This window comes from Protomyctophum parallelum, assembly GCF_964188405.1.
Source record: "Protomyctophum parallelum genome assembly, chromosome: 14".
Lineage (NCBI taxonomy): Eukaryota > Metazoa > Chordata > Actinopteri > Myctophiformes > Myctophidae > Protomyctophum > Protomyctophum parallelum.
In genome coordinates, this window is record NC_139709.1 from 42983788 (window position 1) to 43040355 (window position 56568).

Here is a 56568-nt window from a genome sequence, read left to right on the forward strand (position 1 = left end):
CTCCGTCTTCAGCGTATAGTGATTAGTGACGCTCAAAGACAGTTATTGAAGGGATGTTCAGATGTAAGTTCTATGCAGTCGCCTATGCGTACCGGTTTGTTGGTTTATTGATTTTTTTGATGAATTGAACAATGTGGACCCTGTTGTAAACAAGTGTAATGCTTAATTGGGTCGTCCACTCACAGTTAACAGTCTTTGTATTGAGTTTGTGCTTGAAATGTACTGTAATTCTACAAACTTAATAAATATTTCAATCAATCAATCAAAGATTGCGAGGCGTTGTCGTGAGCTTGAACGTCATGTTTCAGGGCTATATAGATCGGCTATTATCACAATTTCTGACTTCTGATTACTCTTGCAAATCATGTATGGACCCCCTCCCCTGACCCACATGTTGAGAACCACCGATCTAGAACACAGAAAAAATAAAAACGTTGCAACACTTTTTACCTATGCCTTTATTCTTTAAATGAGTGTACCGGAAGTTCGTCTGACTTGACGCAGGAAACTGAAATGATGGAGCTCTAGCGTCACCTCTACGCCAGGACAGTGAGCAGAGGCAGTGGACAAGCACGGAAAATGTAATGACTTTGCCCTTTTAATGTGTGTACATAATATAATTTAGAAAGCGCTAGGCAGCTGGTGATTTCTATCATTCTATGTATGTAATGTATGTATGCATCATGCTAATGTTTTGGAATGGATGGTCTTCTTCGCTAACAAGCAAACCCAGAGCTAGTTAATAGCATCAGCCAAGCCTCCAAGCTGTCAGTTATCCAGGTGGTGTTAATGCTAATCTGTTCAACCTAGCTGTCTGGTTAGGGTCTGGAATGCTGCATGTAATGACAAATCCAAATCCACCACCTATTTAGACCTTTACTTGGAATATTTGATGCATAAGATGATATTTTCCATGATACATGTTTATAAGCATAGTATTACAAAAACGAGCATCTTTGTTGCAGAATAACATTCAGTAACATGCTGGGTGATTGAATGTTATTGCATTTGTGCAACAACATAAAACACTGCACAGTGTGTGATACTAGTTGCCTATACCCAACAGAATGTATATTATATATTAATTGCCCATTCCCAGTTGCTAACTAACTTGCTGATTGTTGCAGCCACATTATCTCAAGGTTGTTTTGTATTTTTAGATTATGTATCAAGCACTTTTTAATTTTAATTTCATTTCTATAGAGTTTGTTCAGTAACAGGGGTCTCAACCCTCCAGCTCTTTAGTAGCTAAACAGAAAATACATTTTCAGGTGGGATGGCCGAGAGGGTATCCATTCATCAGCTTCAAATTTATAATGTTTCAGTTATGTCTATTCTTTGTGTCATCACTTCCAATTTCACTCGTTTATCCTGTATCCTGCTATCCTGACCTGAAAATGCATTTTCTCTTAAATAATAATAATACACTTTATTTTAAAGTGAAAACAGTGTTTACAAAAACATCTGACTATAGGGATAATTAACTACATTTACTAAAGAGCTGGGAAGACAGGGAGACCCCTGAATCGATATTTCCAGGCTGTCATCCATTATTCCATCCAGATTGATGCCTCAGTAGAATATATATCAGTAAGTTAGCTAGTCAGATGGCGAGGCAACTTCAAATAGGATAATGACCTGACCTGCTACAACAAGCACTCTGTCATGTAATCTTAACTTGTGTTACTTGGGTTATGTCTTATGTGACATGCATGGCCCTAGGCTATATGACTTAGAACAGGCTCCCAAGGTTAAGCCCTCACATGTCATCGTTGCCATCCTGTATAGCTCGGAGCTCCAGATCAGGATGGTGACGAGGACAGGCGAGTAGCTGGCTGCCAAGTCATGGACATGCTGCCACAATGACACATGAGACACTTGCTAGTTCCCAGTTATCCATCAAGGTGGCTGCCCTGCGAGCGCTGGACCTACCACTGTCTGTCTACAACTCCCTCACACAGGTAAAGGCCTCGACAGAGTCAGTTTTAACTTGCGTTCCGTTGCGTTGCAGGAGGAGGTATAGCTTGGTTGGATTGTGTGAGAATCCAATTGAATTCTTTCAAGTGAGACGGCAGAATCTTTCCCGGCTTTTGTATTTTAGTCTAGACTAGAGAGTAAATTGAATGGGACAGAACGTTTTATAAGTGCAAGATTCTCAGTTGTAAACAAAACACCAGTGCCAGTCTCAGTCTACAAGTTCGTCACGCAGATGAGATGTTGTCTACATGGTTGTAAATCCATCTAAAGACAACACCAAAATAATTGTGTAATTATCTCGCAGATAACCTATTTTAAAGGCTTCAATCTTACAAAAGGTGAGCTTGATTTTATGCGTGCGTGCGTGCAGTGCAGTGTAGGCAGTGTGCTGTCTCTTGTGCAAGTAAGAACTTGGACGCAGATAACAATTACTATTCAATGTGTGTGAATGAATAGAGTATATTCACTCATACAACATACACAATTTGACTGGCAGTGAAGTAGCAAAGAATACTTTCACAAACATACATAAAGTGACAGTGCCAATGTGATAGCCTGTGTTGTGTCACCGACATGTCGACAGGGTTCAGCACCGGTTCAGTGCTTTTTTTGTTTATGTAATATTCTGCCTAATGTAGTATGCACTCAGTCAATATTATTGTTGTTGTCATAGCTCTGCACCCCTACATAATTCATCAGTTGGTGGAAATGTGTGGCAGCATAGTCGTATGTAATGCCCATCATCATTGAATGAAGCTATCTATAGCTGTAGAACTTGGCTTAGTGAGCTGTGTGAAAATGATACTTTGAATTCTAGACAGTACACTGTCTCGCGGTAGGTGTCTACCTAGTCATAGGAAGATTTACTCCACATTTCGCACAGTTCACGCTGGACGTTTTGGCTTTTGAATGGCCTCTGCAGGTAGACAAATATCGTTGTGGGGTCTTATACTGCATATGTACTGTATATACACTAAGACAGCATACTGTGTGTGTGTTTGTGTGTGTGCGTGCGTGTGTGTGTGTGTGTGTGTGTGTGTGTGTGTGTGTGTGTGTGTGTGTGTGTGTGTGTGTGTGTGTGTGTGTGTGTGTGTGTGTGTGTGTGTGTGTGTGTGTGTGTGTGCGCGCATGCGCGCACACGTAATAACATGCTATACATATGTTGCATAATTTTAACTCTGTCTTTTTTACGTGTCTCCTTCTAGGTGAGCCTTAGCACAGATGCCAAGAAGTTAGTGGCTGCCACCGCTCTCGGTGGCATTTCACTTCTCTTCCTCGCCCGCCACTTCCAGAGGCGAAAGGGAAAGAAGAAGTGCCAGTCACCCGAGTGGGAACAGGCCAGCTTTGAATTCCCTCCCATACCGAGGAACGGTAAGGGACTTGGGTCTGGGCAGTGTTACATTGCTGCAATTTGCAAATGGAAGATACTTTTAATCATGTAAAGCTGTTTATGCATCACATTTTGTAGTGCAATTGCAATATTCAGCAAAACAAAAAAAGTCAGTAAGTCACTGTACAAGTTAATCCTCTACCAATAAATGGCAATAACAAGCTGACCTGTTATCTTGATTTTACATCGTAGACTAGTGGTTAGTATATAATATAATCAAAATGACTGGTAGTCAGCCTAGTCCTCTACTAAGCTACCATGTTTAATACAGATCAGGGTATAGATAAACACTATAACTTAGAATTTAGTCATAAGAGTCATATAGAATAGATAAAGGGCATTACATTAAATGGCCTAAAACTATAGATGATGAACTAGCTTTTATGGTTATTAGCATTTGTTCAAACCTGCATTTGTCACATAGAGTATATATCTGATATTATCAAACAATGTAGAAGTAACCTAATGCAGAGCCGTGGTAGTTATAGCAGTAGCAGTAGCATTCAAACAGAAGCAGCAAGAGAATTACTTACACAGCCTTGCTATTGGGCCGATCAGGGCTGCTCATCTGTTGTGTAATCCTGACCCATGCTTGTGTAGTGTGACAGTAAACATATCTCCTGTATGCTATTGCTAGTGTGTTCATCTCTCTCTCTAAGGCACCAACAACAACCGACACAGCTTCACTCTCTCCCTCAACTCCAAGAATGGTGATTCCTGTGATCAGCTCCCCAACAGAGGACCCTACAGCAAACTGTCTGGTTCCTTACAGAGCCTGACCTCGGTAAGTACACATGGTTGGTGGCTGGGGGGGGACAAAAATGTAGTACATATATACCGGTAGTTGCACTTGTGTAAATGGGCTCTGTATTAGAGGTGAGCTAAATGCCTTATTGTAAGCTAGATGTGATTCATCATTGGTACTATAGCGTACGTTTTAAACAGACTCAATATTCTAGTAATGGGTCAAGATGGGATCACACTCACTGTATGTAAAAATAGCTTCAACCAATACTTTTCATGGTTCGTTTTAAGCCCCATTGCCCCGGCTGTCCACCTCTGAACAGCGCTCAGCAAATTGGTCTCCGGTTCCAACTCCAATGTTGCGGATTTACCCCCTTTACCCCCAATGTGTCCAATGTGTGAGGTTGCATCATAGGGCACAAAGATGATAAGGGCCTGATAGTTTGGCTTTGGAAATGGTGTTTGAAATACCTTTTAGCGATGCTACACTAAACACTGCACACTGCTGCATTTTTCAGATTCTTTGCTGCGTTTTCCTCCGTCCAGTCTGCAAGGTCCTTTACCTGAGCTTTCCTGACACAGTAAACCACACCAATGTGGTACACTGCAAAAGATAAATATCACTTTACTCGAGTTTAACTGGATAATGTACACTAATAATAATTAATAATACAGGTAAAAGCAGTGTGAATAACATTCAACTACATTCAAAACTGAGACATGCTTTTTGCCTGTTGCTGCTGTTCTGTGAAGTCTGTCCCAATTATTACATCATCTTTTGATCCCAACTGCATAATCGTTTCCTTGTTGAGAATGTCTTTACATTTAAAAAAGATAGTGGAAATCGACAAGCTTTGTGAGCAATTATTAAATGTCAGTCAATTCTTAATTTGTATATTAAAATTATCTTTCCTATCTGCCCTATGCAATTTGTATTTACGAAGCCTAAATTAAATTGTATTTATATATTCCGATGTTCAATGCCAAAATCACAACTAAATAATCGCTCATTTGTTGTATGACAATGAATTGCCTTAGCGTGTACCTCTATCTTCCATCCTCCCTCATCTCCTCCCAGGTGAAGAGCATTCACTCAGCCAGTAGCTGCACGTGCGCTAATGAATCCAGTTGTTGGGACCGATCACTGGACGATGACATCTGCAGCGTGGTCAGCATACCTGTGACCACGCCAGAAAACCTGTACCTTATGGGTGAGGAAAGAAAACATACCATCAGTGAACACATGCATATGAATGGAAGACATTGTGGGATCACTGGGGATGAAAGCCTTTTCAGCACAGGACTCATAGAAAGGTGTGTGCGTGTGCGTGCAGGTATGGAGCTGTTTGAGGAGGCTCTGAGGCGATGGGAGCAGGCTTTGACGTTCAGGAGCAAACAGACTGATGATGAGGCCATCCCACCCTCACCGTGTGCTTCAGTCAAAATGGCAGCTGGAGACGCCATTGCCGAGCAGAGCATGGAGGTTGGCACATGCACATCAGGTGTATGTAAATGAAAAGATCTTAAAGTCATACTATGTAACCTTTTCAATTTAACTAAAGTTAGTTTTGGTACTGGTGTATTTTGTCACACGAACCATTCCATATGAATGTGCTCTAGACAGCTTCTCTAAACAGTAACACAAACGGTAACACTAGTGAATTATTGTAATTACAGTTCTGACAGACAACAGATCTACAGATGTGTTGGATATTACACAGTGTGACTTAACAAATTAAATTCATTGTATATATTGAGTGCTTAACAATTTACATCACAGCTTGAGTATCAGTGGAAATTTGTGCAGAATTTGTGCAGAATTTTATATAGTCACTGGCTGTATATTATTGCCACACTGTCAAAGCAAGCACAATTATGGTAGGATATATAAGATGGGTCAGACTTTTAGAAGCATTTAGATGCACTTTAATAACATATGAAACGCAGATATATGTGCTTGGGAACAGTCTAAATTTGAGACCCCTATGAATACCATCCATAACTATTACTAGCCTGTCTCTGTGAACTCAATATCAGTGGTTCTCAACTTGGGGTCCAAAGTGTACAAAAGGAACCAAATGGACATGGGTGCATTTGGTTCCATTCCATACACACTTATTAAAGTAAGACTGAAGAATTTACTATAGATGCTTGGGGGTCCCACAGATAAATGGGTGCCTATGGCCTGCCCTAGTGCATATCAAACTGGGGGTGAAATGATATAGTTTGAGAATCACTTACATAATGGTGGAACATGGCTGTCCTTTTTTCTAGGACATGGTCAGTCCCGAGTTCATCCACAAGCTGGAGTCTCTACTGGAGAAGGCCTACCGTCTCCAGGAGGACTTTGAAGAAGCACTGGACACCTCAGAGTCGTCCTCATCACACAGCAACCGACAGGGTCAGTCAGACTCACTATATATTATCTTTACTGTCGGGCAGAAACCTTGTGACTCCATATTTCATCTTTTTGTTTTTAATAAAAGGGACCTTTTCTTTGTTTTTCAAAGATACCCTTTGTTTGAAAAACAAAGAAAAGGATCCGCACACTGTCGGAAACTTGCAACTTGCTCTTTATTAATTCGATGCTTCGGTCGTTAGACCTTCATCAGGACAGACAATCAACAATTTTCTTTGTTTTTCAAAGATACCCTTTTATTATATGCACCTTTGTCCTACGCACCTGTCACCAGCCTTTTTCTATAATACCTTTACTCTATTTTATACTTCCTCGCATGACAGTGTCATCCAAAAGTAACGAAAATAGCTCTACAAGCTCACAAGTTGCAATACGTAAGCTTGTAGATCTGTTTTTTAATTTTTGGCATAAATGTTTGTGCAGTTGCATAGATTTTATCTGAGAGCTTTTTTCTGTAACAACTTGCGTTGAAAGTTAACAGGCCATAGTAGGAGTCTGGTTTCTTTTTTTTTTTTTTTTTATGTTCTGTTTATTCATTTTTTTTTTTTACAAAATAGAAGTAAATTCAGAAATAAAAACAGAGTGACAAATACAAAAATAAACTAAAACACACAATAACAAAACACAAACTCCAAATCAAGACAACAAAAGAACATTCAAAGCACAACATAACAATAAAAACAATATATAAAAAATGAAATAAAAACTCCAATATAGTCAATATTCATAGGTCATGGTCACAAACATCATCCAGACAAGACAGGTTGGGCTGTCAGGCGACAGTTATACAGGTTCAAACGGGGGCACAAGTGTAAGGCAGTCAACATGATAGAAAAGGCACTCCAATTTAGTCAATATACAAAGCAGATCTCGTTCACAAACATCATCCAGGCAAGACAGGTTGGCAAGTCAGGCGACAGTTAATCAGGTTCAATCAGGTTCAATCGGGGGCACAAGTGTAAGGCGGTCAACATGAGACAGAAAAGGCTGCCATGTTTTACTGAATTTGGAGATTGAGCCACGCAATGTATATTAAATTTTTTCCAATTTTAAAAAGGAGTCTGGTTTCTAATACAATTCCACAGTTTGTCCTGCTGTTCCACCATCTGTTGTCCTTTTGACCTGAAGGAGAACGAGAGTATAAAAACGAGTGGTACGTCCTGTATGTACCTACGATTCTATTTATAATTCCTCAATGCCAGGGGCAGTGCTTAACGCTGGATGTTATCTTTCTTGTACACACAAGACAGATAACAACAGGTTTTAAGCACCACCTCTGGCAGTCAGGAAGAATGCAATACAACTACGGTTTCTTCAATTTCACTCCTGTTTGCATCCCACACATCTGCTGGCTATTGAATAGACAAGCCCGGGAGACTTTTATCAAAGTGTTTCAAAGGTCCACAACATTGAAGAATACATACATTACAATAAGCAGAAGGTTGTAACCATAGGTCAACAGCATAATATGAAACAAAACGCAAGGTGTTAAATGGCCCTAACAAGGCATGTATCTATTCAAATAATATTCCAACTTCAGCAGATGTTACCAGATAAGATAGACATGTCAACCAGAGAGGACCTAGAGGACACCTACCTGAGAGACGGCTTCTGTAAGGATGTTATTTGTTGTTCCCTCTACCAGATAATATGACAGATATGTCAGCCAGAGAGGACGCCTGTATGAGAGACAGCATGAGCATCGCCTCCACTGACTCCTTTGTGACTGCTGCTGAGGTAAGACAATCATCTGTCACACATTATTATTATTATTTTAAGAACTGGGGATGAATTAATAAAAGATTGTTTGTCTTTTTAATTTGACCACTAATATACTTAAATGGAAATGTTTCTTTTCTTTATAAAAAACAAATGAAAATTATGATACTGCCTACGTAATCTCAGCTGTAGGAACTGAAGCTTGGTAACAGCAGGGGGCTTGATACAGGCCTAGTTCTACCCGTGCATAAACAGCTCTGCTCTAATTTACTCACAACGTCCCTATTCCGTCTTGTGATCTTGTATCGGCTATGTTTGTCAACTGGAGGTCCGTCTGTGTAACTAGTGCTATGGTGTTAAATGAAGGATTCATGGGTTTTACTTTTGATACATATTTATTTAAGAATCACTGATCTTCAATGATTTATTGAGAATGAAGGAAGGTTGGATCAAATGAACCCCAACTGTGTGTTCTCTGTATGTTGTAGCACTGATTACGCAGGGTAAGTTCTTGCCAGTAGAACTGGGTCAGTTATCTATAATTAGACCGTTTAACATTCCTCCATCATTGTACTGTATATAGCCTGGTTTAACCACCCCCTCTCCTTAAAGGACAACTTTAGCTTTTTTCAACCAAGGTTCATGTTTTAGGTTGTTATTAGAGAAAGTAAAAGATGGACGTAAATTTTGTTTCATTTGCTGCTTTCTTTCATTTTAGCGATTTTAGCTACTTAACTGACAGGAGGGTGGGGGCATTCGAACATGGGGCTAAATATGTATTTTTTTACAAAATGTTATAGCGATTTATTTTTTATTATTTACTATAGTCCATCTAGACCCTATAAAATTACATCTGGCCATGAAAGATCACGGGATCTATTGATTGTCATGGAGGAGGTGACAAACTGACATATTGAGCCTACAACTGCTCACGGTTGGAAAAGCCTGGGGAAGCGAGGTTAGCTCAAGGCGACTAAGGGTTTAGTAGAGCCAGAGCTCTGTGGAACAGGACGTTTCAGGTTTAGACACGAGGACTTGTGACCTGCTTAATATGCTTAACCATGATTACGACTTACTTTATTAACTTCACACGGGGGATTAACAGAAAACATTTACCTACCTAACTACTGATGTAATCCATCAAGTGAAAGCACAAACAAAACATGAGTTTAACCACTTATTTCATACTTTGGCTATTCACAAATAGTAGATCTACAAGCTCACACAATGTGATGCGACGCATTGTGAGCTTATAGATCTAATATTGTAGAAAAGTTCTGTACACAAATCTTCTCTTATGGGGTTCTTTGGCACCTCATCTTTTCACATGGGGATCCATGACCGTGACATGGAAATCCTTGAGAACCACTGGTCTAGTCTCTATGAGGGTCCTCAATCCTCACTGCATGGCACCCAGTTTCCTATACCTACAGCATGCTGTCCCTTTGTGTCACAGCTATCAGAGCACAGAGAGCTAAGGAGTTCCAGTGCTGTGGCCATTTACCCCTTCTACGAAGAGGCACTGCAGATGGCAGAGGACGGTAACATCTCCTGTAGGGTGATACGGTAGGATTACCTGCTTCATCCGATTGTGTGTGGCAGTATGTTCCCTTACATTTATTCAGATTTCATCACGTTTGTGCTTCTAATTCTTATGTCGATGAATATCTTCTCCAAATCCTAGGTGGAATGGGTGTTGTTATGCAGAGAACCTACATCATGTCAATTATTTATTATAATTGTTATATACCTTTTCAATGACAGAACAGAGACGCTTGAATGTGTTGGGGACATGGACTTCTTGGCTAAGTTGCATTGTGTACGGCAGGCGTGTCAGGTATGGCTCATGCCTTAGCATGTGGAGTAAAGATAAACATGAACTCACTATTACTCTAAGCCTAATATATGCTTCGGTATAAAGTGTCAAGAGACACTTTTTCATGAAGCATAAATAAGACTTGAGGCTATAAAATATGTCTTGTTTTTCCTACAGCTCATTTTGTACGAGACGACGACCAGGACGTTTCTGGCTGAAACAGGAAAGAAAATCTTGTCTTCTATAATTGTTAAAGCAAGAAAGGCAAGACTGAACCTGCAAAAGTTCTACATCCATTTCACACACATCAAATTTAACTGATCAAACAAAAGACTCTTTTTCTTTTTTGTCTGCCAGAACCCGATAAGATTTGAGGAAGTGTTTGAAGAGATGATTTCCTTCCTGGAACAAACAGAACACTGGGAAAACACTGAAGTAGAACTCGCCACACATGGGGTGAGATTCCATTTATTATAGATATGGTACACACAATAGTAAACACTAAGGCCCTCATTTATCAACGCGGTGTACACCCACATTTGGGTGTACACCTTGTGTACACCTGGTGTACACCTTGTGTACACCAGGTGTACACCCATAACCCCGTTGATAAATGAGGGCCTAACACTGACAGTGTGCACACAAACACTGTTCATAGGAACTCCATAGCCAACTGGCTTGGCTAAGGAGTTCCTATGAACTTTCTTCATAAGAACCTGTTTCTTACAAACGTTTCCTCAAGTGTGTCAGAATATGTTGTTCATAATTCAGAGAGCTCAGTAGAGTTGCAAAGATACAACTGTTTGTATCTTTCCTCATAAACATACCACAGAAAACACTACACAAGAGAAACATTGTCAACAAGTCATGTAATCTTCACAATTTCAAGCTGGAAGGAATATGTAGCAAGGATGTTTGACTAATTAATTCCCCTCACATAGTGTACATACACACTTTACTGTTTCAACCATTGGGCATGCAAAGAGCAAAGTGAACGAAAACAAGTATCATAGACGTGGCCTTGACAATTCGATAATTATTTAACATCTGGGGCACAACTATTGAAAAGTGGGACATGAGAATATCAGTCATAGCTTTGAGTAGCCTACAGTAGTGCTGTACTAAGCAGATGTGTGCATTACTCACCCTAGGGCGTTCTCAGTCAACATGTCATGTTAAAGGGCCACTTCACCCCTTTTGCAACCAGATCTTATTTTAATGATGTTTGGGAGACAAGAAACACTTGTCTCCCAAGTGTCCACTGGGCTCACTTAAAAAAAAATTGTGCATTTATATAGGGCCTTTATCCAAGGCGCTTTACAGAGATTGTGCATTACATTCACCCATTCACACACACATTCATACACCGATGGCAGCGGAAACCATGCAAGGCACCAACTAGCACATCGGGAGCAATTAGGGGTTCAGTGTCTTGCTCAAGGACACTTCGACAGTAACTCTGGGGGAGCCCGGGTTCGAACTGGCAACCTTACGGTTACCATCCAGGCACTCTACCCCTGAGCCACCGCCGCCCTGGACTACAATTCCCATAATGCTTTGGTCCACTGCTCCTCCTTGTGGATAGGGGGAGGGCTGTCTTACTGAGACAACATGTAGTCCAGGAAATAAGTGACCCCAGTGTCCATGACATCATGGACACTTTGAAATACTGAAATATCTAAAAACACATATTACCCACATAAAAACCCCAGGAAAGTGTTTGTCTCCTAAACTACAAACAAAATAGGATCTGGTTGCAAAAGGGGTGAAGTGGCCCTTCAGGGTTCATTCCAACTCAACCTGGCTATTCCTCCTGGCTAGGTCAAACACCTCAACTTCTACGACATTGTGCTGGACTTCATCCTGATGGACTCATTTGATGACCTGGAGAACCCTCCTGTCTCCATCCAGAATGTTCTCAACAACCGCTGGCTCAACAGCTCCTTCAAGGAGACGGTGAGTAGACAACGAGAAACATACAGTAGTTTAATGCAGTGCTTCTCAAACAAGAGTACCAAAGTCCCCATAAGAGAATATTTGAGCTGTTATATACCGTATTCAAATATTTATATTTATAATTTTAGATATAATAAAATAGGGGGTTAGATAATAAAATAGTGTTTAAAGACATTTAATCTGACTCAAATATTTCACAGGCAGTGGCATCTAGTTGCTGGTCAGTCCTGAAGCAGAAGAGACAACACATGAAGGTATTGTACAAGACGGAAAGATATTCATGTATCCCGTAATTCCAAATTCTGCATCCTACATTTACACTGGCAACTTAGATCAACTTTGTGTATCCGGTTAAAATATAATCATACAATCCTAATGTGACAGCTTGCTAACTCCCTGCATGCCACTTTCGGTTTCGCCCCAGGTGTCTGATGGTTTCACAGCCCATTTCTATGCAGTGTGTGAACATATCAGCCCAGTCCTGGCCTGGGGCTTCCTCGGACCCAAGAGCTCCTTGCATGACTTCTGCTGTTTCTTCAAGGTCAGTTAACCGTTGATAATAATGGCATGGGCCCAGGCCGTAGCGTAACGGTCTGGGCACCGGACTGGTGATCCAGTCGCGGTGTGCCGCGGGTTCGACTCCCGAACCCGACACAGCCTTTACCGCATGTCATCCCCCCATCTCTCTCCCGTTTCCTGTCAGCCTACTATCTGTCCCTTAAAAAATCAATAAAAGGCGTAAGCCGCAAAAAAATATCTTAAAAAAAAAAAAGATAATAATGGCATGAAATGGATTCAGCCTGTTAGTTCCTTTTTGTGTATAATAGTTTCTCCACCAAAACAATGAGAAATGAAATGTCATTGCATCGCCTCTGTTTGGCCAACATTTTGATGGAGTCACCCGTCATTAATAGGGAGTGTGGCCATAATGTGTATTGCAGTTGATGACAAAACAATACACCTACAATTACACATTAGTGGGTGTATTGTATGTCCAGTTCCGGACATTCAAGTAGACAGTGTTGAAGTGTCTCCAATTAAACTATTGCGATATGACACACCAACAGTAATTGCTTTGCTTCATCATGGTGCATGTATGACTTGCCTGCAGGATCAGGTGTTGTCCTTCCTGAAGGACATCTTTGACATGGAAAAAGTTCGATATTCCACAGTGGAGAGCTTGGCAGAGGACATGCTCCATCTACTGCACCGGCACTCTGAGCTGCTGCTGGCCTACCTGGGGACTGACTCCCTGCCACACCTCAACGGATGTGCCTCTCCACAGGTACAGCTGGTGCCCAACACCCTCCTGGAGGCCACCACGCAGTGAGACTGAGAGATGCAACAGATCTCGGGACGAATTAGTTTGCAAATGACTGGCGCTTTTTGTAAACACCAAATGGATGGGGCTCGACCCGTTACATTTCTGTGAATGTCAAGATAATCACTGACTTCGAATTTAACTTATCCATGTTTCATTTTTTTTCTCATAAATTACTACCCTACTTCATCATACAACAGTGGCAGTGTCACACAAAAGCATCATTTGTGTCACAGGGGAAAAAAGCTAAAACGCCAATCTAATATGCATTTTTAACTAGAATTCTGAAAGTGAAGTGGTTGAGGTTTTTTTTTAACCAATGAAAAATATGAACACAAGGTTTTCGCCCAATAGCAACGATGCTTTTGAGACTGACAATTTATGTAACACCTTCGGAATAATACTTAATCTGCGAACCCTGGTGCTACAGGCATTTTAGAACAGTTGCTTGCAACTACTATTTAACTCTGGTGTGCTTCCACAGGAGCTAATTGGGGGGGGGGGGGAGAAAGCCCATCATAACTCATCTTATTGTTCCCATGTTGGACCAATTAAATAATCTGTCTCTCATCTGCCTTTCGCTACATAACATGATCCTCTAAGGTGTGACCTCCTCCGCAGTACATGTCTTCTCATGGTGCCATGGCAACTCCTTAATGTTAAGTACCACTTTATAATGGTCTCATTGTAGTGTATGAAGTAAAGGGTCTGCATTTATACAGCGCCTTTATCTAAAGCGCTTTCATGTGTCACATTTACTGTACACACCGGGGGATAGAACCGGAAACCTTCCAGTTCCCAAATGAATACACATTTTTGGTTAACTTTTTCTTATCATACAAATATCTTTTCTTATACTTTCTTTTCATCATGGCACAATTTTATAATTTCTCTTTGATGTGAGCTTCTGTACTTTTTTTTTTGCTATGTGTATTGTAAATAGTCAGATAAAGTGCTGTTTAGGTGTGTGTGGTTGGAGGGGAATCTATTTATTTTAGATAGCAATATATGTATATATAGATTTCTAGACAGTCGAAATTGTCCCTTTGTAATTGCAATAGAAGTTTAGCTTTGTGGTCTGTACTGTGGAGGATCTTGCTTGGACCTCAGGGTTAAAACGTAATGCCAATTAAAGGCAAACCTCCCACAATTTAACCTTTGTGGTCCAAACCCATCTTGAAACAAAGGGAGAATGCGACACGGTCATTCTAGAAATGAACAGTGACCATGGCAAAAAAGAAAGTTTCAAATGGAAGGTTTAATAAGGTTAACCACCATATAACACCAGAGGTTGGACATAAATGCCTTCATATTGGCCTTACGGTCATCCAGCCCACCCACATTCAGAGCTGCTAATTATGCCTTGTATTGAAGTTTTTGGGAAATCCTAAATCAATGTGGTCAACTATGCTTGTATAAGATGGTTCATCTGTATTCTTGATGACGATAGCCAAACACATGAGCAATAAATGGTATCTAAACTCACTTGTTTTCCCAAATTAATTTGTGACTTCCAACAAACTTGCCAGCAGGCACATTAAAGCACCAAAACACTGGTTTATTTTAAAATTTGAAACACATTTGGAATAATTATTAAACTTAAATCTCTTAAGGGGTTTCCCAGCACATTTTTTCAGAAGGGGGCGAAATACTAGGCCATTCTGCCAAACTTGGATGGAGCAAGTGTCAGGTAGTTAGTGGGTGTAATGTATATTAGTGAAATAAAGAGTTGACAATGACAAGTATAAGTTATGTTACAATTTTATTATGGACATGGCAACAATGGGAAAACGGTCAAAACAAATAATAAAACTAATACATTCTTTATTATACACAGCACATGAAACCTTCGTTTACCTCTAAGGCATGCTCCTTATTTTTCTCACTTCTGTTTTGTCTTCTACACCCCTCAATGCGGTCTTTGTCGAAACACTTAGTTCAGAGGGAAAGAACATCTCACACGCAGAGATAATCGACAGCTTCAAACAGTATGTGACCTTTTTAACAAAGTAAAATCTGGATTCAAATAAAACAGTTCCCATTTACTGACAACAGAACTAAGAGTTCTCACATTTAAACCCACAAAGCCCAACAGTACCTGGTCCTCATCCAACTCTCTAAAGCATTGGTTCTATGCAAAAGTCCTAATGACAGTGAGTGGTGAAGGCATTCAAGAGATTCATGAAAAATGAAGACAGTCCATCAGACAACTAACACTATGGCATGGTTAAGAAACAGTCAATCCAAGCTGAAAAACACCCATCTGACCAACACTTTGCGATCATCACAAAATTTGTCATTTGATTGCATTGCTTGGTTTTACCTTAATCACTGGAGCGCTCGAATGGTCTACGTTCACAGCGGAGGGACAGACTCAAAGGATTCCTCCTTTTGGGGACAAACTACCACAGGGCCTGATTTCTATGACCTAAGCTTGCAGCATCCTCCAACACTGTGTGAGAAGTGAAGGCAGCAGTGTTTGAGTAGTAGATTTGCACTGCACTTAAGGGTATATTCACAGGTCTTCACACCATCACAGAAAAGAGCATGTATTTCAATGCTGGACTTGAATAATTGAGCACATTGCTAACCTATGGCAAAAAAAGGCTTGCATTGCATGCATTTGTTTTACCAAAGTCAAAACAGGAGATCGGTAGAGTACTAAAGCATCATTGATATAAACCGACTTTAAAACTTACCATATAAAATATGACTTATATTGAACACTAAGCACATGGGACTAAAAAGAGCTTAACTAACCAAGGCAACAAACAGGTTAACTTATGCAGGTGACGTTCTGAAAACATTGCAATACCTAGTCGAGCTTGGTGTAAAGACAAGTCATAACTCATGTCATACCATGCAATAAATTCATGATCAGAGCACAGATCAGAGCACATTGTCAGGGGTTCAGTTTAAATCCTGCACATCACCGGGCGACAACTAAGCACAGATGCAGCATGGAACTTAAGAAAGAAATACTAAGCATCTTTTGTGTGTATGATATTTGTCATGTCACAGGTCAAACACTTTTGTTTCCTTAGGTTTTGCTTACCTGTGTTACTGCAGCAGAACCTAAGGTGCAAGATCTGGGATGACACTGCAAAGATCAGATATTTCACTGTTTGCCATGAGTTAACAATGCAGCCAGATAATTGACTTCAACTTTGAACAGTGCTCATTCAAATGGCATGTCAGGTGACAGTTAGTTCTCCCATCACTGAGCTAAATCAGAATCACGTCCAACTAACATTCCACATGCTCATAAAGACATCTGAGAACAGGAGAAATCTATACATGCTAGAATGGTGTTTGAGTCAGAAATAATGCAGTACGTCTTTTTCTCTGAGCAACTCCGTTAATTCTGGGGATTAAACAACATTCTGAAAACACATGGTCATCACATCTTAACTGAATGGCACATGGCAAGTCATATGTTCAAACGCGGGGGGAAACATACAGAAACCTTAGATGGGGTCTACCAAGTGTTAGAGTATTCTTACACATCAGGGGCCCTTCGTTCAAAGTTCACAGAAGAACAATCAAACTGGCACTCAATTCCTACCTACAACAAGCTACAATTGAAAACTCAAATAATTCTATACCAGTCAAGAGTACTGCGCCAGAATGCACAATAATGCAGTCAAATGAAGGGGGTGATTGCAACAATCTCAAAAACACATCAAAGCACTTTGCCTCTCCTTTCAAAATGTTATACTTACCCAAATCATAAGGGGGGAAATTGCAATACCATTTTGGCAAGAAAATTCTACATTTTGTATATGCAAGTTCTCAAACATGGAAGAAAATTATTCTTTCTTCAGTGTCACAGTATTGTACTTACAGGATAGGAGGGCTCAACTGGATGGAAGGACTTGCTTTAGCCACCTCCGAACCCTACAAACTTTAACTTCTTATGTTGCATAAACACTAACAGAATGGGCAAGAGCAAAAAAATGTTTGTAATTGTGTTTTATAGTATCAAAAATGTTTTTAAAAAAGCCATCAAATTTATACAACTGGGTTCACTTTCAGACACTTGGGACATGGGGGGGAAGAGAACAGTACTTTTCAATGCAAATGTATATTTCTGTACAGTGGTGTCTTTACATTACTGTCCTGAAAAAGAACAGCACAAAAAAAACTAGAAGTATGCATTGATTTCTTGCAGCCAGGAGGAAGTAGTGAAAACAATATATATACTTTGCTTACCGCTTTTCTAAACTTTCCTGTGAAGGAGGAAGTATCTATCAAAGCAAATACACAGTGCATACTACCCCAAAGACAGCAAACCAGGCGAGATTAAAAGAGTACGCCACATCTCCGCAGTTAACGCACGCGCATAGAACAACCTCTAAGCTTTCTTACAACACATCTGCCTGTTGCTACAGTCAAAGAGCAATGATCAATAAACAGCACATTGAGAAATGGGTATCAAGGAAATCCATTGGTCTGAACCACTCAGAATCATTGCACGCATATAACGCATGTATCTAACATAACCAGGAGCTGTATAGACAGTTGGAGAGAGAGACAGGACAGAGCAACTTTGAGTCAGTAAATTTTCACATAACTAAAAACAATGAGGGCCTGCACTTGAAAATGTTCTTCAAAACATCCCATGGTAAAAAAGAAATAAACGAGAAAAAAACAACATGTCATTTCAACCCCTTCTCTACTGCCCCAACTTACCAACACAGAGGTTTCATTTTGTTTTATTGCAAAAACACAACAGGCAATATTCATTTTAAAAACTGAGATGATTTACATATAATGACTACAGTTAATAAACATGAGTACTAACCACAGTGTATGTAGATAACAGGGCTGGAATGACCATATGTATAATTACCTCACTAAAAACAAAGCATTTGTACAAGGAAAAAAGAAAAAAAGGAGGACGTGTTCGCTGGGTAATTCGCCATCTATGTGAAACACTTTCAAACCAAGGAAATTAAGATCTTCATCAAGGCGTCTGCATCCATACATTAAACAAAGGATTTTGTTTCGACAATGTAGCATTTACTTTATGTCCACTTCACATTACTGGCCCTGTGCAGAAGAAATACATAGAAGATACATGGCATGTTAACAGCAGAAACAGTGGACTCAGCTTCCCAAAAATTTAAATAAACGCCTGCGTGAAAAGGGGGAGGAAACAATGTTATTAAATTTGCTTTGCTGCCATTGCTTTGCCTCTGCTGCCCTGCAAAACCTGAGGATAGAAGGGTTAAGGCAATGTCAAGACGAAAAGAAAAATAAAAAAGCACTGGGAGTTTGAAGCAGGGTTGGGTGGGGTGGGGGTAGGAGAACATAAAAAAAAAAAAAAAAAACATACAGAAGAGGAGGCAGAAAGACGGATGCAGGGAGGACAGGTTCTTAGCAGGGGTGTACCTGGGGTGCTTGTGGTTGGCCGCCCATGGCTTGAGGGCTGCCTGTGCCGTAGTAAGCGGCCTGCTGGCGGTAGTACTCTGCCCAGGCAGCGCTGTAGTCTTGCTGGGCTCCGGGCTGGGCGGCAGTCGCTGCTGCTGCTGCTGCAGTGGCCTGAGGGGCAGCTTGTCCTGGAAACACCAAATACAATCTTCTCAGTATTGTCTCCTAGGCATGTGTCTCACTTGATGCTGGCTAGTGGATTAATACATTTCATACTTTCATTACTAGCCATTTACTTAACAATGCTAAAAAAATTGTCTTTAATTTTGCATTATTGCAGTAGAGTTATTAAGTTGATGTTAACAACACTATGTACATTTGAGCAGCCTCATTACATTTTAAGACGGTTGGAAGAGACTACCAAACCAAAACTTTGTGGAACATGAATTTAAAATGAACTTCTGTAATATGAGAGGGTGAACGAACCAGCCACTAATGCTTTAGGTGGCAGGACAGAATCCTTCTGCTTTGCTTTGGGGCAGCTGTGTGCAGACAACTCTACTGTAAAAAGAGCTGCAAGGGGAACACAGCTGCCCATATAACAGCATTAACCTTGGTTGATGGCCATTAACACCATTAACCTCAGTTGCTGCCAATAACGGTTGTTCTCAAGTAGTTTTGCATTGGAGCCCTAAATTGCATCGATTGCTTAGCTGGGACTCATTCTGTTAAACATTAGTCGCCAAGTAAAAATGATGTCCGATGGCACTCAATTTAAAGACACTGGGAAAACGCAAGAAACAGCGGTAGTTAGTGGTTGTAAACAGAACTGCATCTTGTTTTCCCACATCACTACAACTGACAGTCGTTTTAATTTGGGTACATTACCGACAAAACTGAAGAGCGTTTACATTCTGCTACAATAGGTAGAAGTTAATGTTATTGTATGAATTATCCTTTCAGACTATTGGATAAGAAAATCCAATTGATACCTGGTGTTTGACCAACACCAACTGCATTATATATATAACTACAGGAAAGAAATCATGTGTAACTAAAGAATGTCCCTAAAGAACTGTCTACAAGGCAAGTCACTACATTTTATAGACCCTACCTTGTTTCTTATAATACTCTTCCCAGGCTTTAGTGTAGTCCTGGGGCTGCTGGCTCTGTTGACCTAGAAAGATATGGTATTTGTTTAACCAACAGACCACCGACACCCATCACCCCCCTACTCTAATTTTGCATACAAAACAAAATCCCAACAATTACAATACAATTGACCTTTGCATTTCATATTACTACACCCTTCCTTTTAACAAATGTAATTCAATTCTAATCATGTAATAACAGCAGTTAACCCGTGTCCACCTGGAAGGTCTTTTAGCTAGCCGTGCTAAAAACATCCATGAGAGAAAAATGTTGGTTAGGGTTCTTATTGGTAAATTGTTTCTTAAAATAGTTACATTTAATGATCAACCTTATTAGACACTCAACAGCATGTCAGACATTTAGAGCAAAATTCATTACTAGGCAACCAAGAGAAGTTCCTGTTGGACATGCAATCTAACACAAATATCACATGATCAAGTGGTGGCCATAAGTGAGGACAGAGCCCTACGGTAGTCCATTCGATAAACTACTCTTTGACTGAAGGAAAAGGTCTTGTTTCTTTACATCTGTGTGTATGGAGTTGAACAGAATAAACAGCATGGGCTGGAATGCCGAACAACAGGGGATCCAGCCAACGACACCTCCAATTTTCTCCCAGGAATAAGTTATGTGGCCCATAGCTGTTTAAACTGCCTTAAGTTTTGGTAATAAGTATAGTACGCTTAAGCTACATAGATATACCCGTTTTCTTGTAATATTCCTCCCAAGCCTTGGTGTAATCTGCCCCTCCACTCTGGCCTGGAGCCTGCGGGTCACCTGTTAAAGATGGTACAATATGATTGGTAACCATTCTCCTTTTCTTTTTTTAAAGAAAAAAAACCTAAGACCACCTGCCAGGATTAGCTAAAGGGGAAAACTGACCACCAAATAGAAAGAGGGGTGTTTTTATATTTTTATTTCCTCTAAGGAGATGCATACTAAATGCATACTACGCTGCTCTATGCTCACTGAAGAGACTTTGTTTCCTCAAGGAAAAATGTAGCCCGTTGTGTAAAGCGGAGCGTTACCTTGGCCGTTAGTCTGCGCTGTGCCAGGCGCTCCGCCGGTGGGCGTCATGGGAGCCTGAGGCTGCCCACCGTACTGAGAATAGTAGGCAGCCCAAGCTGCTGCGTTAGCGTCAGCTGCCGCCTTATCTGTAGACAAAAGAAAGCTTTATACATAAGGGGGGAAATAGACAAGTCATATAGCTCTGCCCTGAGGAATATTGACCAAATGGTCAATTTGACATTTCCAATTGGAGTTGTGGTTACCGCCAGCTTTATTATAGATTCCAGGCTTGAGGCACGTTGGTAGAGTCCCTTTGTTCTATATTTTATGTCTATATGTATATATTTGCCATTTGTACTAATGTTTAAAACTATAGCAGTCTGTGAAGTGGTAACTCACTGGGATCTGGTTGGCCTTGCAGTGTATGAAGTGGTAACTCACTGGGATCTGGTTGGCCTTGCTGCTGCCAGTGTCCTGGGAAGCCATTGCCCCATCCCTGAGGTTGATAGGGTGCAGGTCCCGGACCACTGGAGGAGGAAAAGACAGTCAGTAGGGTTTGTGATTTTAACAACGATTTGATTTTTTTAACCCATTTAGACCTCCTAAAACCTAACTTAAAGTTTTCTGAAAACCTTCAAATTCGTACTAAATAATGTTGCTATACGAGACACATGTGTATGTGACACAGCCGGCATTAAAGGAAAAACAACATATAGGTAGCACCAGGTCTAAATGGGTTTAAAGCTCAAGGCTTAAGATGACAAGACAACCTCATAGTTTCAATTCCCCCTGATGGCCAGTTGTACTTACTGTGGTCCAGGAGGTCCCTGGTTGTATGGACCAGGGTTGTATGGGCCCATGGGGGCTCCAGGTGGGCCAGGTGGTCCTGGTCCAGGCCCATGGGGTCCTGGACCGCCATGGGGTCCTCCGGGTGGGCCGTGGGGGCCTCCCATTGGAGAGACGGGACCCTAAGAGGAAGAAGAACATACAAAACATGAAGATCAAAGAATACATACGTAATATTTTCTGCAACGCATGACTGCTGCAACATTTTCTTAAACATAAACCACTAGACGATCCATTTGTTTAAACATCTCTCACCCCAATTTTCTCCTCCACCAGTTGCCTGGCATAGTCGATCTGTTGTGGGGAGCCACGCACAGTGAACATCTTGATGTTGGGGTCCGCATTGGGGGGTGGGTTTCTCTGCAATTCAATCCTGGCCCCAGACTGCTGGCTGATTCCTTTGATTGTCTCACCACCTGGATGGAATTAAAAACAGACTATTAGGAAACGCACACAACCTAATTAGATGGATTATTAACAGTCAATGACAAACAAGTAGACAGCTCTGTGGCCTTGGAATTATGACTACTAGTTTCGTATTTTTGGTGGTGAAATAGCAGCCACGTGCCTTTTCCAATGATGAGACCGGTTTTCATGGTTGGGACGGTGAAGGTGAACTCTTGCAGACCACCAGGAGGACCCATGTTCCAGTTGCCCTGTCCGCGACCCCTGCCTCTGCCGCCCCCATGGCCACCCGGAGGTCCGCCTTGTTGGACACTCCTCAACAGGTCAGTGATGATCTCTGCTGCGTGCTGGGCCTGCTCTGGAGGACCCATGATCTGGGCTATCCTCTCTGGTGTGCTGCCGTCGTCTGCGTTAAGGGAATAGGAGGATTAATCGTCAACCCTCACGCCTGAAAGCATTAGAAAAATCACACCTTTGTGAAGTGAGGGGCACTCTTATCGTGACGTAAAATAGACACTATGACTCCAAATTCTCCATTCATTGTCATTTGTCAATAGGAATTTTATGTTTGTTTAAGACTAGTAACAGAAAGCTGGATGTAGGAGGGGCTCAAAATTATCAGGGAAAGTATTTGTTCCAATTATACAGATTCAGGAAGGCACTTGCAACAGTCAGCATTCACTCACCCTGCTTGAACTGGATCCTAACACCCGTATCACTTTGAATTTTCTTGATCATCTCTCCGTTCCTGCCAATTACAATTCCCACGGCAAACCTAGGGACGGGAACCTGGATGGGGGCGGCGTACAATCAGTCTCTCGCTGGAAATAAATATATCTGCTGATGGAAATGTATTAAGATGAGATAAACCTTTAAATTCAGGCGTCCCTCAGAATAAAAGATTGTACTTACTTCCACTCTACTTACATCTAAGCTATCCCCTCCTCCTCCTCCTCCATTTCCACCTCCTCCTCCTCCTCCTCCCCCTCCTCCTCCACCACCTCCGCCTCCGCCTCCTCCCATCCTGGAGCCGTACTCTCCCCTCTGCTCCCTGAAGCCCTGGTCTCTGATCAACTCCATCACCATCTCTTTGGCTTGCTGGATGGACAAGGGCCAAAATTGATTAATGACACTAGGGATAATTATAGTGTGGTATGTTAATCACAGAAGTTTCAGGTTTAGTCCAGGGGTGGAAAAATCAGAGGACAACAGCCTACAGAAATGTATAATCCGGGCCCAGGCCGTAGCGTAACGGTCTGGGCACCGGACTGGTAATCCAGTCGCGGTGTGCCACGGGTTCGACTCCCGGACCCGACACGGCCTTTACCGCATGTCATCCCCCCATCTCTCTCCCGTTTCCTGTCAGCCTACTTTCTATCCCTTAAAAAATCAATAAAGGCGTAAGCCGCAAAAAAATCTTAAAAAAAAAAAAAAAAAAAAAAAAGAAATGTATAATCCGGGTGAAGATGCCCACCTGAACTTTAAAGGGTTCGCCTGAAATCCGGAGAGGTTTGTCTGCGCCTGTGTTCTGAGGCCCTTCTTGGATCATGACCATCTTCACTCCAGCTCGTTCCTGGTGGTTCAAGTTAGTGAAAAATCATCAATACAATGTCTACTGACATGTGAACCAGAGAGACTGCATGCAAGTGAAAAACAGAATTAACATTTTCAAGACCACTCTGTACCCCTCAAACACAACAAGATAAGATTAGTGTGCTATGGTGAAACACTGGAACACGAGTGTAAAGGTCCTTGTCGACTGGACGTGTGACGAGAGAACAGCCAAAAAAATGTAGCTAAAAATCAGAAAAACGCAGCAGGGTCCTTAATTGTGAATTCATAATTAAGTTCGCAATGGGCAGACGGTGTGCTCACCTGAAGGCTTTTAATGGTCTCCCCTCCCTTCCCAATGACCAGACCAGCTTTGGAAGCAGGGACCATGACCTCCTGGACAGACATGCCTGGGCCATCATTGTGGTGGAACGCTGGTGACGGTCGTCCCTTCTCAACAATCTCTGAAAGCAGCCTCTTTGCGGCCCTATTTAAGATTTAAAGAAAAAAGGGTCAGCAAACCTCGTCAATCTGTGACTTGTCTTGTAACTTGTTGCAGGGCTTGTTTATAGGGGAAAGGAACACATGGAAGTGGCTGATAACTTACATGATGGCGTCTTGATTTCCTGTTAATGTAACAGACCGGTCTGGCATTCCTCCGCTATCTAAAAAGCAAAAACAGAAGAGTTGATGCACATGTCTTGTTGTATAGGTTTTACATTAAGTTATAATAATGTCCAACAGTTAAAACATCAACACTTACCTGGGGCAATCTGTATTTTGCATCCAGACTCCTGCTGCATGCGGGAAATTTGCTCGCCCCCTCTTCCAATAACTGAAGCAAAAACAAAAACACAGTTACATTGTATACACAATAAAATAAGCACTTTGTCTACGCGTGTTTAACCCATTGATGCCTGAGGCCGAATCTGGGAACGCCTTCTAGGGCCTGACCTAAGGTTTCTGAAAACCTTCAAATTCTGATGATTTTTTTAAAAATAGTTATGTTGCTACATGTATAGCAATAGCTGATGAGACACAGAGAGCGCGCCGGCATCAAGGGTAGAACAACGTATACGTTGCACCAGGCGTCAATGGGTTAAAGAACAGGAGAGTCAACTCACTAAATCCAACCATTCCATCAGGGACCTTGAACTCCTCTGATATTGACCTAAAAAAAACAAGAAAGTAATGATATATTAATGATTTGGCATTGTATTTTTTTAGCCATATGTTGACTCACAACAACGAATCTAATCATGATATAGGAATTAGAATACATACCGTGGCGCACCACCCATTCCCCCCATGGCAGCTGAAAAAGCTGTAAACAAAGGAAACCACATGAATAAAGCAATAGTCCTGGGAATACAAAAAAATGGTTTACTACTACACTACAAATTGGACTATTTGTTTCATAAAAGGATGGATATGTCGCACTCAAGTCTCCAGTAATACTACGGGGAAAATTGCCATAGTTTCCTGACAAAACACTATTTCTTCTCTATATTATGCTGCCGTTTGCCATTTCTCATGCATTATTTTACTTGCACCAAGAAGGTTAATTAAGGCGGGTTGTGGTTATGCAAATGTCAGGGACATCAACATGCAAGGCAACTTGGCCTCCATTTAAAAAATACCAATTAATAACTAATTTTTAATACTCACGGTCACTAGGAGCTACTTTCTTAGTCTCTGGTTGGTCTGAAAAGATGAGAAAGAGACTTCATAAACACCAGTTCTAAGTACCCATTACTCTACTAACGTGCCAGTCCCATTCTAAAACATGCTATTTTCGTGGACTACAATGCTTAGTGCAAAGCAACATGGTTGTTTGCAACGTGATTGCAGCACAGAATTACATATTTATTTTAAACACACTTCAATCCATTCAGACACAGCAGCACACAAAGTACATAACACAAGCACAAGTTGTGTGCAAAAACCAACCATCAACATTCATATACAGTAAGCTCATCAGTGGTTTTATTATCCGTTTGCAAACCTGAGACTGTACTAGAGCCAGGTGGGCCCATATGGATCCATTTGGTTCCTAGTTAAGTGAACATTAAGGACTTTACTGTATGAAGTACACACACAGCAAATTAATAATGCATTATGTATTTAAAAATTATACTACCTCGGATGTTTACATATACAGTTAAGTAATGGATGGGGCTTTGCAATGAATGCATTTTGGGCCACTGACCTATATTGTGGTTAGGCATGGGAAAATACCCACCAGCATCTTCTAAAGGCCTCTTCTGGCCTCCGAAGCCAAAATCATTCTGGTTCGGTGCTGCCACGCCATCGCCTCCTATCTTGGCTGCGATCTAGAAAAAACAAAAACACCCGACGACACTTTAAAACAAAACCTGGCTAGATGTTTTAATGTATATTGTAAAATAGTCACATCATCGTCAACACTATACGCATAGTTGTGGCCTAACGCCTAGGCCCGGAAGTGTGACTATGAGCCAACAAAGGAACCTCAAGATTAGCCACCAAGCTAGCTCACATACATTCGTGGATATGCGTTTAACTTACACAAATGCCCAATTACGACTCATACCTTTATTCCAACCGTTCATTAATAACCGCACTGTCTTTTCAAATACAAACGCCAAGAATAAATGTGCGCTTTCCGCATAAAATCGTGCGAAGCCACTATTATAGCATTGTCACTGTGGCGTAGCCGTGGTTAAGATGGAGACAGGTTCCCGCTGGCTCGGTTATTTAAGGACATTAACAAAATCACAAAAAACGTCAACAAAACCAATCTATCTCGATCCCATTCCATTCCCAGTGCGATACCGCCAGCGAAAGCGAGCGATCAAAGCCATTATTACCTGTCGTGCCCGTTGCAATGCGTCTTTAAAAGCGTCGTTCATTCCTCCGGCTGAATTCGACGGGGGAGCCACGTTCGAGTAGTCAGCCATATCTCTGCTCTAGCCTCTGTGCCTTGAGCTCGTGTCCGGGAGAACAAGATGGCTGTTTTCATTCATGTGGGAATCTCGCGCACAACACACAGCACGAGCACGCCTCGCGATATCTCACACAATACACAACGTCCGGTGTGCGAGTGCTGGTTGGCGGGAGACTGATGACGTCAGAATGTAGGCTGGCGTGCGTGGTTTCATGTCACGATGACAATGTATGTGTATGCAAATGCAAAGAAACTAAAGACCGACCCCCATCTGAAAATGTTTTATATTTGTTGTTAAAATATTCCACATTCTTTATATTTTGTCAAGATTTATTTTAAAATAGCAGACAAGCTCACAAGCTTGCAGATCTGCAAATCTTCAAACAGCTGATGTTAAAGTGGTTACCATATACTGCTTTTGATGGTAACTCACAGACAGACAGACATAACAGACCTTTAGGTATACTGATCCCAAATATAATTAATTGGTAATCTATCTGCATATATAGGCTAGCCTACTGTCTCATGCACACGTAAAATGAAGATAATACAATCATTAGTTCAAAACAGACTTTAATGATGAACGGGGAGGGGGAAGCAGACTGGCATTTTTCAACTTAACAATGATGTTTTACAGTGGTTTTCAACAATAAATGGGCGAGTGGTATTCTTTTCAACCAGTGGTCCTTGAGGAGGTTCCAGGCGGTCCCCAGCTAAATGATTGAGGACCAGCTAAATGATTGAGAGTTGGTCAGCAAACCCTTCATTAGATCTTTAACTCTAGGTCCATTTGGACACACAGTATGTAGAATAATTATCTCTCCTAATGGTACCAACATCAATACAGCATGACAAGAAAACATTCTTTAGTTTTGTGTCTGAGAGGCTAATAAGCAAAGCAAAGCAAAGTTACTATATTTACCCAGGGTAACTGGACTAAGCTCAAGAACTTGTTTACAGCCAGGCCCTGCTCATAGAACATTTCATGGTAGGGGTTCAATGCCTTGCTCAAGGGCACTTCAACGGTGGTAATTTTAACGTGCCGGTCCGGGGATACGAACTATAGCGACCTTCCGATATCAAGACCGCTCCGCAAACCGTTCGTCCACCGCTGCCCCACATTTTTATATGTATTTTTTGCAGTTGATTTCACCCAGGGCATTGTCCTGCATCTACTAAACCCATTCAAATTGTTGCTGTGTGTATGTGTACTGGTTTCAACAGAGGAATTAAAATGTGAGGCAAGCAGGCCCACACTTGACTATTTTCCCTTGACTATTTTCCCTATATAAAAACAACTCTGTATTTCATTTCAATGTGTTAGACATTACATTTTAACATCTGGCTATCTTATTTTATTTAAGTGTCATTTCTAGTTTTCTGGACAAAGTGAGGTTCACTAGGGCACATGGAAGCGCCCTCACAAAGCTTGTTCCCATTCCGTTATAATATCCTCGAATTCCATGCCTTTCATAGATTCCAATAAGTCCTTGAAGTAAACTTGTGGGAGGTGAAACTGAGCAGAAAGCTGAAAAACAAGAAGAAAAAACAAGATTGTAGCATTGTTCATACCCTACCCCCTTAGATAGCATTTCTGTAGACTTAGATAGCATCTGATACAGACTTATAGCATGTTATGTAGACAGCACTATAATTGCATTGTATAGTCATAGCACGCCATAGTACATATGTATAGCATAGTAGTATATATATAGTTTATATGTATAGTCTCATAATATAGATATTCCACTGTTACTTTCTTAGCTTACGCATGTTTTATGATAAATGCTTTTTTGTGATGTATTCCCATGCTTTTTGTTCTTGCTTAATGTAAGTCGCTCTGGATTAAGAGCGTCTGCTAAATGCCTAAATTGTAAATTGTAAATTGTACAGAATGCAGCTCAAAGTGTTTTATGAATGCTATATAGCAAATACAAATGGAAATTATTGTCTTGATTTTTTTTATATACAAATACCATCCTTGTACCATCAAGAAAGCTCCAGGATTTGGTATACCCACTTAAAAATGTACAAGGAATCTTAAGGATACATAACAATATAGTTTTGTGGCAGTGATTTTGTTTTGCAAATACCGGGAAGAGTATAATTGCAATAACATACTGTAACTATGTCTTGCAGGGCAAGGCATCTCCTCTCCTCCATCCATTCACACTTAACTCATAAATGTCACCCTGTGCGCTCTGTCTGTGTTTTGGGAGTGTAGAATTTGGGGAATGGGTTTGAGTTTGGCCATGTCCTGATCAAAACAAATCTTGTAAAACTTTGTCTGGTCGCCGCCCTGAATCAGTTTCGTTGCCGCCTTGCATGCTAACATTAACATAAGAAGCAACGTGTTGAGGTGGTGGCCAGACTGGGGGGTCTATTGTTTGTTATACCCAACAAGCCAGGGAGCAAGGGAGAGATTCATAGCTGTAAAGAATGGCCCGAGAGTGGCTGTCCTAGTGATACATAATAAAGGGGATAATTTCACACCCCTGCAGTAGCCTATATACACTACAATAAACTAGACTACACCACACCACTGCTTTAACTTGAATCAGACTTGAACTCACGTAGTTGTCCCTATACAGTTATAACAGATATAACCCTATACAGGCAGATATAACCAAATAATAGTTGATGTTACCCTGGGATTGTTGCTGAGTCCGAATCACTGCTAGTGGATAGCTGGTCATCTGGCCACAGGCAAAGGCCACAAAACTGAAGAAAAAGAGTTTGGAGTCACTGCTGTAGGCGGGATCGCTCTTGGCCCAGTTCATGATAGACTGCAGACAAATGTGATCGGTTTAATCAGTGTAATCAGTATCTTTGTTGATTTCATCAAGTGAATGTGATGTTTTGAATGCTGATTTCTTCCTTACGTGATGAACGGCACACTCCACGCCTGCATAGGGGATCATACAGAGAATGCTAGGTTTGAACCCCCGGTAAAAGGAGGCTAAAGACTCATGTCTGTAAATTGATCGAGCAAACCCAACGACACCCATATAGATGCCAGCTGGCTGCAGGTTAAGCCTCACCTTCAACACCTGTGAAAAAAGGTGAGAAAAAAATCACATGTACTGTAGTCCGATATTTTAAAGGTTATTTACCGGATAACAAAATAAATGATTCTAGAATGATACATGTTTCCCCTATATGCATTCAGAAGTGGTGGCCACCTGATGAAATACAAACGTATGACCGCTGCTGCTATGTTTTAGAATTGCGTTGGTTGGGATACTAATACCATCTGCCTGGGGCAATGGGCAATATGCATATTGCAAAGGCAGATGAAGGCTGGCTGCGCCAGGCTAGCTATGTTTATGTAAAATATTATGATATATGTTTAATGCTGGAAGACATCTTATATCTTTACATACTAACGTTTTATTCTTTTACACTATCAGTACAAACGCCCCCCAATTTAAAATAATGTGGAATTCCCTGACATAATCCATTAAACAATGTAAATTACTGGCTTCTTTCAAAACTGTCTGGAAAAAGCAAATGACTGCAAAGTGGTTGGTTAGTCAGTCGGGGACCAATCAGAAGGTTGACAATGGAGTGGAAGTCCCCAGGATGTTTGTGATATGCTTTTAGCCCAAGTGTTTTACTGTACTGCCGTGCTGTGTACATTTTTGACTACTAAAGTATTCAAAGACATGTGAAACCTGCTGCAAATGGTTCATGCCAATCATCAAATTACAACTGACGATAGAGTTTCATCTAGGTAACATTTCACCTGGTACAATCGGTTCTATAACTTCTATTCCTGAAACATGAAACAATGTGCACCATGTCACCCCGAAGATGGATGTAAACATTTTAAAACAAAAGACTTCAAATGTGTTTAATTGTTTGTTAGCCCGTGGACAAATTATGTGGGACAAATGAAGTCAGACCTGCTAATGTGCTCTGATACCTCTAAAGGGTAGAAGACAGCATGGGCCACTGCACCAGACACACAGCCCAGGCCAAAACGCTGTGGCACGGACAAGCTCTCCTGGGTGCTCTTCTGCGTGTATACCTTCATCTGGAGGCAGTGATAATAACAACAATAATAGTTAATACATGTGTGCTATGTATTCAGCCCTTTACAACACCGTTACAAAATGCTTTTAAGCCATGATGAAATCTGTTTTCTTATGATGAATAGTGGAAATAGCCAGCACTGTGAGCTTGTAGATCGATATTTCCATTTTTTTTACACACAGAATTACCGTCAGGTCTCACCTGGGCATATATAAGACACTGTAGTGTTGACTGAGGAGTCCCCTTTAATACATTGACAGCATTCCCATGCCACATAGCTCGCACGCCACCCGCCTTCAGTTCATGAAACCCCTGGAGGAAGGCCTTAGATCCATGAACCTACAGAAAATACAAAAAAAAGTGTGTTCCTCTGAGGGGATATCTCCACAAGGCTGGTATCTGAGAGTTAAAATCCCTTTGAGATTTTACTGTGTACCATTCCAGAGCCCTAAGTCAGGGCCCTAAGCCCTAAGTCAGTCAGCATTACATTACATTACATTATCTGACATTGATGAAAGGGCATCTGATTATGGATCTGACCTGTAGCTGGATTTTAAGGCGGTCGATAGGAGCTGTGATAGTTCGGGACACGGCATCTGACAATCCTGCAGCCAAGACAAACCTCCTCCACATCCCTGAGCCCTCCTCAGGAAACTCTGTGGGCATGGAGCGGCTATCGCCAACATCAAAAACCTGCAACCAGAAGAGTATTCTTTAAATATAAATGACTAGTAAATGATGGGTCTATGATCTGTTTGTTGGTCAATATCATGTTTCAATTGTAATTGGTTTAGTTACAAAGCACCATAAATGGAGCGTGTCTTGAGTGTACAGGGTTTGTACACTCACAGTCAGATCAACATATGGAATGTCAGAACCGGTCAGCTCCATATATAGAGATCTAAGGGTGGTAGCGGGGGCAGTGGCTTGAGTGTACTGGGTTTGATGAGGTCAGATCAACATATGGAATGTCAGAACAGGTCAGCTCCATATAGAAATCTAAGGGTGGCAGCGGGGGCAGTGGCTTGAGTGTACAGGGTTTGATGAGTGCCCAGGTAGGGCCGGGCCGCTCGGCGGCTAAGAACCTCTGCTGAGGCGTGGCAAGAGGTGGCTGGCGTGTGAGACTCTGGCCGTGGCGCAGCTGCTGCTCTCTGCTCGGGCGGCGCCGGCTTGCGCCGGCGTCCTCCGTGAAACTCTGTCCAGGGAACGCCAGCAGCGCCACCGCTCATCGGCAGTCTCCTCCTTGAGTGTGTATAGGTCACGCTGCTGGGGCAGATCGGTGCGTGCACGCTTCTGCCTGGGTGACGGCAGACTGCTGGGCGAATGCTGTCGCTTTAGCATGGGATCAACTTTGACCAAAAAATTAATGAAAAACAGGTATGGTCAAGGTTCATGACCATATAGTCGTGTCTCCATATATGGAGCGTGATCACGAGGCGTGACTCACGACATTCCCATATATGGGATGACATTAGGGATCTCCATATATGGGCATAACAAGGTTTGGAGGCGTGACGTCACAAGGTGTGAAGAGGCGTGACATCACGAGGCGTAATGGACTGGCAACCATATATGGAGGTGTGACCGAACGACTGACGGGAAGTTTGCAAGTTTTCATAATATATATGGTCCCAACAATTAACTGTTACACCACCAGCCATAGCTACCAGATTGTGTTTCCACGAGGACACCAGCTCTCCAATGTTCTCTGCAGGGTTGAGGATGACATGATGCAAGAACTCTCCCCAGTCTACTGTCATGGAACTGTCCTGATCCATCCTAACAGTAAGAAACAACAAACACTTCCTTGTGTTCTGTGTTGTATTGAAAATAGTAACATATAAAAACAGGAACATTCAAATTGCAGACCCGTATCTTAGTCTGTGATATTTAGTCATGGTGACGGAATGTGATGAGTATATTTTATACAAAATGAAACATTTATTGTAGAAAGCACACACGTGTGATTAATATGCATTGCAATGTCAGGGTCAAATAAGCAGCTACACTAACTTATTACTACTTGCATGTGATAATTTTGTATATAGCAAATATTTTATGAAGGAAGGGAGGTGGCGGGCAAGAAATTCTTACATTTGTATTATTCTTTTTGCATTGGGCCTGGATAAGACAACTCCTAACTCCTTAAACAAACACATGATCTCCTCCAGATCAATCGACCCTGATCAGAGAAGAGATGCATAGATATTATTACATAGATATTATTTGTGATAGTTGTCTAGATAATTACTTGAATGCATAATATGCATTGAGTATGAATGCTGCATACAGTATAAATTATTGGAGTATATTCTCTGTTCCCATGAAGAAGTGAGAGGAAGTGAAGTGAAGGTTGAAGGTTATGATTATGAACAACCTTCTGGATTATAGGATTAACTTCAAATGTGTCTGGCAGCTGGCTCCTCTTTTTTCTATAGGCCACAAACCTTGAGACATCATCTACGATTATAAGTATATATTTGGACGTTTTTATAGCAATTTTCTCAGTGTAGTCTAGTATAATTGCCTCAAATGCGTGTTTGAAGAACACCACCAAAGTCAGAGGAGCAGACTAGGACTGATAGCCATATAGGCCCTGCACACTAGTGTTCGCCATGCTTCTGGAATGTGAGTCTGACCAGAGTCCTGTCCGACATTAGAATACAAATGACCCCTTACCGCAATTGTCCCTGTCGATTTCATCAAAGTGGATTTTCCATTTCTTCTCCTTGTCCATCATGTAATTGAGGAACTCGTTATAATCCAGTCGTCCATCGTTGTTCAGGTCATAGCTATTAACAATATTCTGCAACAGGGGGAAAAGTGTGTGTAACATAATTAGCTTACCTTGGCTTCACAGTTTGTCCATGCATTATATTTGAGTCTGTTTAGAGACGTCAACCACCCATACGAAATAATTAGGCAATTAACATAATTAGTCATACTTGAACCTTCTCATCAATCACGAGGATACCCGTTTTTTTCATCTCACTGTGAAGTTCTGCGACTGATATGTAGCCATCCTCGTCTTTGTCTAGTTTGACAAATAAACCACGAAACTGATCCATAATTAATTTAAACCAGGGTACACTGGTGCATTTATATTTGCGTCAAAAAGTAAACGGTTAACAAATGATTGACGATATATCCCTATGCTGCACGATGGAGCTGAGTCACACGCATAGCTGTGTGCATGTGCTCACTGCTCACTGCAGTCATAGCAGGTGCGGTAACTTCCACTGCACAACTGCAGATGGCGCTGTGGCCTCTTCCATTAGACGTGTGTAATATTATGGTATCAGTTACATTTGAACCCAAAGTGCAGATAAATTAAACAAAACATCCTAGTGTAAAATATCGTTTACAAACGCATAACATTACGGCTATATGCATAGGCCTATACCTGCCTACTTCAGTAGACCTATACCAAAGTCATGTCAATTCATCTGTATTTTACTGTCTTTTGGAGACTGAATTCCCAATAAAGGTCTTAGCTTTAATATAATAGCTCATGGCCCATCCTTGACAGATGGATTTAATCATCTCATCAATATCTAAACAATATGGAACAGTCATGGCTGAGTTGAGGGATATCTCTCTCACGCACGCACACGCACGCACGCACGCACACACACACGCACACACACACACACACACACCCACACACACACACACACACACACACACACACACACACACACACTTTCCTTACTCTCTCTCTCTCTCTCTCTCACGCGCATGACAGTATCACGCGCCCGTACTACTCGATCGTCTGTTTGGTATAGGCTACTGATGATCTCTCATGTCAGATTGAACTTGAAGCGATTAATTGTTTCGCGGACTACACTACAGCCACAATAAGCAGAGTAGCCTAGGCTATAGCAGACAGTATAGCCTGCATGTTTGCACCTCTGGCTCTGTGGGTTGTGAAGAAGAGAGTCCAGACCAGTATGGTATATGACGTGTCTCACTCTCAGCATTGGCTTTCTAGAAAGAGCGTCTGAATACCAGTGTGGGTCCGGACGCAGGGGAGGAGGAGGGCGCAATGGCTATTTAAAGAGGGTCCTAGTCACGGATATAACACGGCGCGTTGAGTAACGGTCTCGAAACGGTCATCATCTGCTAGCTGTTGTTGTTACTAGACATTGTTGTGTTTTATAAGTGAACTGACAGCGCCCATATAGGACCGACTGCAGAAGCCGCTCTTCAACGCGGGGCCGCTTTTGGGGGAAAATGGGGAAAGATTACTATAAAATATTGGGTATTTCTAAAGGTGCCGCGGAAGAGGACATTAAAAAAGCGTACAAAAAGCAAGCGTTGAAATGGCATCCAGATAAAAACAAGGCGGCTAATGCCGAGGAGAAATTTAAAGAAATCGCCGAAGCATATGACGTCCTCAGCGATCAGAAGAAACGGGACATTTATGATCAGTACGGAGAGGAAGGTAAGCGAATCATGCGAATGTGTTTTCAAAGTAAAGTCCTGAAATTGTTACTATATGTGTAATAATAACTTTGGATATACGAGTCATCTATTAACCCGTTAAAGGGCAGCCAGGTTAAATCAGTGCCGATGCTGTCTTAATAAAAGTCTCACAGGGAGAAACGAGGGGCACATATCCACCTAATATACAGCACAGCATTGTCAGACGACGACGTTATAGTTATTTTCACAGACTCCTATCAATCTTGTCATTAGCAATGACAAGATTAATCATTCAAGATTAATCATAATTAGAACTCTGTAAAAATAACTATAAATAGGTCGTCGTCTGACAACGTGCTTGAGCCTTGAGGTGGATATGTGCCCAGTTCTACTGTCACCTGCGTTGAGTCTGGCCTAATGACTCATTAGTAATGACATTAAGCCTATCAGCGCAGGTAACATAGAACTGGGCCCTGCATTTTCTGGGAGAACTATCTGGGGCCATTTTGGGACAACTGGTTATATTACCATATTGAATATTCACTCCGTTATTCATTTTAAAACCCGGCCATTGCCATTACAATGATGAGGCACATTAGATCTGCATTTCCCCATGGTCCCTAAAACATAATGACGTATATGTGTCAATATGGCTTTTGGCTTATACAGATGACAGGATTTGTTTGTATATTTGAAAAATTCTCAGCTCAAAATACATCACTGGTAAAATAAATTGTGCTTGATGTGGTAGCAAACAAATTAATGGGGGCGAGTGATGAATGCATAATATATAGTCACACAATGTAATTTCAATCATAACATTTATAAAAAACATATATACCATAAAACTATCTCTGATTCAGGTGAATAATACTCAGCCTGTATTTTGAGATATACTGTACAATAATTAAACTGTGTGTGTGTGTGTGTGTGTGTGTGTGTGTGTGTGTGTGTGTGTGTGTGTGTGTGTGTGTAGGGGGGGTGGGGGTGGGGGGGGGGTAGAGAGTTAGAGCACTGGGGATGTTGCAGCTATAGTGCAGTGGTTTTCAACTGTAGAATCTGTAGATAGACAAAGGAATTATGGACGGGGGGGCAACATTGTCTTCTCACTCAATATACATGCAGATACACAGGGTATCTGCATGCAGATTAAGACCTTTTTAATACCAAATTGGCCCAATTGTCAAATAATTGTCATAAAAATGTTCTTAGATTGGGGTCCTAGAAATAAATGAAAATATCTTATCAAATTGGGTGTTGAGAATCACAGGCTTGGTGCAGCCACTTCAGTCTATACGTTTAGAGAGAACACTTAACACTGACAACAACATTTCTGTTGACCACCAGGTCTCAAGGGAGGAAATGGACCCACACCTGATGGACAAGGTAGCAACTTCACCTACACCTTTCACGGAGACCCCCACGCCACATTCAACACCTTTTTCGGGGGCGCCAATCCCTTCGAGATGTTCTTCGGGCGTAAGGCCAATGGGCGTGACGACGAGGACATGGAGGTGGACGGCAACGATCCCTTTGGCTCCTTCACAAGTTTTAACATGAACGGATTCCCTCGGGACCGGCACGTGGGCGTTGGCGGCCAACCGCGGCGGAAACAAGATCCGGCGATACACCACGAACTAAGAGTCTCCCTGGAGGAGGTTTTCCATGGCTGCACCAAGAGGATGAAGATCTCTCGCAAAAGGCTCAATCCAGATGGCAGGACCATGCGCAACGAGGATAAGATCCTCACTATTGAGATCAAACGGGGATGGAAGGAAGGCACCAAGATCACGTTCCCGCGCGAGGGCGACGAGTCTTCCAGCACCATCCCGGCTGACATAGTTTTCGTCATCAAGGACAAACCACACGCACATTTTAGGCGAGAAGCATCTAATATAGTATATCCTGTGCGCATAAGTTTACGACAGGTGAGTGTCTCTCTTTTGCACCCCATCTGTGTCAAATTCTCACAGTGCACCGCTCAGGGGTAGAGTGGCCGGATGGCAAGGTTTTACAGTTCAAACCCGTTCTCCCCCAGAGTTGGTGTCGAAGTGTCCTTGAGCAAGACACTGAACCCCGAATTGCTCCCAATGAGCAGGTTGGTGCCTTGCATGGTTTCCTCTGCCATCAGTGTATGAATGTGTGCGTGAATGGGTGAATGTAATGCACAATCTATGTAAAGCACCTTGGATAGAGCAAGGCAGCATGCGTGCCACGCTGCCACAACCTAACTCCAATGAGCCAGCTCTTGCGTCGAGCCTATTGGCCGAGTCACCCACAGATGTGAGCCCAAAATTGCAGTACCGGAGCTTCAAAAGTCTCTCCCGATCCTGCTGTGCACTTAATGAGATATTTGATACTATCCCCAATAAATAAATAGCATATGTAGTCTTAGTAGTTGGAGGATAGATATGTCCGAAGGAAGGGGTGCATTCAGAATTATTTAACCACTTAAACCGTATATAATTGACCGGTGGGTCAATTATATATAGGGGCCTATACTAGGACCCCTCCCTTTTCCCTAAATCTCTCACAGATTAAACACACAAAACCTTGGACATGTTATATAATTTGGAATATTTGGCAGCAGCAACACTGAAGGCAGAGAGAGAGAGAGAGAGAGAGAGAGAGAGCCCACGCACATGCTCACAGCGAGATGTACTTACCGTATATGGCTTCTCATGCTCTGCTCAGTGTTTGGGCCTGGTTCTCATGGCTTCCATGTCTAAATATTTTGATTGCTCCATGAAAGCGACATCAGGCCTGCCACCGATGATGTCATGGATAATGACATGAATACATTGATTTACAGTGTTGGAAAAGTTACAAAAGAAGTTACTAGTAACTTTTTTCCCATCGGCCCCAGTAATTGCATATTTTGTCCCCAAAAGTCTCAAACTACCCAGTTTGTTCTGGACGGTTTAAGGCTGCTTCCAATAAATCACACATAGGTCTACAGTCAGACAAGGGTACATCGTTTCCGTATCCAATCTAGAGTTTAGATCCAGACAGGTCAGCAGCCTGCAAAGCAACTCGATCCCAACCCACACTACCATTATAAATAAACACTCAAGCCCACAGTACCACCAAGGCTCGTGAAAATAGTAACAAATTACTTTTTGGAAATAGTAACATATTAGTAATACTATTACTCAAAAGTGAAAGTAATTAGTTTATTACTAATTACTGGAAAAGGCTAAGAATATTTGTTTTTCATTATAGTTCTTCTATTTATAGTGACTCATAGGAATAGACTATGTGACAACCAGGTATAGTCTGTTGACCACCAGAGAGACGGGTGACAGACGGAATGTAGATGGCACCCGGGTAAGCAGTATGGGTCAGCGCCCCAGCCTGTGTCCTCCGTGAGGAGGAAGCCCAACAAACCCTTGGAGAGGCCTTTAGGAGGGCCATTCAAGCCGCAAGTGGAGCCTGCAGCACCACCTTCTTGCTCGGGTGGAGTCTGTGGAACCATTGCGGCTTAGGAATCCACCACTCCTGAATGAAGTGTCTGGGACTCTGGTGCAGCGCACAGGTCCTGGGCCTGGTGAGAGCAGGAGTGGACCTGGTGAGACGTAGGAGGGGCCCGGCCAGGAGTCAACCCTTGAACCCACAGAGCCTAGACCTTCCATGCGCCAGAAGCGTACCTCCCAGCCCTGGCAGAGTAGTTCTGGAGTAGTTCCAACGGATTGTGTGGCTTTGGTCTTTCCCTAATGGGACTGATCGAGGGTAGCTACTTACCGACGTAAGTCGGGACTTGATCACCCCGGCTGGGTCGCCTGAGTGAGGGGTATGATGTTCGAGAGACCCGAAACCCTGATGACCTTGGGATACATCACTGAGGATACGTCACAGGTGCATCAATGCGATGTTTTTTGTTATTACTTTAAGTAATACGTTATTTTCCAATACTGTTGATTTACTGTAGTTGGACACACATCATTGGCCACCAATTCTAGTCAGAGGCACCATGGTTTCTGCCAAAAGTCAAATCAATCAGTCTTTTAAGCATATTAAAACATGTTTTCACTGACAGAAAATACTGGTAGGCCTACACATATTGAAAGATTGGCTAAACATTATACTGCATGCGTGTGTAGAAATGAACCCAAACAAACTAATGATTTTACAGTGCAGTGCTAACGTGCTGACCACTGGTTCAGTCGGTAAAACATGGTATTTATTTACACTGGCAGGATGTTCTACCTCATTAATCATTTATCATCATTTGGCACTGTTAGGTGCACTGGATCAAAGTGACCACCAAATGACACTGCTTAATTAATTTAACGTTAGCACCAACTCTCAGTTGTACCGTATGCCAATGTTGTTGTTGTGCAGAAATATCCACTGCATGACATGACGTTCTGTGATGCCGTGCTGACTTCCACATTCATGTCGTTGCAGTCACTATGCGGATGTTCAGTAACCGTGTCAACGATAGACGGGAAAACGTGCAACATGAAGATCACGGATGTCATCAAACCTGGCATGAGAAAGACTGTGGCCGGACAGGGTCTCCCCTTGCCTAAAAACCCAGAGCAGAGAGGAGACCTCGTGGTAGAGTTTGATGTGAACTTTCCAGAGTCGCTCCCAAGCAACGCCAAGGATGTGCTCAAACGGCATTTACCTACTTAGGAAGGAGGACATGGACATGTCAAAGGGTGATATTCGCATGCCAGCACTCAGTCTACCTAACACATACAAATACAAATAAAGTAAACACAAACGCGCTCACGCGCACGCGCACGCACACGCACACACACACACACACACACACACACACACACACACACCAAATGAATGTGCAATTTATATTTTCTATCTATTTTGGTGTTTTTATAAATACCGTGCATGCCACCAAGTGGATGAAAGTGTAAGTAAAAGAGATTGTTCATATGTGAAAGTAAATATTTTATGTGCCATTTTAACTTTATCTTTATGATTTGTGTGTTGGTTAATTTGTGTAGGGATTTTGACATTTGTTAGTTTATACTGAGTGATGTGCAAGGCAATCTGGAGTCAATGAAAAGATTTTAGTGGTTAAAAAGTTGTCGAGTGACTCTTATGAATCTACGAATTAGACTGTGCAAAACCATCACGCATTCTCATACTTTATCCTTCTACTTACCTTTAAGAGGCACTCTTTGTCAATGAAATGTCATCTGTAAAATTATGTCTTTAAGTTTATTTTCACATGAAGAGATACACATTTATAATATTTTGAGGATATCTTTTATGTAGAAATGTTAAAGGGAGAGTGATCTGTGTATGGCATAAGAGATTTTGTAACAGAAGTTGACCATGTACAGTACAGGATATTCAGCTGGAATGAACATGTATATTCTATAAAACTATTAAACTTGTTTAGAAATCAGTCAATTCAAATTATTACAGAATCTACACTAGCAGACAATGTTTAGCTATTAAACATGAATGAATAGCAGGTCAGATGCACAGAAATCAGATGAAATATGTTTTGCTTAAATTTCCTAATGTTTAAAGATATTGATGGCATGAATGTAAGCGTGTAAATATAGCTGTCTCAGCTGCTAGCTGTTAGCTGCCAACACAAAGACCTTTGGGTTTCCCACCAGGGAACGCCATATCAGTCATCATGGTCCAGGATCCCAAATAGAGCCACGATAATGTTAGCAGAGGACCCCACAATAGACCCTTTTCACAGCGGATGGGTTAAGCCTTAACGCTTAACCCATCCTTAACCGTTAAGGTAATAACAGGTGTATGTGTTACTGTGAGCCATCATGGGAAGCTCCTGTATAGTTAACGTTGTCAGAAAACAGCTAATACCCACAATTAACATTATCATTAGGCTTTAGTCCAGTTTAGTTAAAATATGGCCGATGTGAAGCCAATGACTGTGGCAGTTTACTGCAGGGGAAATTAAGATTACCGTGCTAACTCCATCATTTGTAGTTAGGAAAGAATATACCAACACAGGTTTGAGATTACTTTCTACTCAATTTATATAACTAAGCCACTACTGGATTTGTACTGTTGTAAAACTGAATGGTGTAATTGGTGGGCCAAAAGAGGCCAATCCTCACTCTGGTCCTGGGTGCAGTCGCACCATCTGCGGCCTAGCCTAGGTGACAGGTTGTAGCCACAATCCAATAACCCCAATCATAGCCTATCCCTAATACAAAAATAAGGGCAATAACCTGGAACCTTCCAATACATTGGCACACAGTAGTACCAAAAACCTTTGTGAATGCCGTTTGCCTTTAGTCATCCATATTCACAGATAGCAAGACAGCCTTTCAGACAGAACTATAGAGTTAGTGCTTGTGAGTCAGAGAGAGGGAGGAAAGGTGTTAGAGCGTGTTAATGGAAACTGGCTGCGCTGTGGTGTGGTGAATGCAGAGGATGACAGCCATGATAATCACACCTGCCTGTTTCAAAGAGGAGCTTGATGTAAGATTCAGAACGGGGGGGATTTTATTTTATCCCACTATTTTTGTAACCCATTTTGTTTTCACCCAGTGTCAATTGTCTAACGTAATTATTTGCCATACACTCCCTCTGCCAGCCTGGGGAGAGCAACGGACTGATTTCATGCTTCCTTCAATGCATGAGGAGTCCAAGCCGCTTCCTTTCACCCGAGTATCCCCGGTTGGACGTAGCGTGTGTAAGGAACACGTTATTCCAGTTCTTTTCCCCTCCATCAGGCACCCGGTTGACCAGGGGGAGGCAGTTTAGATGCCATTGCCAACCCTTCAATGAATTAAAAGTGTTATATTTAGTAAGTGTGACCCAAGTGCACAGCAAGAGAGGAGGCGTTGTTCAGGTTTAGTTCAGGTTTATTCACAAAGGTTTGTTATGGAAGGGAGTGCGGTAGTAGTGGATCAGTGGCTCTCCAGGTTGGCCTAGCTCAGCATGGGATTCCAAACACTGAGGAGGAGAAGGAGAGGAGGCGTCAGTCTTCAGAGAAATAACAAAGGCAGGAGCTGCAACCGTGTAAAGCTGCACGGCTGGGCAATAGCTAAGTAAGGCTAAAACAATAACTAGCACTATACTCAGTTTAACAACACATAAAGGCTTGAGCTGTACTTTACCATACATGTAGACATGTGAAGCTCTGGCGTGGAATGAAGGGCAGACTGGGTTCTTGTAGAGGCAGTGTTGATTGCAGGATGGAAGACAGGTGCAGAGGATTGGTGCAGGAGAGCAGGTGTGTTGAGTAGAGCCAAGGAGTAGTCAGTGAGGGGGGAGTGGCTAAGCAGTGCTTGCATGTGAAGGTGAGGAGGAGTGAGCCGTAACAGTACCCCCCCTCCGAGGGGCGCCTCCTGGCGACCTCCCGGGGGCGTCGGGGTTGGCCCTGTAGAAGTCCCGAAGGAGAGAGGGATCCATAATGAGCTTTCTGGAGATCCAACTGCGTTCCTCGGGGCCGTAACCCTCCCAGTCCGCCAGAAACTGGAAACCTCGACCTCTGCGCCGAACCTTCAGTAGCCGCCGAACTGTCCACTGGGGATGCCCGTCGACCATCTGAGGCGGCGGAGGAGCAGGGGCAGAGGGCATGAGCGGGCTAGAGGACACAGGCTTGATCTTGGACACGTGAAACACGGGATGTACACGCAGGGAGGCCGGGAGCTTGAGACGCACAGCCGCCGGACTCAGGACGTGGTCAATCTCGAAGGGACCGACAAACCGGGGAGCCAACTTCTTGGAAGGCACCTGGAGCGGTAGATCGGCAGAGGAGAGGTACACACGTTGCCCAGCCTGGTACACCGGAGCAGGAATGCGGCGACGGTTGGCCCCACGGCAGGAACGCTCGTTGGAGCGAAGCAGGGCGGCGCGGACTTTCTTCCATACGCGCCGACACCGACGGAAGTGGGCCTGGACAGAGGGGACAGAGGCCTCCGACTCCTGGAGAGAGAACAACGGGGGTTGGTAACCCAGAGAGGCTTCGAAAGGGGACCTGCCAGTGGCGGCACAGGTAAGGGCATTGAGTGAGTATTCCACCCAGGGTAGATCCTTGCTCCAGGAGGTGGGGTGGAGAGCAGAGACACAGCGGAGGGCCGACTCCAAGCTCTGGTTGGTCCGCTCAGCCTGACCGTTGGACTGTGGGTGGTATCCCGAGGAGAGGCTAACGGTGGCGCCAATCTCCTTACAGAAGGCCCGCCAGACCTGGGACGTGAACTGCGGGCCCCTGTCAGAGACAATGTCACTGGGAAGCCCATGAAGACGGTAGACATGCTGGGTGAGGAGTGCAGCTGTCTCCGCAGAGGATGGGAGCTTAGGGAGCGCCACTAGGTGCACCGCCTTGGAAAACCGGTCCACCACAGTGAGGATGATGGTGTTCCCATGGGAAGGGGGAAAACCGGTCACAAAGTCCAAGCCAATGTGAGACCAAGGGCGGGTGGGCACAGGGAGTGGGCGAAGAAGGCCAGCCGGTGGCTGGTGTGACGCCTTCGCACGGGAACAGGTGGCGCAGGCAGCGACAAACTCCCGGACGTCAGTCCTCATGGACGGCCACCAAAATCTCCGGCTCAGGAAGGAGAGGGTGCGCTGATACCCGGGGTGGCAAGCAAACTGGCTGGAATGGCCCCACTGCAGCACTCGAGAACGCACTGAATCAGGCACGAAGAGCCGGTGACGAGGACCATCGTCTGGGCCCGGCTCAGCTTGTTGGGCCTGTTTGACCTCAGCCTCAATGTTCATGGTGACCGCTCCAACGATACAAGCAGCCGGAACAATGGGTTCAGGCTCGGCTGAGGATTTCTCCGGGGCATGTTGTCGGGACAAGGAATCAGCCTTGGTGTTACTGGAGCCCGGTCTGTAGGTGATGGTGTAGCTGAACCTATCCAGGAACTGTGCCCACCGTGCCTGGCGAGAGTTGAGACGCTTGGCCTCCCGGATGAAGGTCAGGTTCTTATGGTCGGACCAGACCACCGTGGGCTCTTCAGCACCCTCCAGCCAGTGGCGCCACTCCTCAAAGGCTGCCACCACAGCTAGCAGCTCCCTATTCCCAATATCGTAGTTCTCCTCGGCTGGGTCAAAACGACGGGAGAGAAAGGCACAGGGGTGTAGCTTCTGGTCCCTTACAGACCGCTGGGATAAGACAGCCCCTAGACCGATGTCAGAAGCATCTACCTCCACTATGAATGGCCTGGAGGGGTCTGGATGGAGAAGGACAGGGGCTGTGGTGAAGTGCTCCTTGAGGGCAGCAAAAGCGGCACCGGCAGCAGGCGTCCAGGCGTAAGGATGCAGAGTGGAGGTGAGTCGAGTAAGAGGGGCAGCTATGCGGCTGTAGTTCCGAATGAAACGGCGGTAGAAATTAGCAAACCCCAGGAAACCCTGGAGCTGTCTGCGGGTTGTGGGTTGCGGCCAATCGACGACGGCTTGGACCTTGTGGGGGTCGGGACGGATACAGCCATCCTCCACAATGAGTCCAAGGAACTCCACAGAAGGCGAGTGAAAGACACATTTCTCAGCCTTAATGTACAGCCGATTCTCCAAGAGACGCTGGATGACCATACGGACATGCTGGATATGCTCCTCAATGCCCCGGGAGAATACCAGGATGTCATCAAGGTAAAGGACCACGAATACCTCTAGCATGTCCCGGAGCATGTCGTTCATGAGAGCCTGAAAGACTGAGGGGGCATTTGTGAGACCGAAGGGCATGACCAGGTATTCGTAGTGTCCACGGGGTGTCTTGAAAGCGGTCTTCCATTCATCCCCTTTACGGATACGCACAAGGTGGTATGCGTTCCTGAGATCCAACTTGGTGAAGATGGTAGCACCGACAAGGGGTTCAAAGTTGGAGCTCATGAGGGGGAGAGGATATTTGTTCTTGATGGTGATGTTGTTGAGCTGCCTGTAGTCTATGCACGGCCTCAGATCCCCACCCTTCTTCTTGACGAAGAAAAAGCCCGCTGCCACCGGGGATGTGGATGGACGTATAAGACCCTCAGCCAGACAGCCATTAATGTAACTGTCCATAGCTGCCTTCTCAGGTAGTGAGAGGTTGTAGAGGCGACTGGCTGGAAGCGGAGCGTCAGGACGGAGCTCGATGGCACAGTCGTAGGGTCGGTGAGGAGGAAGAGTGCATGCTCGCTCCTTACTGAATGCCTCACCCAGGTCGTGGTACTCAGGAGGGACCTTGGAAAGATCAGGAGGGGCAAGACTGGGTCGTTCAGGCAGAGAAGGCGTCTGGGCAGACCGAAGGCAGCGGGCGTGGCAGGGAATGCTCCAGCTGAGAATGCGGCCCGAACTCCAACAGACGTGAGGATTGTGGAGCTCCAGCCAAGGTCTGCCTAGGATGAAAGGTGTGTCAGGAGAGTCGATGACGTAGGGGCGGATGCTCTCTACGTGATTTCCTGAGACAGTGAGGGTGAAAGCCTCGCATTGGTGTGTGACAGGACCCATGGGGTGGCCATCCAAAGCGAATGCAGAGAGGGACTTCTCCAGAGGCACAATGGGGAGTCCTACCTCCTGGGCGTAACGTTGGTCCACAAAGCTCTCATCAGCACCAGAGTCTATCAGGGCAGGAACGGTGAGTGTGTGCCCTGACCAGGCAAGAGTGACAATGAACCTGGACTTGCTGGAGCGGGACAGGGGGTCGGACAAGCGGCTCACTCGGAACCCCCGAGCGGGTGAGCCCTGTCTTTTGGCAGTCGGCCTGAGGAGGCTCTAGAATGCAGGATGGGGCAAGAGTCCACAGAGTGTGCTGAACCTGCACAATACATGCAGAGTCCCCGTAATCTTCGGTGGTCACGTTCAGCAGAGGTTAAGCGGGCTCGGCCCAACTGCATAGGCTCCTCACCGGCAGATGTAGCGAGATCAGGAAGGAGAGCAGGCCGGCTAAGGCTGGCTGAAGGCGAGGAAGACGGCCCAGCAGCAGGGCGAGACTGGTGAGCCTTCTCACGTTTGCGTTCCCGGTGACGCTCATCAAGGGAAATAGAGAGGGAGATGAGTTGGTTCAACGTGCAGGGCTTCTCTCTCCCAGACAAGGCATCCTTCACGGGCTCTGCCAAGCCCCGCCGGAAAGCACTGAACAAAGCAGGCTCGTTCCACTGGCAACGAGCTGCAAGGATACGAAACTCTGTGGCATACTGCGCCACAGAGCTAGAACCCTGCTGGAGGGTGGAAAGGACTGAGTCTGCATCCTGCCCATGGACATCATGATCGAACACAGTTCTGAACTCATCAGAAAATGCAGCATAGTCATGCATGTAATGTGCCGAGCCCTCACGACTAGCCATAACCCACCGGCGAGCCTGACCGGTGGTGAGATTTGCTATGTAGGCTATGCGGGCGGCGGCAGTGGAATACATGCTCGGTTGAAGTGCAAAGACATACTCACACTGCATGAGGAATTCACGGCAGTGGGCGAAAGACCCGTCATAGATAGCCGGTGCCACCAGATGGGGCTCTCGAGTGGCTGGCACGAGGGCCGGGTCTGGAGCAGGCCCAGATTGGGCAGAAGCAGGCACGGGGGGAGCCGTGGGTGGAAGGAGTCGAGCACTGAGTGCAGCAACCTGGTCAGCGAGATTCTGGACCATGGCAGAGAGCTGGTCCACCTGGGCATGCTGTTGGTTGGCCTGGGACTGTTGACGAGCAGTAACCCCTTGGAGATCCTCTTTAATACTTATGACAGCATTGGAAGCCTCCTTTAATAGGCGAGAGTGTTCATTCAAAACTTGTCCCTGGGCCTGAAATGTTTTCTCCATGCTGGCTGGGTCCCGATGGCCAGAGCTTACTGTTATATTTAGTAAGTGTGACCCAAGTGCACAGCAAGAGAGGAGGCGTTGTTCAGGTTTAGTTCAGGTTTATTCACAAAGGTTTGTTATGGAAGGGAGTGCGGTAGTAGTGGATCAGTGGCTCTCCAGGTTGGCCTAGCTCAGCATGGGATTCCAAACACTGAGGAGGAGAAGGAGAGGAGGCGTCAGTCTTCAGAGAAATAACAAAGGCAGGAGCTGCAACCGTGTAAAGCTGCACGGCTGGGCAATAGCTAAGTAAGGCTAAAACAATAACTAGCACTATACTCAGTTTAACAACACATAAAGGCTTGAGCTGTACTTTACCATACATGTAGACATGTGAAGCTCTGGCGTGGAATGAAGGGCAGACTGGGTTCTTGTAGAGGCAGTGTTGATTGCAGGATGGAAGACAGGTGCAGAGGATTGGTGCAGGAGAGCAGGTGTGTTGAGTAGAGCCAAGGAGTAGTCAGTGAGGGGGGAGTGGCTAAGCAGTGCTTGCATGTGAAGGTGAGGAGGAGTGAGCCGTAACAAAAAGTGCCTTAAAACGAGAGTTCCGTGAGTGCTGGTGTTTTCTCTTTTAGAGATTATTTCTGTAAAGGCAGTTTAATTAGAGACCAGTATTACTGCATGTGTTTTGTGAGGGTACCTACAGTACCCTAGGTGACACGGAGATAATCAGTGGATTCTGCTGCAGTGAGAATGGGAGGCTAGTTCAATAACAATGCCCACACGCCAGGAAATGCTCCCAAAGTTAGATTGTGAACTTTTCTCTTAGCGGTTATTCCACCTATAACAACCCCCAATCTAGGCAACTCCACTTGTGTTTGGGTCAATAGATTTGTGTGCAAGGAATGACAATTTAAAGGCCGATTTTGTAGTTTGTTTTCAGTTCAGGTTAAAAATGACAGCAGAGTAAAAACATGGCATTAACCTTATATAACCATAAAGTTGTACGGTTGTAAGGTTAATCTTATTCAGTGTTTGTGATGTATGCAATAATGCAACACAGATGCAGCTAATCAAATGAATAACATGAGTGTCAAACTTATGTGTGTGAAATTCCAAACATTGATGTTATTAATCTTACTGACAATCTTAGAAGTGCAACAGTTGTGTTTATCTGGTGTCAAACAGAAGCTCTTCGTCCTGCACAGACCTGTGGTCAGACAGATACTGCTGCAGCGCAGGTTTAGTTGCCATGTTTCTAATCTGCTGTAGTTTTTAATCTGAATTCTGAAATGAGAAACAAACTGAGAAACAGCCTATGGGTTTCGTGCTCCTTTAAAGAGGGATTGGTGATCAAAAACAATATCTTGATACACCAATTAGTCTAGTCTTGATTTTCTTCCCAAAGACATATAGGAAGTTGTCTCCAGTCCTCAGATGTATTCAGAACCAAAAATGCATGTGCAACTTCCCAGAAAGATAGCAATTAAAGGAAAGTATAGCAACTAGTAAAGTGCCCCTCGGGCACAGGTCTCCACAAGGGCAGGTCAGGTTGTGGCCTCCTGGTGGCGCTATAATAGGCCAATGTGAAAAGGGTGCCATTTCTTTTTACGCCTTGGATGGCAATTGGATGATTTGAGGCAATTTGTTCAAAAAAATTGTTTTGCACAAATCCACCCGTTGGTGGCGCTATAACAGGCCAATGTTAGCCAATTAGGATGGAATATGAAATATCGGACAGATCCGTCTTGAACACATGGCTATAGAGATACTATGTAACGATTTGCGGGATTTTTGGACAGAATCTGGAAGAGTAATATACAAAAATGTGTTTTACAAAAGTTGGACTCCTGATTGCGCTATACATGCCGTTCTGGGGCAGAGGTTCATCGTTGGCATCTACAGTAGGGAGGGAGTGTGTGCAAAATTTGGCATTGACCGGGTTAACGGTGCCGGAGATTAGCTGTACACACACACACACACACACACACACACACACACACACACACACACAGTCACACACAGGCGGACGGAGTGCAAAACAAACTCTCTCCCCATGCCTTCGGCCTGGTGGAGACAATAAAATAATTGTTTTGATGAATTTAAAATGGAGGACCCTGATGTAAAAGTCTTAGTGCTTTTTCTGATTTTATCCTCTTAGCAGTTTTTGAATTGACCTGTACCTTCCTTGAACTGTACCCATTCTACAATCGGTTAATACAATTTTCAATCAATCAATCAAAGAAAAATAAATATATTACGTAGTCCACCCAGTGCGTTCTGTCTGGATGAGGCAGTGTGGAATAAATGATTCACAATGACCACACAAGACTCCTCCCACTGACTTTCACTGGACAAACCCCAAGTTTAAAGGACTCTGATATCAGTCATCTATACATATCATGTTCCTGTCAGACACATTTCCTGTCAGCCTTGCCAAGATGTTGCAGCCCTGAGTTGTCAAGTCGGATTTCAACATTTTCTGGCACAGTATAAAAGGTCACTTCCCTCTGTTGGTGCTTTCACAGAATGGCCACCCCGCCACACGGAGTCAAAACACAGCTGCCTCAGATATATACAGTAATGGCACCAAGGGGAGAAGAGGGCATAACTTAAATACAGACTGCTGTATTTAGCATGGTGACTCAGAGTGTTCCATCATGTCCACTTTTAGAGGAAGAAAAAAAAACACCTTTATTTTTAAGTCTAGCTCACTTTTCAGACTGATAATAGTTATTGCGACCGACGGAATCGTGGATACGATGTGTGTCGGGCACCATATATGGTGCCCAGGTCTCGTGACATCATGCAATATCATTAGGGATGGAAATGTGGAGACCCTGATGTCATAGTAAATGCGACTGTCGCAATTAAGCCCATATATGGAGACCCCTGATGTCATCAATATTGGCCAGCAACTCTACATCTGACCTCAAACCCTTAGATCTCCATATATGGATATATGTTCCCCATCCATCCTTCCTCTTCGATGTCTAAAGTTCTCAACAGGCACACCTGTCCATTCAAACTCTAGACGGGCCTTCCCCAAAGTTATTAGTGCAGCCGCGCCCGGCAGCCGGCGAATACTAATGTCCCCGCCACCCAGATCTGTATGGAGCTCACCTGTTCTGACATTCCATATGTTGATCTGACCTCATCAAACCCTGTACACTCAAGACATGCTCCTTATATGGCCAGTACAGCATTCATTCCAATGCATGCCAAAGCGCCAGCGCTCGCCCAGCAGTCTGCCGTCAACGAGGTGGACGCACGCACGCGACCTCGCCCTCAGGCGTCTTAGATAGAATATTCAATTTTGGATCCATTTCAAAACATCTATGTTAATCTGCAGGTTAATCTTCCCTCAGTATTGTAAAATATTAGCTGTCAATTCTTTAATCTTCGCCAGACCAAAAGCATGGCAGAGAATCTTGCAGTGTCTATCTGTCTGTCTGCCAGTCAGTCAGTCAGTCAAGGAACTCAATCAATTCCCGAATATTTGTCAAATCAGTCAACCAAAACTGTTATTTTTGTGAATTCATAATCTCTGACTCCAGGCTATGAGATACGTGCAAGGATAGGGAGAGCAAACATCCAAGCTGTCCTCCAGCATATTAGCATCTACAGTAATTTAGCCAATTAAGTTGCTCCTATTCCTCCCATATACTGTATAATACTGGCTCCCTATGCAGGTAACACCTTTCAGCATATATCTTGATTACACCAACATTGTTCGTGTGAATATAAAAAAAAGAAATATATATATATATATATATATATATATATATATATATATATATAAATACACACACATACATTTTCTTTTTTTTTAACATTGACAGCCTCGCCTGTGCCAAGGTCTTTCAGCCGTGTCTTATTCAAGGCGAAACGAATTACACCAGGTCCATGAACTGGAAGTGAAAACCGGCTATGTTAAATCTATTGCAGGGTTTTTTTTTCCAAGTCACCTGATCACATACTGAACAAAAAAGAAACAACAACAACTACCATACAACAAAACATACCCTCATAGGAGGCCTTAAGTATGTTTCACCAGTTTCAATTGAAACAGGCCTCCACCCTCAGGGGGGGCCTCAACAAAATAATGATGTCATAGGTATATGGGGGCCTCATATTTGGTCTTGAAACGGGCCTCCAGATTCCTAAGGCCACCCCTGCATACCCTAGTACCAACTATCCTTTGACAGACTGTAAATATTATTATATGCCGTATGGCGTAGATTTGCGCTCCACTGTGTGCACCTTTCTAGGTTCCAGTGGGGTTCTTTTTACGTGTGCACATGTGTAGGCATATATGAGCGTGAAATGCATGTGCCTGTCCTGCATCTGTTCATACTTCATACACAAATCCTGTTCTATATCACCCAGGAGACTGTCATGAGAATGTTGGGGGACTAGTAGGCCCTGCATCAAAGACATCAGAACGGAGGTGATGGAGGCGTACAAAGCTGAAGATGGCTAATTCGAACAGGAACATATACACTGTGTTGACTATGAGGCACTTTGTAGTTTGTACAATAACCATATCAGAGCATTTCATCATGACCAACCTTTGGTTCCATAGGCGCTGGTTGAGAAATACCAAAGGGAGAACAGGAATACTGTTCAACTAATATGTATTCTACAAGACAATGTTGGAACACAACACCTACAATCAGGGGTATGGCTTGGTTACTTATGAGGTATGTTAAGAGTTTGTAGTACACATCTATATACAACTTTAGTTTTTTTCAACCAAGGTTCATGTTTTAGGTTGTTATTAGAGAAACTAAAAGGTGAGTGTTCATTTTCTTTCATTTGCTGCTTTCTTTCGTTTTGGGGATTTTAGCAGTTTTTGACGCGGGGGCATTCGAGCATGGGGCTAAATATGTATTTTTTTACAAAATATTATGGCGATTTATTTCTTTATTATTTACTATAGTCCTAATAAACCCCAAGAAATTACATCTGGCCACAAAAGATCACAGGATCTATTGAATGTGACAAACTGACATATTGAGCCTATACACACACAGTATAAGCCTTCCCCCAGTAGGCTACCTTCACATTCAGTAGATCCTGTGATCTGCTGTGGCCAGATGTAATTTCCTGGGGTTTATTAGGACTATAGTAAATAATAAATAAATAAATCACCATCAAATTTGGTAAAAAAATACATATTTAGCCCCATGCTCGAATGCCCCCGCCCCCTGTCAAAAACTGCTAAAATCCCCAAAACGAAAGAAAGCAGCAAATGAAAGAAATTTAACACTCACCTTTTAGTTTCTCTAATAACAACCTAAAACATGAACCTTGGTTGAAAAAAACTAAAGTTGTCCTTTAACTGTAAACAATTGAGAAGAGCAAACTTTGTCCGCGGTTCGGTTGACCTGGAGAGAGAACTCACACAGGATACAGGATAAACAGGTGCAATTGGAAGTGATCACACAAAGAAATGTGCAGACATAATTGGAACTGGAACACTCAATCAAATTTAAGTTGATAAATTGAAATACTTTCTCCTGATTGACTGAAAATTTGCAAACCAAGAGGTGGAGGGATCTTTAACCTTTTAAAAAGAAAGACACTTGCCCTACCTTTAATATAATATAATATTACTGTCCTGCAATAGTTATGAGATTATACAGGAGAGCAGCTGCAACAACTCTCATACACATTTACATTAAAGTTCCATAATGTATTAGTTTATTCTCTTACTAGGATAACTGTCATTCTTGATCTTGGTACCACTGTACCAGGACCAAATTGCTCACATGCTCCACCCTGTGAAGCTGATGGAGCATTGCATGATGACAATTTGACTTCACTTACTGAATGAGTGGGCAGGTGTGTGATGATTCACTCAATCAGATGGTGGTATGAACAGCCAACTACCTGTTTGAGAGCAGTTAAATAAATTAAACTCATGAGTATATAAACTATAAAGTTTTGTAATAGATAATGTAATTACATTTTTTTTAACACAGAGGCTTTTTCTTTTTTAATATGTGTTTCTTCTACTTATTCCACGAAAACTGTATCCTACATTGTCCTACAAGTTCTTTAGGACATAATGTGCTATGATTTCTTAAAGAGTGTATGTTTCTGTACTTGTGTGTATACAGTATGTGTACAATACCTACTTGTATGTGTGTGTGGATAGTTTTAATTGTCTTTTATCATTTAAAATTTTGATTGGAGGATTAGGATAAGCCCCTTGAGATACATCATCTCATTTTCGAGGGGGTACTTGACGGTCAGACAATATGCATAGAAGCGTAATGTCACATTGTCTCCTGCAGGTGGTAGTGTTGCATTGTAATTTATATTTTTTATTTTCACTTAGGCTCTGTAGGAGCAGCATAACGTTCTCATTACAGCCATCCTACTTAACATGAAATAAACACGGGGGCGAGATATCCGTGCTTTGGGGCGAGATATCCACGCTGTGAGGCGAGATAATCCACGGATATTCCAGAGATTTTTCCTGTACTTTTAAACAGAGAGAGAAAGAGAGGGGGGGGGGGGGGGTAAAGTGTCTAGTTATAGTGAGAGTTGAGGGGGCCCAAGGGGGGTCATCAGCCTCTTTTGTTTGAGTGTGCTGGGTCGTTACTACGACAAGAACAACAACAACAACAGATCCACCTGTTGGTGGCCCTAACTGCCTAACTGGCCAATGTGAAAAGTGTGGGATATATTCCTCAGCCTAGTATGAAAGTCTGTGAAAGATTCCACCTGTTGGTGGCACTGTAAGTCTGTGAAAGATTTCACAGACTCCAGGTCCCCAGCTAAATCTTTAACTCTAACAGGTACTGTACTTTTAGGCAGACATAGAATAGTACACCAATATGCTCTGTAGGAGCAGCATAACGTTCCCATTACAGAGAAGTAACGTTACTGTAATCAGAGTAAAAAAAACTGTAACGTCTTAGAGTACATTTTAAAATGTGTAATCTGGATTACAGTAACGGGGGTGTTGTAACGGGGGTTACATGAGGATTACATTCTCCCCTTCCCCTCATTAATTTTACAAACAAGTTATAAATTATTATAACACCAAACGGAATGGATTGGAGTTGAGCGCAGCGCGCACCTCTCTGACTCTGTGTAAAATCCTCACAGTGGAGGCTGCTGCTGCGTCAGGGCGGTGTTGCCAATTTAGAAATAAGCAACCAGGTCTATGAATACAAGCCCAAAAGAAGCGACTATAAAAGGCCACACGAGCACTTCAAAGCTATATATATCGACCATTAAACAATGTGCATATTTATATATGTTGGCTATTTGAAAATAGACGATCTACAAGCTCACAACCGTTCTACCATTATTTACAAGCAACTTCAGAAAAATAAGCCCAATGTGGCTTATAATAATCAGACCAGGCAACACTGCAGAGATACTAGATAGGAGAGCATATATGATAATTGGATTGGGGATAAATAATGGGTAGCGCAGTCTTCTCTTTTAGGTCAAATACAATGAGGCTTTTTATTTAAAGAGTAGCCTACGGCTACGGGGTATAAATATAATTGTATAGGGCTGAGTTCTTTGTAGACTATTATAAATGAGTCTTTACTGTCTAGTCAATGTTTTAAACTCATGCCATGTCTATCTAAATGAGTGTCAGCCAGGAATGTCAAAAAGAGTTTTTATTTGCCACTTTGACCACACATGGATGGAGTTGTTGGTTGTCAAAGTTGTTGGTTGTTGTCGATCAAACAATCAAAATGGTTCTGTAGGTCAAGATGCATTTTTCTTATGATCTGTTATAAGTTGACACAATGACTACAGTAATGTAACTGTTCAGAGGTCAAATTCTTAACAATGAAATGACCTTAACCATATTTCAGTTGTCCTTATCTTAATTTCATAGGCTCAACATTCTTGTCTATCAATGGTAAAACTTGTATTATCTAATTAAATTGAGTTTTACTTAAAAGTAATCCAAAAGTAACTGAAAGTAACTGTAGTTACTTTTTAAATGGAGTAATCGGGATTACGTTACTGACTACATTATTTAGCAAGTAACTTGTAACTGTAGGGGATTCCTTTTTAAAAGTAACCCTCCCAACCCTTACAGCCATCATACTTAATTGTCTCCACCAGGCCGAAGGCATGGGGGAGAGAGTATATGTTTTGCACTCGTGTGTCCGTCCGTCTGTTAACAGCTAATCTCTGGCACCGTTAACCCAGTCGATGCCAACATTTGCACACACACTCCCTGGATGCAATGATGGACCTCAGCCCCAAGATTTCCAGGACGGCTTGTTATAGCGCCACCATGAGGCAGATTTACACATTTTACCTATAACTGCACCAATCTGCGTGCACACTCCCTATAGAGGTCAAGGAAAAACCTCTGACCTGCATTTTTTAACTTTATGGCCCTGGAGTGCAACCTATACCAAAGAACGAACTACAGACCATCTCATCTCTGCTCACAAGTTCTACACTGTTATGCAGATGCATGTCACTTGTTCCCTCCTTCTGCCACACAGGTTACAGAGCACACTGCTGCATGACCGGCTGCTATCTCACAGTGGCTCAACAACACTGAACTTATCTTCTTCCAAGTTTTTCCCATCTTGCAGGTAACTCTGGTCCATAGCTACCTTGCAGGATGTTTTCATTTCTATGGAATACACCCATCCTGGTGACTCCTACTCAAACTCCCAAGTATACCAGCATGGGAGTGGGACGGTCTAGGAGTCTGCCCAGCTCCTTATCCAAGCCTCAGTCATGTCCAGGCTTGTTTGACTACTACTACTCCATTCATTCTGGTCATAAACTCACTTCCTATTTTCCCAGTATGAAAAACTGCACTTCCAGCACTCATTCATGGAGATCTAGGCCTAGGCTACTTCATGCTGTGACATTATTGCATGATTAGCGTTGAAGAAACATAGCCTATACACTACAGTACAGAGAGGCTAAATTATGTTTTCAATCAAAAGCTATAGTCCTAATACTGCTGTTACTGCACTGCAGTTAAGGTATAGGACGGCAGTAATTCCTAGTCAAGTTGTCATCAGTCTTTACAATTTAGGCATTTAGTAGACGCTCTTAATCCAGAGCGATTTACATTAAGCAAGAACAAAAAAGCATAGGAATACAACACATATATAAAATGCATTTATCATGAAACATGAGTAAGCTAAGAACGTAACTAGAACATATCTATATAATGACACTATACATAATATACTATACTATGCTGTACATACTGTATGTACTATGAAGTGCTATGACTACATACAATGCAATTATTGTGCTGTCTACATGACATGCTATAAGTCTGTTTCAAATGCTATCTAAGTCTAAAAAGTGCTATCTAAGGGGGTAGGGTAAGTCTTTCTTTTCTCTTTTATTCCTCAGGGAGTTGGCAAGTGATAATCTTTAAATAAACACAATGAACATCTTCAAAATAGAGCATCTAAGGTCAAAAGAAAGTCTCTTGCCCCCACAAACAATGAGCCCTTGAACCACTGCATTTGTCTCTGTTCAATCTTCTCCACTTCCTCCCTGTTTTGGAGCCATATTGTCAGATCCTTCTTGCACATCTCAATCATCTAATGCCTAATTTATAGGATCTAAATCAAATCATCAAGCCAACGCACTGTGACGTTGTAGATCAGCTATTTTTGAGTGGTGCAACCACTCCTATAGACAGCTATGTGTGTGACTGTGTCCCTGAGCATGTCCCCGTGTCCCTGGCTACATGTGTCCGAGCATGAAAATAGCGTTATAGCGTCACTGTTGCACAGCCTAACACACAGACACACACAGGCCAGGGAGGAGGGCTTGTACAGTACAGTACAGTACAGTACAGTACA

At 43.0% G+C, this 56568-nt stretch overlaps 4 protein-coding genes across 13 annotated transcripts; 2 read left to right on the forward strand and 2 right to left on the reverse strand.

The window, feature by feature from the left end:
- Window positions 1-365: 365 nt before the first annotated feature.
- Window positions 366-14827, forward strand: miga1 (mitoguardin 1). 3 transcript variants are annotated; one of them, XM_083782168.1, is made up of 16 exons: window positions 366-581; window positions 1789-1961; window positions 3183-3348; window positions 4027-4151; window positions 5190-5322; window positions 5446-5615; window positions 6386-6512; window positions 8176-8267; window positions 9706-9815; window positions 10014-10086; window positions 10243-10329; window positions 10423-10521; window positions 11887-12021; window positions 12222-12275; window positions 12446-12562; window positions 13133-14827. In XM_083782168.1, exons 2-16 carry the CDS (start codon window positions 1863-1865, stop codon window positions 13349-13351), a joined length of 1806 nt encoding a protein of 601 aa, XP_083638294.1. In that variant the 5' UTR covers window positions 366-581; window positions 1789-1862; the 3' UTR covers window positions 13352-14827. The 3 variants fall into 3 exon arrangements, with proteins under 3 accessions (XP_083638294.1, XP_083638295.1, XP_083638293.1); XM_083782169.1 differs by having other exon boundaries at window positions 1796-1961; window positions 5446-5594; XM_083782167.1 differs by having other exon boundaries at window positions 367-581; window positions 1796-1961.
- Window positions 14828-15085: 258 nt separating this feature from the next.
- Window positions 15086-26654, reverse strand: fubp1 (far upstream element (FUSE) binding protein 1). Of its 8 annotated transcripts, none has more exons than XM_083782160.1 (20): window positions 26527-26654; window positions 25920-26010; window positions 25346-25381; window positions 24962-25001; window positions 24802-24848; window positions 24441-24512; window positions 24285-24342; window positions 24002-24164; window positions 23601-23699; window positions 23039-23224; window positions 22813-22915; window positions 22290-22532; window positions 21977-22137; window positions 21686-21843; window positions 21275-21402; window positions 20896-21021; window positions 20570-20644; window positions 19830-19892; window positions 18737-18903; window positions 15086-18394 (listed from the first exon to the last, which is right to left on the reverse strand). In XM_083782160.1, the coding sequence occupies exons 1-20, from the start codon at window positions 26614-26616 to the stop codon at window positions 18386-18388; spliced, it is 2115 nt and encodes a 704-aa protein (XP_083638286.1). In that variant the 5' UTR covers window positions 26617-26654; the 3' UTR covers window positions 15086-18385. The 8 variants fall into 8 exon arrangements, with proteins under 8 accessions (XP_083638286.1, XP_083638285.1, XP_083638292.1 ...); XM_083782159.1 differs by having other exon boundaries at window positions 25887-26010; XM_083782166.1 differs by lacking the exon at window positions 20570-20644 and having other exon boundaries at window positions 21317-21402.
- Window positions 26655-27958: 1304 nt separating this feature from the next.
- On the reverse strand, window positions 27959-33706 carry slc25a24l (solute carrier family 25 member 24, like; the record flags this gene model as incomplete). Its single annotated transcript, XM_083782819.1, has 10 exons — window positions 27959-28131; window positions 29251-29389; window positions 29486-29653; window positions 30529-30639; window positions 30840-30977; window positions 31179-31331; window positions 32306-32417; window positions 32733-32820; window positions 33318-33444; window positions 33584-33706. 10 exons carry the CDS (start codon window positions 33704-33706, stop codon window positions 27959-27961), a joined length of 1332 nt encoding a protein of 443 aa, XP_083638945.1.
- A 931-nt stretch (window positions 33707-34637) lies between these two features.
- On the forward strand, window positions 34638-40440 carry dnajb4 (DnaJ heat shock protein family (Hsp40) member B4). The gene is made up of 3 exons (XM_083782301.1): window positions 34638-35082; window positions 36411-36991; window positions 39471-40440. Exons 1-3 carry the CDS (start codon window positions 34872-34874, stop codon window positions 39699-39701), a joined length of 1023 nt encoding a protein of 340 aa, XP_083638427.1. The 5' UTR covers window positions 34638-34871; the 3' UTR covers window positions 39702-40440.
- The last annotated feature ends 16128 nt before the right edge of the window (window positions 40441-56568 follow it).

What these genes read in the sequence shown, in the direction of transcription:
- fubp1 (XM_083782159.1), bottom strand. Translation starts at nt 26,616, where the DNA reads ATGGCTGACTACTCGAACGTGGCTCCCCCGTCGAATTCAGCCGGAGGA. An exon ending in CAGGGACCTCCTGGACCACA is followed by an intron (nt 21,403 to 21,685) that starts GTAAGTACAACT and finishes TTCCTCCTCCAG; the next exon opens with TGGTCCGGGACCTGCACCCT. An exon ending in GCAAGGCCAACCAGATCCCA is followed by an intron (nt 21,022 to 21,274) that starts GTGAGTTACCAC and finishes TTTTGTCTACAG; the next exon opens with ATAAGGCGGCAGCTGACGCT.
- miga1 (XM_083782168.1), top strand. Translation starts at nt 1,863, where the DNA reads ATGACACATGAGACACTTGCTAGTTCCCAGTTATCCATCAAGGTGGCT. An exon ending in CCCTCCCATACCGAGGAACG is followed by an intron (nt 3,349 to 4,026) that starts GTAAGGGACTTG and finishes TCTCTCTCTAAG; the next exon opens with GCACCAACAACAACCGACAC. An exon ending in ACAGCTCCTTCAAGGAGACG is followed by an intron (nt 12,022 to 12,221) that starts GTGAGTAGACAA and finishes AATATTTCACAG; the next exon opens with GCAGTGGCATCTAGTTGCTG.
- dnajb4 (XM_083782301.1), top strand. Translation starts at nt 34,872, where the DNA reads ATGGGGAAAGATTACTATAAAATATTGGGTATTTCTAAAGGTGCCGCG. An exon ending in TGATCAGTACGGAGAGGAAG is followed by an intron (nt 35,083 to 36,410) that starts GTAAGCGAATCA and finishes GTTGACCACCAG; the next exon opens with GTCTCAAGGGAGGAAATGGA. An exon ending in TGCGCATAAGTTTACGACAG is followed by an intron (nt 36,992 to 39,470) that starts GTGAGTGTCTCT and finishes ATGTCGTTGCAG; the next exon opens with TCACTATGCGGATGTTCAGT.